We start from the raw sequence: 70,986 nt of genomic DNA, 5'->3' as shown, positions 1-70,986 counted from the left end.
GTCTTCCCTGACTTGGGCCGCTCTGCCCTGGCTAAAAGGAAACGTGGTTTTTCCTAAGTGCTCGGGTGCTCCTGAAAGGGGTGGCTTGGCCCTGCATGTCCCTCGCACCACTCCTGACGCCCCGCCCCAGACGTCCCCATCGTAACCATTTAGGCCGTGACACAGAAGGCACACAGAAGTTGGAAAAGAGCGGAAACAAAGGATTTGAATAAGAACCAGCGTCTTGGAACATATTCATTTGTTCAGAGTATAATAGAAAACCACCAGTTCAACCAAGAGCCAGGTAAATCTCGACGTCATTGAGAAAAGACAGTGAACAGAATCCAACACTGAGCGGACACAGATGCTGGAATTATCCAGCAAGGGTTTTAAAGGAGCCATTGCAGAAATGCTCCAGGGAGCAAGTAGGAACCTGCTAGCGACCAATGCAAAAAACAGAAAGTCTAAGTAAAGAGGTAGAAGGTGTAAAGAAGAAACAGAGGAGACATTTAGGCGTGAAACCTACAAATGAACGACTCAGCGGACGGACAGTGGCAGGTGGACAGGAGAGCACGGAGGAAAGGGTCAGTGAGGTCAGAGGTGGAAGGACAAATTACGTGGCTTCAACGATGAGAAAATGGATCGGAGAAACACATGAACAGAGCCCCCAGCGGAACGATGACAAAAGTTGCCCAGGGACATCGTGGCATCTCACCTGGAGAAAGAAGGTGGGCTGAAAGATGCTCAAGGAAATCCTTGCTAAAATTCCCCCAATTTAGCAAAAAACGTTAACCTGCAATGGGGGAAGTTGAGGATAATACATGATAACCTCAGTGAAACCCACACCAGAACCCACCACCATCAGACGGAAAACAGAAGCAGAAACCTCAGGCGGCCGGAGAAACGAGGCCTCGTCTGCAGAGTGAACAGGCCGCCTGCCGGCTGACTTGCTGCCAGAAACAGCGGCCACTGGGGGATGCGGCGCGTCTCCCCGTGAGCGGGGACAGAAGACAGCTGGGGGCCCGGAATCCTGCCCCCCCCCTTGTGGGGACACCTGTCAGGAACCAAGAGGACAGTGAGACGGGCTCCAAAACAAGGAAGACCCAAGTCAGTCCCCAGCAGATTGCTCTGAAAGATCTTCTCGAGACTGAAATGACAAAGAAGGATCTTGGAAACGCGGGAAGGAGCCAGAGAGACACAAACGGTGAAGGTTTGGGCAGATCCAGCGTCTTCGCTTCTCCCCTCGAGCCCTCTCAGTCATGCTTGGTGGTTGAGGCAGATCGGTGTTGGGTGGACCGGGGAGCAGGAGCAGCCAGGCGAGGGGTGCCTGGCCCTCGAGTGGCTTGCATGTGCTAGGTGGCCCAGCGTCCCCAGCAATGCCTGATGCTCTAGGAAGCAGCGCGGGTCGGTAGCTAAAGTAGGAGATGTGAGAACACAGCACAAAGCCAACAGAAGGCCATCCACTGGCAAAAAAAAGATTAAATCCTCCTGTTTTCTCCCATAAATGTGGCAGCAAAGTACAGGGAGGAAGGGCTTCGTGGTCAGGAAGAAATCCGTCCAGTGCTTCTGTTCTCAAGCGGCCAGAGTCAAGGTGGTTGGGAAACCTTCAGGGAGGGGCGGGTTCTTCCTGGCCTTCCCCCTCTGCCCTCCATCACCCACCAGGTCAGAGCTCCAGCATCTAGCAAGGTTTTCTCCCCATCACCCCATTTTCTGTCCTGAACACACTTTGACCCAAGCTCCCACTTTGGAACATCAGGAAAAGACTCTGTTTGCTGCCTTTTTCATCTGTTAACACTAATTACGTTGTGAGCAACGTAATCAACAAAGTCACTGGTTAATTGGCTTTCATTTCTTCCAGAAATGTCAGGAGAAATGACATTTTTCAGAGCATCAAATGCATTCCTCAAATGGGGAATGAAATCTGGGTCTGGGCCACAGAAGGGTTTTTCTGCTGGGGCCACCTGGTGGCTGTCATTGAGTGTCTGCCTTTGGCTCATGTCATGATCCCAGTGTCCTGGGATCGAGCCCCGCATCAGGCTGTCTGGTGGGCCAAGCCTGCTTCTTCCTCTCACCCATTTGTGCTCCCTCTCTTGCTCGCTCTCTGTCAAATAAATAAAATCTTTAAAAAAAAAAAAAAAAAAAGATTTCCTGCTGGGCCAGGTGAGAGTAAATTGGACAGACCGGGGTGAGAGCCGGTCAAGAAAGAAGCTGTCTCTTACGGCCCCATTTCCTTGATGGGGTCTGTTTCACAGCGGGGAGGGGACAAGTCTGCGCTGGGAGACCTGTCACTAATGAGCTGTGGAACCGTGGGCAGGTCAACTCCCTGAGCTTGCCCACACGGTGGGTACGAATCCACCCGATCTTGCCTTTGCAAAGAAGTAAAAGTATACAGTCAGCTGCAACGCACTACAACGATACCTTCCTTTTCAGAGGCTGGAGCACGCGCACAAGTGCAGAGGTCCAGTCACGGAGCTGAATCACGAAGCAGGAAAGGAGAGGGGACGTCTTTGGCTTGGAGAGCAGCACGACGAAGGTGAGGAGGGGCAGCGCGCACCTGGAAGACTGCCTGGAGTTGGCACGGCCAGGTCTGAGGGCACAAGGGAATGGGCAGGAGGGGAGAGGGTGCTGGCATGGGCAGGCCAAGGCCACGAAGCCCTTCTCGTGTTGCCTGGGAGCAGCAAGGGCTTGGAGATGTGATCCACGCATCTGAAGAAGGCAAGGACCACATCAGAAAGTGGCTGGAAAACCCTGCCCCCAGGAGGAGGTCCCAGTGTTGTAATGCACTAAAGTAACTGGAGGGCAGGTCAGGGGACTTCTGTGCAGGTCCCCAGCTTCAGTCTGGCTCAAATCGCTCATGCACGGGCGTGTCTGGGGGAACACTTGGCCTTGTGTCTCCCTGGGAGCTGCTCGTTCTGCAGAGCAGACCCGTTCTTTCCCTGCTCTGGTCCCTCCTCCTCGGCCCTCACAAGACACCCTGGTCAACTACTGGGATCACTGCCTTCCAGCTGGTGCGGCGAGGCTCTCCATCCAGGGCTCCCCAAACTGCCCACCCTCATGTCTCAGGATTTCTTTATAAAAGAAAACGAAAGAGGAACATCAACATTAAAAGCACATTTTTAAATGTTCTTTAGACAGTTTAAATCTTCATCTTGCATGGTTCAGTTTGAAAAAACTCTGATTCCCAACCATCCGTCCCAAGGATTCTACTGCCCCCGTATGCTTTTCCGGGCCGGGGGTCCTCGGTCACGTGTCCCACGCCCCACAAGGCTTGCAGGCCAGGATTTCCATCCACATCGAACCCGCCGTCTCTTTAGTCTGGCGAAGCCTGTTACTTCTGGTTCTTGTCTTGATTAGCATCCGATGAATTTCTTGCCATAAGATGACATAATAATAGTTCATAGCTTTAAAGTGTGTTGGACTCTTTCAGACATCGATACAAAATTTAAAGTGTAGTTGTGAAGGTGTTTCCAAATCTCAGCCAACAACGCCCTTCTTTATGGGTTTCCCCTGCCCCTCAACTTGGAGTGGCCCAGCAGGTCCAGCCTTGTGCTCCCGCCTCCCCTCAGCCACTCCTCGCTACCCCCCCTCCCACCCCGGGCTGCGCTGCATTTCTGGGGGGCATGGGGCTTGATTTCTGTGAACTGCTTCTGTATAATGACAACAAATAAGCTGACATCCATTTTAAGATCCAGGGCAGAAGTGGGGTCCCAACCTTTCTCTCGGGTCTTGGTTCCTCCGTCCACAACACTGGACTGGACTGGACTGGAGTTGGGCCCCAAGATCGGGATCCGGGATTCCCAGGGAGCCTCGGAGATGGGAGCAGTTGGCAAACAGCACACAGCACGGCCGGGGGAGGGACTTGCCCTGCGCCCCAGGCTCGCGTTTCCTTAGTTACACCTGAAGGAGCAGCTACTCTACCTGTTAGGCCATTTCCACGTTCAGAAGGAGAAATTGTCCACAGACGTGAGATGGGGTTCTACAAGCAGAGCTGGGGTTCTGCGAGGCCGAATAGAACCAAAGCCATGTTTCTCTGCTTTTAAATGGAATTCTGTTGATTTAATAATGTGACCGGATCATCCAGGCAACAGGGCCGAGAAAGGAAAAAGAAGTGTACTCTGGCCTTACAGATACCTTTCAACACATGGCCCATCCCGGGAGGTGGACACCGGTGCACATTCTTCTGCTGAAGATGGAAGCCAGTGGAGGAAGCTCAGGAAATACTGAACTCGAAGAAAACCCGCACGCAGTGTGCACATACCATGGTCACGGCCCTCAGTGCTCCTGTGCTCCTGCCTTCACTCAGAGTGCTCATTTCCTTTAAAAACTTCAGTCTTGGTCGTTCTCTGTATTAAGGACGAGCTTACATGCGTGTGGTGAATCCTTTGACCTGGAGACACCCCCAGCCTCCCCACGATCACTCACATTAGTAAGAAAACCAGTGAGCCCCACCCAGACCTCCCACTCCCCATCCACTGCTCTTTCTAGTACATTCTGTTTCCCCCGTATTGGCTGGTGGCCTTTTGAACAGATTTAATAAGGATCAGGCTCTGGCTAAATTCGAGAGTGCCAGCACCCACAGCCACTCGGAATCCCAAGCTAGCCTGTCAAGTTCACGCCGTGTCTGGAAACAGCCACGGGGCCGAGAAGGAAGCAGCCCACCGACCCTGTGCGGTCCACCCTCGCCAGCCGCCAAGCTGAAGGAACGCGGAAGAGTAAGGGGCTCTTGCTGGCTCACGGGGTCTCGCACCATCTGTGGGTGTGGGTCTTGTCCATTCTGGAACGTGAACACCCTCCTGAAATGCCTCAGGTGTGCCCACGGCTGAATGATGGCCGGAGTTTCCCCGCCACAGTGATTTGTGAACTTTTCAGAGGCTGTAAGGGAGCGTCGGGAAACCGAGTGGGCTTTGTAGTCAGACCATCCCGGGTTTTAGACCTTGATTCCTCCACTTAATCGGATAACTCGGTTCCTCTGGAAGCTTCATCTGTCTGTGTAAAAGGGAGCGATCCTAGTATTCTTATCTTGTGGGGCCTCGTGGAGGCTGAACGGATGAAGTGTGCAGAGCACTTAGTCAAGGAGCAGGCACTCCACAAATGGGCTCCTTTGATTGTTGGAATGCCACTAAGCTCCCTCTTGAAATACCTACACATTGATTTCCTCAACCCATCAATCACTTATTCCATAAACATTCACTAAGTGCCTAAGAACACGCCAGTCGCGGAGCTGCGAGCCAGGGGCTGAGACCGGCAGGAGGATGGGGCGGGGGGACCGCACACGGCGCTAAGTGCTGAGGGTCCCTGGAAGATAAGCCCCAGCATCAGACTTTTGTATTCACTTTTCCTCCTTCTTTTCACACATTCATGCATCTAAGAGGCAGCAAGGCTCACAGGAGCTCTTGCTGCTTTCTGGTCTCCAGAATTTCTTATAGAATCAGGGTTCTCAGCAGAGTGCTCCCGGGAGACCTGCTCTGTTCTGCAGCCTCCCCCCTGCAGCGAGAAATAACCGTGTTCGCGGACAGTCTCAGTAGTACCGAAAACGGTAGTGCTGTGGCAAGATCATCCTGGCCTCTTACGGAAAGGCTGTTGTGGTTTGGTACTTGTCCCCGGTCGTCCTGATCTGTCATGTTGGTTTATTCCTGTTGTCAGTCCTGTCAACAAGTGTGTCCTCATGCCTCATGTTATTACAGCAGAAGTGACACACATAAAATTTCAGGGAAAAGTGCATATTACTGGAAATCAAATTACTCAGAGACCACATGTTGGAGACATTCCACCGCGCTAATTTGTTCTGTTTTCCCACAAATCTGCAGCCACGAGTGACTCATCTTCAGAACAGCTCTGGAGTTGCTCATCTGGAATAACTCGAGAAAAAAAAAAAAACCCAAACCTTGTCATGGTCATCACTGAAGCAATCGATCTTACGGCACAATCATCCCAGGACAGTTAAAACTTAAAATGTGACATGAAACCAGAAGAATTTTAGAATCACAAGGTGTGAAGATTTTTACACTTCTGATGTGGAAAAGGTATTTCTAAGCATGACGTCAATGGCAAAAAGCATTAAGAAAATGACCAATAGAACTGGTTTCTAAGAAAATCTTAAAACTTTAAAAAAAGATTTTATTTATTGGAGATAGAGCACAAGCAGGGGGAGCAGCAGAGAGAGAGGAGGAAGCAGGTTCCCCGCTGAGCAGGGGGTGCAATGCAGGGCTCGATCCCAGGACCCTGGGATCACGACCCAAGCCAAAGGCAGAGGCTTCACTGACTGAGCCCCCCCAGGCGTCCCAAGCTTAAAACTTTTCTATGACCAATGATTCTCAAAATAGTGACGTAAATTAGGAAATAAACAAAGTGCTTTCACAATTGCAAAATGAACAAGTCATTTAAGGACAGTTCATAAAGCAATGTCCAATAAGCATAAACATGTTTGACCTCACCAATCAAAGAAATACAAACGAAAATGATGAGATATAATTTTTTACCATTAAAATGGCAAAGCTTACATTTACGGATAAGGCCACTGTTGGCAAGTAGGTGCACAAACCTGTACTCTCGCCCATTCTTAGGGGAAATATAATGGGATTAACTTTCTGGATGGCTATTTTCTAAATATAAAGAAATTTTATTTATTTTTAAAATTGCACTTAAGTTTGAGTCAGTTCATGGAAAAAACGTCTTGGATGATATAAACTTCTATGTGTATTCCCCATGCTCTTCTGCCTTTCTTGAAATTTCTTTATTTACTTAATAAAGATTTAATTTATGAGAGAGAGAAAAAAAACACTCTTGAGGACACACAGCGCAAGCAGGCGGGGGGGGGGGGGGGGGGAAGGAGTAGAGGGGGAAGGGCAGAGGGAGAAGCAGACTCCTCACTGAGTGCAGAGCCCAACATGGGGCTCCGTCCCAGGACCCCCAAGATCATGACCCAAGCCTAAATCAAGAGTCAGACGCTTAACTGGCTGGGCCACTCAGATGCCCCCACATTTGTTTTTTTCAAGGAACATGTATTTTATAATTGAAGATAGATGTATTCCTACTTTTAAAGAAAAACTATATTCAAGAGCTTGGAGCAGAGTTTACCTATTATGGTGTCATTTTTGTGTCATGATGATATAACTTTTTTTTTTTTTTTGCCTTGGAACATATTGACATTCATGTATTTAAAGATAATGTGACATATTTGTGTTCGTTAAGGTAGTCTGTCGATAGAGTTCAACATGAATGCCCATCGTCTATAAAGAAATAAAATGAAAAAAATTGCAATCAGAGCTTTTGCACTGCTAAAAATTGCTCATATTAAATTGAGGAAATTGCGTTATGGCTATTTCAAACACAATTGCAATGACTATAAGGAAACGAAATCACAGCTTGGATGACTGCTGTGCCAGGACATTCATTCCACCTAAAAGAGGACATTGGAGCTGAGCTAACGGTCATCTGCTTCAATACAAGCCCTGTGTCTGTTCAAGAGTGATTGTCCCTTCATCTTCCCCCATTGCACTGGGGGGGGGGGTGCAGAGAGGCGGGGAAGCAGTGAGTACAGTATATACTTCAGAAGAACATAACTGGAGATGATGCTATGCAATAAGCGGTTTTCATATTTTTTAAAGATTTTATTTATTTGAGTGAGAAAGAGAGAGATCATGAGCAGGGGTAGGTCAGTGGGGCAGGGGCAGACTCCCCACTGAGCAAGAAGCCTGACATGGGGCTCGATCCCAGGACCCTGGGATCATGACCTAAGCCAAAGGCAGAGGCTTCACCGACTGAGCCACCCAAGTGCCCCTAAACTGCTTTAATATTAACCAAAGAATGCATATGGCGGAAGGTTGCAAATATGGCTTAAAGATTCATACTTACATCAGAATTTTCTTATTAATGCTGTAATTCATCCACCAGGCTACTGACTTACTCCAGCCAATCACTAATTTTCAAAGATTCACATCTGGAAAGCAACAACAGCAACAACAACAAAACCCAAACAGCAGAAGTGGGGATTAAAATAAATGGAAATGCTAAAAAAAAATGATCATTTTAATGTAATCTAATTTGCAACTTTTTTGATGCCCTAAGAAAAAGCATTATTTTGAAGGTGTCACCGGAGACACAGTATCACATATCAAAGCCAAATTAAAGAGTTTCCTTGCAAGTGGCTCTAATTAGTGGCCCTCCTGGAACTTAACCGAGCTGTGTCTTCATTCTGTACCACCCACGCTGTCGTCTTATCTCAACTTTACTGCTCTTTATCCGAGAGCACTGATAGGGCTCCCGTGTTTCAAAGTGAATACCCATTTGTCTGGGCAGGGTTTCCTCTTAAGGAAGAATAATTAAGAAGCTTCACTGACGGATCAAATAAGTCATTTTCACGCACACCAGGAAGTTGCTAGAGAGATGAGAAATAACCTTTTCATCTGCATCTTCAGAATTCTGTGTGTGATAGGCTTCTCACAAAGATACTTTTACTCTAGGGTAGCAGGGAAAAGGTAAGAAAGTGTATGTTAATGCATGTCAGTTCTAATCGACATTCACCATCAGAAAATGGCATCTGCGCATAAAATCTACAACTTTATTTGCTGGGAAAGAATGACTCAGGCTCATGGGACTACATTGAGTTGATAACTAATTCTCTGATTGTGTTTTTCTTCCTTTATCAGTGTTTTGACTAGAAAGCCGGTATTATTTGCTGAGAAATGTCAAAGTGCTTATAATCAGGGTTTGTATGTGGTAACCTATTATCTCACTTTTTAAAAAGTAGAATGTGCCTTGAATTTTAAGGCATCATAAGTGAAGTGCATGGACTCCAGCCTAGTTTCTGTGCCCACAGTCTCACCGGGGAGGACGAAGGACAGAGTGAGATCTTGCCATCCCTCTTCCAGCCCACTGAGGGGCGTCTTGGTGTGGTGGCCAAAGTGACCAGGCACGCACGGTTTCCAGTCCATCGTCCTGGCTGCAGCTGTGGAAACTACTTCCCACATCCTCTCAAAGCTAGGTTCTCAGTGTAAATTAGGATTATGGGATTTGGAGGAGAAGAGAGCCTGGAGCACAGCTACCAGCTGTGTCTTGGAATCACAACCCTAGTGTGTCTCCAAGGTCGTTCTCCTGGACAGTTAGTTCTATTTCCTTCTGGGTGGGAGGCTGCAACCGTTTTAAGCCCTTAGAAATTTACAAACCTAAAGAATTTGTGGGTCATGTAAATAATGCAGTAGCCATGTTTCCACTAGAGAAACTTGCTTTTCTGTCGAAACCCGGGAAAAGTTGTCCAGAGAACATAGAATGAGGGTGAAATTGGATGGGACATTTGCACATATTGGTCAAAGAAAATTTTTGGTGGAACACCCCATCCGAATGGTCACAGAGAAATGATGTCTATGTAGTCCAGACTTTCCCTAACAGTGCTGATTTAAAATACTAAGTATTTAATTTTGGGTTGCAAAACATGATCAAAGTAAGTACATCTTTCCAAGGACTAAAAATATAGTCTTCATAGCCAGTCCTGAGATGTGAAAATGAACTGAGACTACAGGTTACTACTGAGTGGGCTGAAGAAACAGCCCACACGATGCCTTACCCTCTGTGGTGCTCTCCATCCCAGTTTGTACACTTTTCATGAACCCATAAGGCAGCCCCCTCGCCTGCTCTCCAGTGGGGATGTTTCAACCCCTGACTCCCCATCCCACTACTTCCCCCTCTCACTTCTGGCCGACCATCCAACTAGCTTACCTTGAGTCAACTGCCCATCCATTGGCTGGGAGAGCAGAGAGTATCTCAATTAAGAATGCCACTAAGACTGCACACAAGGTAGAGTAACTCCCCCCAAAGCAAGGAGGGACCTACACTGGTGGCCATAGGAGGCAAACCCCTTAGCATACATGACCCATCATGACAGGGCACCATCTAACGCTTCAGGATGCCCTTCTAGTCCTCTGTTCATACCCAGCTGTCATATATGCGACACCCTTTCCCCTACATACTTTTGTACGATCATTCCCTACACTTAGCCTGTCCCCTCCAGTTCATTTTCAAGAACCCCATTCAGTTATCACCTCTTGCGGCCTTCTCTGATAACTCCCTCCTTGTCTCCCCTCTAGGATGGACCCGTTCCCACACCATTCAGGGTTATCCTGATCAGTTCAGGTCCTCTGTGCTCCTAACTTTCTCCCCATAGACTGTGGGCTCCCTACAGGCAGGATAATGTCCAGCTTCCCCGACTAACCGCCAATGCTTACTGCAGCATCAAGTAGCGGAGAGCCATGGAAACCAGTCCTCTTGCTTATTAATAAACCCAGTATGGGTACTCTCCCTTGGACAGTGCTGAGAAAAAGCAAGCTCAGCCGTTCAACTCTCCTTCAGACCCTACTGTTTGTCCAAGACCATTCCTTTCACAATGTTACTATATTGTTTAGCCGTTGACCATATTTGTGAGGTCTGCTTCTTGAGCTAGAAGAGTGGCCTTGGCCTCATCTTGTTACCGTTGTCAGCCCTAGAGCTGCGTGGCCCTCCTCGATTTAGCCACAAAATTATATTCCCTGGTCCCTGTGCTTGTGACGCCGCACAGCAGCGGATACCGGGTCCCTCGGTAGATGCCAGAGCCCTCTGCGTTCTGGTTTGCCACCAGGTGTCTGCACCGCGGGGCTGGGAATGCCTGTCGCGGGCGTGTTGGGAGTTCATCAGGAAAAGCACACGTAAAGCAGCTAGTACGGGGTCAGCCCCAGAACACGCCCTCGCCCAGGACGGAATCCAGCACGTGCCGGAGGAAGGGCTTGTGCGTGCTGAGCTGCGAGATCCGGGACCGAACAAGCTGCCCCACGAGACCCAGCGACCCGCTGCTCGTCTGTCGACCGCATCCTTCCCTGCTTTTCTGGAAGATCTCCCTGAGGGCAGACACGTGCTCGGACGCCCTTTCCCAGCTAAGTGGGGGCTGCCAGGCGGGGCTTCCGCCAGGCCGAGCTCCCCCAAGTCTCGCCCCAGATCCGCGGTGGGAAGCGCGGCCGCGAGGCCCGCGCGGAGACAGTCCGGGGTCCCCGGGGTCCCCGGGCTGACCCTTCCTCTCAGGAGGGAGAGAGGCCGCCTTGCGGTAAGGCTCGGGCCGGGCGTCCCCGGGTTCTGTGACACGGTCCCGCTGTCAGCAGCAGGTGCGGGGCCGAAGCCCGGACCCCCGCCCCTTCCTTTCGGCCGCCGCCCCGCGGCCGCCGGCTTTGAAAGCGCGCAGAGTCGCTGGCGGCCTCCCGGGCCGTCTTGGGCTGCCATTGGCTGGTGCGTGTCACGTGCGGCGGCGCGCGGCGGCGATTGGCTCGGGGCGGCGGCGAGGGCGGGGCGGCGAGCGCGGCCCGGGAGCGACTCTCGGCCCTGGCGCCGGCGGCGGCCGCGGGGCGGGAGCGGGCGGTTGAGGGGGGAGCTGGGGGCGCGGCGCGGGGCGGCGGCGCCGGCGGCTGCGGAAGCGTCCTCTCGGCGCGGTGAGTGAGGGCGGGCCGGTGGGCCTGGCGGGTCTCGGGAGAGATGGAGGTCGGCGCTGTGCCGCCCCGGCCGGGATCCCGCCGCGTCCGCCGCGGGTGGAAAGCGGGTGAGGGGCAGGGGGGCCTGACGTGGGGCGGGGGTCGTTCCGCCATCTGCTCCCGGCGAGCTGACGCCGGGATGGAAACCCAAGCCCGCCGTCTGCCGCCCCGGAGCCCCCTGCGCGCGACCCCGCCGCGGGCGCCTTGGGACCGCGCCGCCCCTCCGCCCGGGTGCTGGGCCCTCACGTGCAGGGGCTCCCTGGTGTGGGTGTCCTCAGGTGCGGGGGTCTCCGGTACGGAGGCCCCCAGGTGTGGGTGTCCCCAGGTGCGGAGACCCCCAGGTGTGGGTGTCCTCAGGTGCGGGGGTCTCCGGTACGGAGGCCCCCAGGTGTGGGTGTCCTCAGGTGCGGGGGCCCCTACGTGTGGGTGTCCTCAGGTGCGGGGACTCTCCCCCTCGAGGGTCCCGAGGTGCAGGCACCCCAGAAGCGGGGACCTCCAGGTGCCCGCCGGGGTGCCAGGCCGGCGCTCAGGAGCTGCATCTCTCCCCTGGCCTGGCGGGGACGCCGCCGCGGGCCTCGCGGGGGTCCTGAGAGGGCGCGCTAGGTCTGGGAAAGCGCTCTCGGGGTGCTCCCCGCCTCCCTTCCCTCCAGGGTGCGTGGCGCCTCCTTCCACGCTCCTCTGACCCTCACAGAAAAATCCAGGCCCCAGGCGGCTCTCTTCAAGTTCGCGTCAGACCGCAGCCCTGGAAGCCACTGCTCACCCGAGGCCGCCCGTCTGGCTCAGACGTTTGCGCGCCCTGCCGCGTCGCTCTGCTGTAACCAACAGTCTCCTTCAGGGTCACAGGAGAGTGTCAGCCAGAAATCTGGAAACGGGGGCGCCTGCCTGGCTCAGCGGCTTGAGCCTCTGCCTTTGGCTCAGGTCATGACCTCAGGGTCCTGCGCGGAGCCTGCTTCCTCCTCTGCCTGCCTCTCTCCTACTTGTGATCTCTGTCAAATAAATGAATAAAATCTTAAAAAGAAAAGAAATTTGGAAATTATCCTGAGGACAGACCCTAAATTACGGTTTTCTTTAAGGCACATCTCATCCTTTTTGCCAACGAAAAATGCCTCAGAATCGGAAGATTTTCTTTAGCTTTGAAGTAAGCTGTGCAGTAGGTGTGAAAATGTACACGTTGGGGTGTCTCTTCTCTAGTGACTTCAGCTGTTCTTTCTCACATCGCTTCAGTCTTACCAAGAGATACATTGAATCATCTAGTCTACTCACCTTTTCTAAAAAGTTGAATAATCAAAATTTTTCTTTGCAGATATAAACTCGGTCTTTTAATGCGCTTAATGTGTTGTTACTGGAAAAAAAAACAATAGGTTATTTTTTTCTGGTTCCTGTGAGGCAGCACGGAGTAGAGGAAATAATGCGGGTTTGGGTTTAAGGAAGAACTGATCTTCTAATCTCAGTTCCAACACTTGCTTGACTTTGGGCCTTGGAATTGCTGGAGGATTCTCACTTTGCTCATCTTGAAGATGGGGCAGTGTCTCCAGGGTTTTATCTGAGACTGGGTAGAAAACCCTTGGAGAATACTAAGACGACTGTTTTTCTACTGATCTCTTTCTCCTTCACTGTTTTTAGGGCAGATTTGTGAGTTCCAATCGTGCTATAATATTCAATGTCATTTTCATTTTCAAAAAATATGCAATTTATTTTTGAGAATCTAATCTGTGTGAGGCAGTAAAAAAATCCATAAAAATAATAAGGAGCCACCTTTTATATTTTTCATAAATTAGAGGGCATGGACTACTAAACTCCTAATCGCTTTCCTTTCTATGACTAAAATCACCCATTTGTTAGTAAATACATAGGAACACTTTTTAGTATCTGGTCTTATGTTAAGTGGAGGGGATATATCGATGAGGAAGGCAAAGAAGGTCCCTGATCTTACAGAAATAGGGGGGGAAAACCAATAAAACAAGGTAATTGCAGATTGAACAATAAAACTGTACAGCCTCTGAATGTTAACATGAGGAGGAACTGTGTTTCTCACTGAGTTTAATTTGTAACAAAATAGTGGTTGGAAAATTCTAAAAACTCTTGAATCTCAATTAAGGTTGTAACAAGTACTTTGTGTGGGATGCCTGGGTGGCTCAGATGGTTAAATGTCTGCCTTAGGCTCAGGTCATGATCTCAGGATCTGGGATCTAGCCCCACGCTGGGCTCCCTGCTCAGAGGGGAGTCTGCTTCTCCCTCTCCCTCTGCCTCTCCCCTTGCTTGTGCTCTCTCTGTCTCTCTTTCTCTCTCAAATGAATAAAGTTTTAAAAATCTTTTTTAAAAATTGCAATTAAAAATATAAAAGTAGCTTTTGTGTTAGAAAATAGGAAACTCTAGGAAAATAAATGAGCACAACTGAAGATTTTTAGGTCTGAAGTATTTTTACAGTTGATCCAAGAGACGTAACTTATGCTTGTTCCATAAAAATGTCAATGCTTTGATAGTTCTTTGGCTTAATTTCTAAGAAGTTATAATGTTATTCTCTCTCGGAAATCATTTCCTTTAATGTCCATTAGAATGGACACCTAGAAAATTGTAACCCCAAAAATCTATCTTTGTGGTCTCTAAAATTATCTTTTTAAAAAAAAATATTTTATTTGTTTATTTAACAGAGATCGCAAGTAGGCAGAGATGCAGGCAGGCAGAGAGGAGGAAGCAGGCTCCCTGCTGAGCAGAGAGCCCGATGCGGGGCTCTCCATCCCAGGACCCTGAGATCATGACCCGAGCCGAAGGCAGAGGCTTTAACCCACTGAGCCACCCAGGCGCCCTTCTAAAATTATCTTGTTAGAGGTTTATTTATTTATTTTAGAGAGCATGTGAGCAAGGGTAGGGGCAGAAGGAAAGGGAGAGAAGCAGGGTCTCTGGATCTTTTTACTGGAGAATGGTATTAAAATCCAGGATTTGCTCTGATGTGCTCATTGCTACTGGGCTGTCATTGTTTTTAGATCCTATGAGTGAGAAGAGCTAGGAAATAAACATATGTATATTTATTTACCTGTGTGTGCATACATTTCTATTATTTTTACTTTTACTCATCAGTTTCTGTAGTAAGCTAAATAGAAGTTCCCAATGATGTCTCAGACTCTCATTCAGAACTCCACAGTTCATTCTAGCCTTTGCCCCTTTACTTACCGGTTATCTGTAACCTCCCACTCCCAGCAGTGAAAAACCTGGCTTTTGCCATTCACCATGTTTTTACTTATTTTTTCAGCCCCATTATATGTGTTCACTATCAAAATCATTAACCAGCACCTCCATGAGAAACAGTGTTTCAACTCTAGTGGGAAGGTATAGTTCCTTTTGTTTTGTCTTTCAGTTTCCAGTCTTTTCCAAACTACACAGGTCCCTTTCTCCTGTGGGTTTATGTCATATATTTATATATTTGAAATGCAATTAAATTCTTTTTTTAAAAAAGATGTATTCATTTATTTGAGAGAGAGAGAAAGCGAGCATGTGCACACATGAGCAGGGGAAGGGCAGGGCTGGAGAGATAGAATCTGAAGCAGTCTCCATGCTGCATATGGAGCCTGACTCAGGTTCAATCCCATGGCCCTGAGACTGGCCTGAGCTGAAATCAGGAGCTGAACACTTAACTGACTGAGCCACCCGAGTGTCCCATAATACAATGAAATTCTTTTGTCATAGTCTGCCTCCCCCTTCTCTTCACTCCCCAGTTGATTTTTTAATTTGCATTTTAAAATATTGCATTAAAGGGCGCCTGGGTGGCTCAGTGGGTTAAGCCGCTGCCTTCGGCTCAGGTCATGATCTCAGGGTCCTGGGATCGAGTCCCGCATCGGGTTCTCTGCTCAGCAGGGAGCCTGCTTCCCTCTCTCTCTCTCTCTGCCTGCCTCTCCATCTACTTGTGATTTCTCTCTGTCAAATAAATAAATAAAATCTTTAAAAAAAATTAAAATAAAATAAAATATTGCATTAAAGTTTATTCTTCATGCTCTAAAATAGTTCTGGGGGTTTTGACAGATGGATAGCATCATGTATCCATCACTGTAGCTGCCTTCCGAATGGTACTACCGGGCCGCACTCATTCCCACCAGCAGGGAAAGAGGGTTCCTGTGGCTCTCCATCATGACAGCATTTGATATTGCTGGTTTTCTTGAGTTTTTGTTTTTTGTTATTCTAGTAGATGTATAATGGTATATCATTATGTTTTTAACTAGCTTCCCCGAAATGAGAATCTTTTTATATGCTTATTTTCATCTGTAGATCTTTAATAAGGTATCTGTTCAGATCTTTTGCCCATTTTTTTTGTTTCAGTAAAATAAAATAACAAGGTTTTATTTTTAATTTCAAAGTAAAGCTCAAACAATACAGAAGTGTATAAAGGAATAAAATAAGACAAACACTTGCTTTCTTGGTCCAAATGTAAATCTTTTAAAACTGGTGTTAGCCGATTGACCCGTGTGCTGCCAGTTTCGCCCTATGTTTCTAATTCACAAATGCATTTTTCTATCATTTTGAAAATTTTTAGTGATAAATGTAGCTAGACTAAAATTATTACCCTGCATTTGCTTTTGTTTTTTAACTTATCACTGTATTACAGTCAATTTTCCAGCTCAGTACATGTAAACCTAACTTGGTGGAAACATAACTGGTTTGTATTCCATGAGAAATATTAGAATGTGTTAGAATTTGCACAACCATTTCTTACTCTCAAAAGAATTCAAATTAATACCAGTTTCTTTTCTATAAGAAAAATACTACAGCAACCACAATTTATAAACACTGATGGCCTTTCAGGTTTTTGTCTTAAATAGAAATACTATATGTAGATACCTATAATATCTCTAATTACCCAACCAATATATGAGCAGGAAACAGTAGTAGTTAGTCCTCCTGCAAATGTTAAATTCATCTTCTCTCTATCCTGGAACCTGTCCTTCCTGCCACCATGTTCTCCTTCCCACCCCCGCCCTCTCCCCTTACCCTCTCTCTCATTGTGCCAATTTGGAAAAATTGAGTTTTCTTATTATTCAGCCTTAAAAGTTCTTGAAATATGCACTGGGTGCATGTCCTTTATCAAATGTGGGATTTGCAGATATTTTCTCCCAGTGTGTCTTCTCATCCTCTTCAGTGGCTTTCACAGAGTTCAGGTTTTTCATTTTAATTAAATCCAACTTGAAAGTTTCTTTGTTCATAAATTTGCTTTTGCTTTGTACTTAAAACTCATCACCAAACCCAAGATCATGCAGATTTCCCCCTGTGTTTTCTTCTAGAAATTTTATAGTGTCTGCATTTTACATATAGGTCAGTGATCTGTTTCGAGTTAATATTTGTGTGAGGTTTAGTTTCTTGCCTATGTACTTCCAGTGTCTGGCATCAATTGTTGAATGGCTGTTTTTTCTCTATTGATTTGTCTTGGCACCTTTGTCAAAATGGACTGTGTTTTTGTGGGTCTGTTTCTAAGCTCTGTTATGTACCGTTGATGGATGAGTCCATTCTTTTGCCCCTTTGTGGTCATTGCTTTATGTAAGTCCTGAAATCAGGTAGTATGAGTCCTCCAGCTTGGTTCTCCTTTTCTAGAATTGACTTGGCTGTTCTCATACCTTTACTTGTTCATATAAATGTTAGAATAAGGTTAAGTATGTTTCCAAAAAGCTGGCTGAGACTTCAGTAGGAATTGCATGAAGCTAAGGGAGAATTGACATCTTTAGTATGTTGGGTCTTCCGATTCAAGAACGCTGATTCTGTACATTATTTTGTTACCTCTGCACCTAGGAACTTCATTTTGGGGACTGCTATTATAAATGTGTTGTTTTTTAAAATTCATATTCCGGGGCACCTGGGTGGCTCAGTGGGTTAAGCCGCTGCCTTCGGCTCAGGTCATGATCCCAGGGTCCTGGGATCGAGCCCCACATCGGGCTTTCTGCTCTGCAGGTAGCCTGCTTCCTCCTCTCTCTCTGCCTGCCTCTCTGCCTACTTGTGATCTCTGTCAGATAAATAAAGAAAAAATCTTAAAAATAAATAAATAAATAAATAAAAATAAAATTCATATTCCAAGTATTCATTGCTGGCATATAGAAAAGCAGTTGACTTTTAGATCACGATCATGTACTTTTCAACTTGGCTAAATTCACTTATTATGTACAGGAATTATTTGGTAGATTCTTTGGGGTTTTCTGCATAGACAGTTATGTTGTTTGTGAATAAAGACAGTTGTATTTCTTTTGTGTACCTCTTATTTTTTTTTCCTTGTGTGATTATACTAGCTAGGACTTTTATTATGAAGTTGAATTAGAAGTGGTGAGAGAGGACATCCTTGCCTCATTTAGGGAGAAAACTTACCTCACTATTTAATATGATGTTAGCTGTGATTTTTAAAAATAGTCTTAATATATTAAGGAAGTTCCCTTCTAAGTTTTTTGAGAGTTTTTATCATGAATGGGTTTTGAACTTTCTGCTGCATATATTAATATAATCCTATCTTTTTTATTTTTTAATTTTATTATTATTATTTTTAAAGATTTGATTTATTTGACAGAGAGCAGGAGAAAGCACAAGCAGGGGGAGGTGTGTGGGGGGCAGCGGGGAGGCACGCTCCCCAGGTCATGAGCTAAAGGCAGACACTTAACTGACTGAGCTGCAGAATCCCAATCCTGTCTTTTTTTCATTGAGTCCATTAATATGATGAATCACATTGATTGCTTTACAATGTTGAATCAGCCTTGCATTGGAATTAACCCCATGTGATCATGATGTTTTGCCCTTTTCATGTAGTCAGTTTGTTGGATTCAGCCTGAGCCAAAGGCACATGCTTAACCGACTGAGCCACCCAGGTGCCCCTCATTTCCCTCTTTTCATCGACATCTTTCCCCCAAAGCAGCGCTGGTTCCGAGTCAGGTTTTCTGTATTTAGTGGCTTTGTCCCTTGGTGCCAAGGAGGACTTTCCCTGGTTGTCCTGTCCTATATCAGAGGGAAGGTGCTTAAGCATTTGGAAAGCACTTAAGGCCATAGTTGAGTAACAAGGAAGGTGAGGAGGGAGAAACTCTCAGGTATTTCCCATCTAAATTCTGTCTTCTCAAGGTTGTAAGTATTGGAAATCATCTTGAAGCATGAGCTAGTGTCACCTTATTGGGCACATCGTTTTTGCAAAAGTTTAACAGGCAATAAAAGGCAAAACTTGGGGCACCTGGCTCAGTTGGTGGAAGGTCCAACACTTGATCTCAGGACCTGATTTCAGGTTTGTGAGTTCAAGCCCTCATGTTGCATGTGGAACCTATTTTTAAAAATGCAAAACTTAAAAATAATTATACACAACAGAAAAAGTAATATGGCAACTACAAATTATATTATGGTCTTCCACACATGTTCCCAGCGGAGACTCCGTGACACCATCAGTGAGTGCAACAAACTCTGAGCACTGAGGATGGTGGACACAGGGCAAGTGTCATAGCGCCCGCCGACAAGGCAGATCTGCCGAAGCTCCTGCCCAATAAAAGGGGTTCCCTGATGCGGGGACATTGGAGAGGGGTCCCCAGGTAGGGATTCTCTTTCTCACGGAATTTTAGCCACACGAGAAGCAGTGGCCTGTCTACAAGGGAACGTTTCGGTCCGCTGACCAAACATACAGACCACAACGGAAATGTCTGTCTGTCCCTGAGATAGGGAGGCTGCAGGGGATCCCCTTGGCAAACTGGAGTGGCCCAGCAGGTGCTCCAGAGTCTGGGAGCAGAGCAGTTTCCCCCGAACTGGGCTCGGAATGGGTGGGACAAGCAAAATAGGCACTTTCTGTGGCCCTATTAGCTCTTCTCTCCCCAGTACTGGTTCGTGAATGCTGTTACGGTGTCAGGAGATCAGTGGTTTAAAGCATGTACAGTGGTAAGTACTGGGAATTTTGGAACTTCTGGTGGACAGATTGTTATGTGGCCCAAACCAGAGTTCTCCCTTTTAATCAAACCAACAATTATTAGATTTACAATATTGTTTTTCCTTTTCTGGGGCCAATTTTTGAGATCTTGGGTTACTTTTTCCAAATTGTCATTTATTATCAAATTAATTATAATTATAATAATTATCAAATTATTCCTTTGGCCCATGATAGAGGTCTGGCTGTTGGTTTCCTTGAGAGCAGCTCCCCCTCACCCAAAATATAAGTGAGGTGGTTTCCTTTGGCCTCCAGGGAGTCATATGCAGAATGTCCAGGAATGTTAATAATGGCCAGAGCAGCCAGTGGAAATATGTCATGTAATAAATTTTGGATATAGCCATTTAAAATTTTATCTCCATTGAAGGTAAACCTCACTGTTTCTATAGTATTTCAAAGTCAAGAGTTGCTGGAAAGCATACCAGCTCTTGATGTAAATGCTTGTTATTTTACCCTTGGCTAGGGTATCAAGTCAGGGTATAATTCAGCCTGTTTGGCTGAAGTAGCCAAAGGTAAACGTGCTGCCTCAGTGACTTCAAAGGGAGTTCCCCTGGCCGACCCAGCACAATATTTAACAGTTTCTCTTTAAATAAGAACCATCAGTAACCCATTAAAAATCTGCATTTGATCTGCAGAGAAATTCCTGTAAATTGTCACAGGGTGTCAAAAGGTGATCTGTCAGCATTAAGCAGTCATGAGGGAGGGGAGAAGTGTAACAGGGTTAAGTCTATGCAGTGAGGAAGAGTAACATGGGCAGCATTTAGCAGGAGGATGTCAGGAGGCGAGGTGACGGGCTGAAAATCACGGAGTGTGAGGAGAATTCAGGAGGGCTTCTACTGCATGGGGCAGGTTAGAGGGGACCCTGTGACTGTTTCTGCAGTGGCCTTGACTACGAGGGCAGCGGCAGGAATGGCTGGGAGGCGAGGGGGGTTATACTCGAGCCATAGTCAGGGTCCCGTTGTTGGCTGTAATGCCCTATAGGGCGATGAGGGTCCCCAGTGGGGTGAGCGCTCCAGGGGGCATTCCTTCCTTCTCACAGACAAAGAGGAGAAAGGGAAGTTGATGGTTAAGATGTCCAAAGGCAGGGGCCTTATTAGGCTTTTCCTTGAAGTCACAAAAGCTCTGTCATTCTGATCTTTCCAAATAACAGGGTCAGGTTTGTTGATTTTTCAGTAAAGCAATAGAGATTGAGCTGTAGGAGAAAGTTTGGGATCCAGTGTCGACGGCAGTCAGCTAGTCCAAGAAAACCTCGTCATTGGGGTTCAGTTTTAGGTTTAGGCATGTTCAGGAAGCCTCAAGGTCTCCCTGGATCCAAATCTAGTCCTGGTCCCGAGATCAGGGGCCCTGAGTATCCAACCTGAGTTTGAACACACTGCAGTTTTTCTTCGGAGGTTTTATGTCCCTTTAAAGGCAAAAGTTTTAACAGATGAACATTCCCTTCCTGTGAAGAGTCTGAGAAGCGGAGCAGAAGAGCTGATCATTTCCATCCTGGAACAAAGTAGAGCCTGCAGAAAACCTTCTGTCGTCCGAATCAGCTTTTAAGGTTTATAATAGTAAGAAGGACTCTGAGAAGTCCCAGGGCATAACTGTCCAGATGGATCTTAATTCTTCCCAAGTGAAAGCAAAAAGATTTTGGCTATCCTTATCTACTAGAATACTAAAAAAATGCACTGCATAGATCAGTTACAGTGAACAATTTGGTTTCAGTGGGGTTGGGTGTCAGTATGTGAGGTATTAGAACAGCAGGGTGCTGAGGGATACCGGTGGTATTTGTTGCTCAGGTTCCTGACAGAGCTTCATCCTCAGCCACTGAGTGTTCTTACAGGTGAGCTAGAGATACTACAGGGTCTGGTGCCGGAGATAATGAGGCCCTGATCCTCGTGATCTTCTATGATGGACTTGAGAACTTGAAGGGCTGCTTTACTTATGCAGTATTGGCTGGTTCTGGGGAGAGATTCGGAAGAAAGTGCACTGTGGATTCTGCCAATATCTGTTGGAGATTTTGCCCGTAAGGAGAATGGCAGCTGATCTAATCGGGACAAATGGTTAGTGTCTTTGGAATCAGTTCCAATTAGCTCAGCGATGGAGCAGAGAAGAGATGCTGAAGGGGCATTTGATTTACTTCATGTAAATGGAGTTACCTGCATGTACTGTTCTCTGTCTGCCTTGTTTTCTTTAGTAATTTATTTTATCTTGCTTTTGCATCTTTGTCAAAAATCAGTTGTCCTGCAGGTGTGGGTGTATTTTTTTGGAGCTTCTTTTTTGTCCCATTGCTCCATTTATCTGGCTTTAAGCTCCTACTTCACTGTTTTTATTACTGCTGTTGGAAGTTAAGTAGTGTTCGATGGACAACTTTTTCTTCTTTTTCAGTGGTGTTTTGGCTACAGGGGATCCTTTGTATTTCCATATGTTTCGTGATTGGCTTTCAATTTCTACAAAAAGCTTTATGGGATTTTGGTTGGGATTGTGATGGCTCTCTTGGTCATTAGGGAGAAAACTGGTATTTAACTAGTCTTCTGAACTATGAACACGGTAGATCGAGCCCCTCCCCACCCATTTTTCTTAGTAGTGCTTTATCGTTTTCAGTATACAAGCTTATCTCTTTTTTCGGATATATCCCTAAATACTTCATATTTTTCCATGCTAATGTGTGTTTTTAATTTTAATTTTGTTATTTGTCCTCATTGTATAAGAATGTGATCAATTTTTATATATTGATATGTATACCATAGCCCTGCTAAATTGGCTTACTATTTCTTTTTTTTTTTTTTTAAAGATTTTATTTGTTTATTTGACAGACAGAGATCACAAGTAGGCAGAGAGGCAGGCAGAGAGAGAAGGGGGAAAGCAGGCTCCCTGCTGAGCAGAGAGCCCAATGTGGGGCTCGATCCCAGGACCCTGAGATCATGACCTGAGCCGAAGGCAGAGGTTTTAACCTACTGAGCCACCCAGGTGCCCCTTGGCTTACTATTTCTAATAGGTTTTTTTGTGGATTGCATCAGATGTTCTATGTAGATAATCTGTCATCCTTGAATAAACATAATTTTACTTTTTCCTTTCCAGTATGAAAGTCCTTTACTTCTTTTTCTCGTATTATTGCTCTGGCCTCCATAGTGTGTTAAATAAAAGTGACAAGACTGGATGTGCTTGTCTTGGGGAAGATACATTGAGTTGAACAAAATCTCAACATATCAAAAATTTGTGGGCCTGGGGCGCCTGGGTGGCTCAGTGGGTTAATAAGCCTCTGCTTTCAGCTCAGGTCATGGTCTCAGGGTCCTGGGATTGAGCCCCGCACCGGGCTCTCTGCTCAGCAGGGAGCCTGCTTCCCCCCACCTCTCTGCCTACTTGTCAACTCTGTCAAATAAATAAATAAATCTTTAAAAAAAATCTGTGGGCCCTCTAAAGCAGTGCTGAGAGAAGGTACGAGGATGGTTCAATATTTAAAAATCATTCAGAGTATCCACTGTGTCAACAGGTTAGAGACAAAAATATATGTATATCAATTGATGAAGAAAAGCATTTGGCACAAACAGTGATACATTATTAAAAACTCTCAGAAAATTAGGAGTAGAGGGAACTGATTCAACTTGAAAAGAGCATTTTTAAACAGTTTGTAGAAATAAAACTATACTTTAATTCAAGCTACAGAAATAAAATTGGGTTTATGTATCAATCTTCTATCTTGCCAACTTGCTGAACCTGCTTATCAGTTCTGTTTTTTTTTTTTCGTCAGTTCCTTAGAACTTTCTAAATACCACATCCTATCTACAAGTAGAAATAGTTTTACTTGTCAGTACAGAAGTCTTTCACTCCTTGTTCTTCCATTATCGCACTGACTGAAGCCTCCATTACAATGTTCAGTAGATATGGTCAGAGTGCATATCCTTACCTTATTCATGATCTTGGGAAAAAGCCCTCCATCTTTCTGTGAATCATGATGTTAGTGGTGGATTTTTCATAGGTGCCCTTTATCAAGTTGAGGAAATTCCCCTCCTACTGCTAGTTTATTGAATATTTTTACTGTGAGAGAATGTTGGATTTTGTCAGGTGATTTTTCTGTCTGTTGAGATGATCGCATGGATTTTGTTTTTATTATTGATACATTACATTGATCTTAATATTGATATGTTACATTGATTTTTGAATGTTAAACTAACCTTGCATTCCTGAGATAAATTCCACTTGCTCATGGTGTGTATATATACTTTTCTATATGCTGTTGGATTCAGTTTGCTAACACTGAGGATTTTGCCTCTGTATTTAAAAGAGACATTGGTCAACAATTTCTTTTCCTGTGATAGCTTTCTCATTTTAGTATCAGTGTAATACTGTACTCATAAAATGAATTATGACATGTTCCCTCCTCTTCTATATTTTGGAAGAGTTTGAAAAGTGTTGGTATTAATTCTTTTTTAAATGTTTGGTAGAACTCACCAGTAAAACCGTCTGGGCTTGGTTTTTCTTTGTGTGAAGTTTTTGAAATTATTTAATTTCTTTACTTGTTATAGATCTGTTCAGATTTTTCTATTTCTTATTTTTTGGTAGTTTCTGTTTATGTAGTAATTTATTTCATCTTATGTATTTTTTTTTGCATAGTTTTCTTCATAGTATTTTCTTATCCTCTTTATTTCTATAAGGTTAGTTATAGTGTCCCTTTCTACTTTTTTTTTTTTTTTAAATTTTTATTTATTTATTTGACAGAGAAAGATCACAAGTAGGCAGAGAGGCAGGCAGAGAGAGAGAGAGGAGGAAGCAGGCTCTCTGCCGAGCAGAGAGCCTGATGCGGGACTCGATCCCAGGACCCTGAGATCATGACCCGAGCGGAAGGCAGCGGCTTAACCCACTGAGCCACCCAGGCGCCCCAATGTCCCTTTCTACTCTTTAATAATGTGAGTTTCTTCTTGGTTAGTCTAGCTAAAAATTTGCCAATTTTCTTGATCTCTATTAAAAAACCAAATTTTGTTTTTTTAATAGATTTTACTTATTTGAGAGAGACTGAGCAAAAGAGAGAGAGAGAAGGAAGAGGGTGAGGGACAGAAGAGTAGGGAGAAGCAGACTCACTGTTGAGCAGGGAACCCAGCAAGGGGCTGGATCCCTGAACTCCAGGGACATGACTTTAGCCAAAGGCAAGCACTGAGCCACCCAGGCACTCCTGGGAAGAATCAAATTTGGGGTTTGTTGATTGGCTCCATTATTTTTTGTCCTCTTTCTTTTATTTATTTCCTCTCTACTCTTTTTCATTTCCTACTTTCTGCTTACTTGGGTTCATTTTATTCTCTTTTTCCCGTTACTTAGGGTGAAATGGTAGATTATTGATTTAAGTTTTCTTCTTTCTTTCTAAGAAGGTACTTTGTATGTTTTAGTTCTTTTTAATTTGTCGAGGTTTGTTTTATGACTTAGCATATGGTCCACTATGAAGAATATTCTTTTTTTAAAAAAATACATACATATATAATTTTTAATAAACATATAATGTATTTTTATCCCCAGGGGTACAGGTCTGTGAATCGCCAGGTTTACACACTTAAAAAAAGGTGTCAAAATAGATACCAAGTAAGCAGTAACCTAAATAGAGCCAAGATGGCTATATACTGTATAGAATAGAGTAAGACAAAAATTGTTACTATAACCCCACCCCCCTCTCCCAAACCCCCTCTCCCAAACCCCCTCCCCCCAGCAACCCTCAGTTTGTTTTGTGAGATTAAGATGAAGAATATTCTTTGTGCACTTGAGAAGAATGTGTATTCTGCTCTTGTTGGGCTTAAAGTGTTCTGTAGATGTCTGCTACAACGAGGTAGTTTATAGTATCCTTTAAGTCTTCTGTTTATTTGCTGGTCTGTTTGTTATTGAAAGTGGAATGCTGAAGTCTCCAGCTATTTCTGTTGCTCTGTGTATTGCTGTCTTCAGGTTTTCAGTTCTACTGTGTGTATTTTGGGGTTCTGTTCTTTTTCTTTTAAGGTTTTATTTGTTTGAGAGAAAGAGAAAGCACGAACGGGGGAAGGGGCAGAGGGAGAGGGAGAGGGAGAAGCGGACCTCCCGGCTGAGCGGGGAGCCCAACACAGGCCTCCATCCCAGGACCCTGGGATCATGACCTGAGCTGAAGGTAGATGCTTAACCGACTGAGCCACCCAGGCGCCCTGGAGTTCTGTTCTTAGGTGTATGGATATTTAGTCATTATATCCTACTGGTGAATTGATTTCTAACCATTGTAAAATGTCCTTATTGTGTCTATAGTAACAATTTTTGTCTTACTCTATTCTATACAGTATATAGCCATCTTGGCTCTATTTAGGTTACTGCTTACTTGGTATCTATTTTGACACCTTTTTTTCTTTCAGCCTGTGTCATTGACTCTAAAGTGTGGTTTTGTAGACAGCATATATTCAGGTCATTTTTAGATTCAAATGGAATCCAATTTATATTTTTCTTTATGCTTTTGTGTCCATTTTTAAAAAGTCTTTATTTTTTTAGGGAAGTTTTAAGTTTACAGCAAACTAGAGAGGAAGGGACGGACATTACCCATATATCCCCTGCCCACACACATGCACATGTGATCAACCTCACGCACCAGAATGGTTCCTTTGTTACCAATGATGAACCTACATTGACACCTCATGGTTACCCAGACTGCTTACCTTAGAGATCACTCTTCATGTTCTGTGGATTTGGACATCCTGTAGATTTGGACAAATACATAATGACTTTATCCATCATTTTATAATACTCAGAACATTTTCACTGCCCTAAAAATCTGTGCTCTGCCTATTAATCGCTCCCTCCTTCCCCCAGCCCCACTGATCTTTTTATTGCCTCTGTAGTTTTGCCTCTTTCGGAATGTCATATATTTAAGTCATATATCATGTAGCCTTTTCAGATTGGCTTCTTTTACTTAGTGACAGGTTTTGAAGATTTCTCTGTCTTTTCATGGCTTGGTAGCTCACTTTTTTTAGTGCTGAATAATATTGTATTATTTTAACGTACCATAGTTTATCTATTCACCCATTGAAGAGAATCTTAGCTGCTTCCAAGTTTTATGAATAAAGCTGCTGTGAACACCTATGTGCAAGTTTTTGTGTGGACATAGTTTTCAACTCCTTTGGAAAAATAGAAATGCAATTGCTGGATTGTAGAGTATATTTAGTTTTCTAAGAAACCACCAAACTGCCTTCCAAAGTGACTGTACCAGTCTGCATTCTCACCCACAGTGTATGAGAATTCCTGTCGGCTCCACATCCTCATCAGCATTTGGTGTTGTCTTTGCTCCACAGTTTTGTTGTTCCAGTAGGTGTGAAGCTGTATCTCAGTGTTTTCATTTGCATCCTGGTGGCATATTATGTGAAGCATCTTTTCACATGCTTATTTTCCATCTGTATATCTTCTTTGGTGAGGTGTCTGTTACGGTCTTGGGCCCATTTCTGCAATTAGGTTGTTTGTTCTCTTACTGTTGAATTTTAAGAGGTTTTTTTTTTATATATTTTGGATAACAAGTCATTATCAGATTTGTCTTTTGCAAATATTTTCTCCCAGTCTCTGGCTTATCTTCTCTTTCTCTTGACATTGTCTTTGCAGAGCAGAATTTTTAAATCAAGTCCAGCTTATTAATTATTTTCTTCATAGGTTGTGCCTTTGGTGTTGTATCTAAATGGGCATCACTACACCCAGTGTCATCACGGTTTCTCCTGGGTTACCTTCTAGGAGATTTGCAGTCTTACATTTTATGGTTAAGTCTGCCATCCATTTGAGTTAATTTTCATCAAGAGCGTAAGGTCTGTGTCTAGTTTATTTTTTATGTGGGTGTCCAGTTGTTCCAGCACCATTTGTTGAAGAGACTGTCTTTGCTCCATTGTGTTGCTTTTGTCTTTGATCATTTGACTTTGTTTATGCGGGTTTATTTTTGGGCTGTCTGTTCTACAAACGTATATTTTTGTGCTTTGGCCAATTCTACACTTGGTTACTGTAGTTTTGTAGTAAGTCTTGAAGTTGGTTAGTGTCAGTCCTCCAGCTTTGTTCTCCTGAAGTATCGTGTTGGCCGTTCTAGGTCTTTCCCCTCTCCATATGAATTTCAGAATCATTTTAATGATTCCTATAAAAGAACTTGAACTACCTGTAATTGAAAAAATTTTTTAAATAATATGTCATAGAAATGTATTTAAATGTGAACATAATTATGTATCCACAATATTTATATACTTAGTAAAAGGAATAATTAACAAATATTTGTTGGTTGAGATTCCAAATTATGCTGTCCAAAATGGTGTGGTATCTGGTGCTTGACCCAAAAGTAGCTGCTGTAGGGAGTCTTTCTTCCTGCTGATCCCACCTGCAGAGCAGTGACCTGATTCCAGGTGATCACTTGGTCCAAAATAGGATTTGGGGAGCAACATTAGTACCCAGGTCTCACCCAGGAATATGAAGCTTTTTCTAGGTTTGATTGATGATGTGGGGCTTCTTAATGCATTCTGGGATTTTGTGAGGATCGACTAAGGAATTGTAAAAGGCAGGTTTTATTATTTGCCAGCTGAAGAGAACCCAGGAGACACACCTTCACAGTGACCTGTATGAACATTGGCTGTTAGTTAAATGCAAATGGCTTGCCTAATACAGCAGTTCTCAAAGCATCACTGGAAAGCAGGTAGAAATGCAGATTCTCAGCCCCACCTAGACCTACTAAGTGGAAATTCTGTGAGTAAGGCCCAGCAGTCTGGTTTTTTAAGAAAACCCTTTTGATGGGTGTTGAATCAGTAACTGTTGACATCTTGATGAGTTCGAAGGATCTGTGGTGGTGACACTGATGTGGGGTGGGTTCAGATCTGTAGGAATGAGCCTCGGTGGCTGTGGGGAGAGCACAGGGATGGTGGAAACCTTGCTTGCAAAAATCTGCTACCCCTACTGTTAACATTTTACTCATTTGTTCTATCATAATGTGTTTTCTGAAGACTCTGAACCAAACAACACGTTTCTTTAAATGATGAAAAAGAAGATCCTGCTCTGGTGTTGTTTTTCCCTGATCTGTGATGAGTCTCCTGAGAGCCCAGGGGCCTTCCCTGAGGTGCATTCAAGGTGTGAGATCACAGAAGCGGGTGAAGTTCATAGCAAACTGTCAGACATCAGTATATAGAAGGCAGCCCTTAGTCCTTTCTGTGAGGACTTAGCTTGCTAGAAAGGCTGGGGTGATGTCAAGAAAGAAAAAGCATTTTTAAAAAATATTGCCTGCCTGCCCCCAGGGGTGATTTCAGGAGGAAAAGAATTTTATCTGGTTTCCTCATTTATTTTTGAGGTGCAGATTCAGAAGGGAGGATGTTTCCATTTAAAAGATATTTGCGGGGGGAGGGGGTTTGCCTGGGTGGATCAGTTGGTTAAGCATCTGCCTTCAGCTTAGTTCTTGGTCCCAGGGTCCTGGGGTCGAGCCCTGTGTCGGGTCCCTGCTCAGGAGGGGTGTTAGCTTCTTCCTCTCCCTCTGCCTCTGCTCATGTGCTCTCCGGCTTACTCTTTCTCTCAAGTAAATAAATAAAATCTTAAAAAAAAGAAAAAAGAAATTTTTAAAAAAGAAAAATTGGGCTTTTTGTTTGTTTATTTTTTTATTATTTTTTTTAAAGATTTTATTTATTTATTTGACAGACAGAGATCACAAGCAGGCAGAGAGGCAGGCAGAGAGAGAGGAGGAAGCAGGCTCCCCGCTGAGCAGAGAGCCCGATGCAAGGCTCTATCCCAGGACCCTGAGATCATGACCTGAGCCGAAGGTAGAGGCTTTAACCACCCAGGAGCCCTGTTTTTTTATTACATGTGGAATCGTAAAGATTCCTTAAGGACAAAAAACTAGTGTGTTATCAGGAAGCTAGGTTTTATAACACCGGAGCCACTAGGTAAATCTTTAGTCAGCCCTACATGATAAGCGGATGTAAGAGAATGGATAATTGGTATTAGGGAAGCCATCCTAAAGCAGAGAAAATCTGGGCAGAGTTGAAATTAAACAGACCCACCCCTCAGTGAATTAGAAGGAGCACACGTCTGTCAGGTTGAAGACCTGCAAGAAGTTGGAGATACACATATGATCAGAAACATTAAGATAAGGAACGTACCACTCCTTGCCTTCGCATGGTGGTGCCGTCGTGTCATTCCGTGGTCTCAGCAATAGCCTTGGCATAGGGAAGGCATGCTTACTGCTTCCCCTTTGCAGATGAAAAGGCTGAGGTTTGGTGAGATTAAACAGTGGGTGGTAGCGGCAGCTGCCTGGACTGAACAGGAATTTGTGCATTCCTTCCGCACCTCTTTACTGAGGACCTGCTGTGTGCCAGGCCCTGTTTTATACAGAAGCTGGCAAAGTAGACAAAACTCTATGCCTTCCTGGAGCTGACCTTCTGGTCATGGAAGGCAGACAATAAAAGGGATAAATCAGTAAATTATGTGCCATGTTAGATGTGTTTTCTTCAAAAGTCCTGAGGGGCACAATGAAACAGGGAAGGGGAGCTGGTTTGAATTAGAAACAGGGTGGCTAGATGGGTTTTGAAGAGAGGGGGAGCATGACCTGGCTACAGTTAACAAGGACACTCTGGCTGCTCTGTTGAGGAGGGACTGAATTCCATTACGGTCAGGCCCAGAATGAGTCTGTGCGCGGGCTTGCAGGTCACCTTTGCAATGACTGTGGGCAGATGTGAGGCTCGGAGATGTTGGCAAATGTGCTTAAGATCATAGAGCTGGTAAGTGCCAACTGCTCTGTCCATGCGTGTGTGGATTCATGACCATACAGTCGGACCAGCTGCATTTCTGTTAGGAGGAGGAGGCCAAAATGTGTAAAGGGAGTTTGTTCTTGACTCTTGTCTTTGGGGCAGCAGTGACTTAAGATTTGGATAAAGGATTAACAAAGTGCACAAAGCAGAACAAATTTGAAAATCTTGCTGTGGATAGAGAGGCCTGAAAAGTTTCTTGCAAGCTAAGGAATTATCAGTGTAGCAGAGTTAAAATGCATACAGTGATACTGAAATTTCTTTTATCCAGTTTGAGTCTTTCCTGTTGAGAGGCTGTGTGTGTGGTGGTGGAGAGCACAGATTCCGGAGTGAATGGTGTGAATTCAGAGCCCAGCTCTGCTATCTAACAGCTGTGTGACTGTAGGCAAATTATCTAACTTCTCTTTGCCTTCATTTTCTAATCCATAAAATGGGAATAATGTATGAAACTAACCACATTTTTAGCACATGGTTCAGCAGTCATACTCCGTGGTGTTCCCGTAAGAGCTAAAAGACCTATGCACACGACACCCGCACGTGAGTATGCATGGCAGCTTCATTCACAACTGCAAAGCCTTGGAAGCAAGTTTGATGTCTTTCAGCAAGTGGCTGGTAACTAAACTGTGATTCCTCTAGATAATAGACTATTATCCAGCACTAAGAAGAAATTGACTGCCAGGCCATGAAGATGCGTAGAAACCTTAAATGCATATCACTAAGTGAAAGGTGCTAATCTGAAAAGGTGACATGCCATGATGCCGCTAATTTGACATTCTGGAAAAGGCCAATCTGTGGAGACAGTGAACAGATCGGGAGTTGTTGGCTTGGGACAGAGAAGGGGGTGACTGAGCAGCAGAAATTCTCTGTGTGATCCTGTGATGGCAGGTGCATGTCCTTATACATTTATCCACATCCCATAGAGTTCCAGCACCAAGAGTGCTCCCTAAGGTGAACTGCGGACTGTGGGTGATGACAAATGTGTCTGTGTGGGCTCATCCGCTGTGTCCAGTGTGCTGGCGGGTGCGGGGGTTGATGGTGAGGGGGTCAGTGCGTGTTGGGGTGGGACAAAGGGTACAGAGGAATCCTCTGTACTTTCCACTTAGTTTTGCTATGAACCTAAAATTGCTCTAAAAATACACTGTCTGTTTTCTTTTTTTAATTGGAATAATAGTAGTACTCCCCACACGGCAGTGTGGTGAGGATTGAGTAAGGCAGAGAAGGGACTTGGAACACTGCCTGGCATGGAGTAAGCTTATGTGTTTTAGTTAGTATTAATGTATTATTTGTGGACATAAAAGTATATAGCTTTCGTAAGTTCACTCACATACTTGGAGATCTCTATTTTTGCCCACACAAACTTAAATTTTTCAACCTCAAATTCTTCTACCACGATTGCCATGGAGAAAGCAATCCCGTTGGACTGTATCTTTAATGTGGGCAGAGGGCCTCTTGCAGCGGGAGGAGGTGGAGGGCAGGTTGACTCCTTCCCAGATGTCCCACTCAGACATCTTGAGCCTGATGGCCGCGGAGCGCAAGTGATCTGCACACCGCGGAAGGAGGCTGCTGCGCGCCTCCCTGCAGGCACGTCTAGCACGGTCCCCACCCGCTACGCCCAAAAGTACACGTGCAGGCTTTTTGTCTGGAAGGGGGAAGGGAAGGCAGTGTCCTCAGAACTCTTCAGGTCACTGCAGAGCCTGTCTCTCGTGTGAAATGTCTTTTTTATGAAGGAGAACATTCTTTTTGTCAGACTCTTACTTCGTGATGACTCTACAGTATGAGTGATCGTCCATTCCTGTTCTGAGTTTTAAGTATTGGGTACTAATTAGTGAGCCTGTGATTAATCCTAAATGTTGAGTCATTTTGAGGAACATCTTGGGATGAAAGCAAATTGTAGGATAGAGCGAGCAAAATATCTGTCATTAGCAGCAGGAAATGAAATTAAAGATGATCGTGCAGTGAAATGACAGGATTACTGTTCAAACCCCGTTTCTCCTGACTCTGCAACCAGGCACATGAAATGAATTCAGTTATGAATGAAGTTGATGTTTCGTAAATCTTCTTGAGAAAGTCAACCATTACTAACTACCAGCAGGACTGTTTTCTAGGTAGTCAAGGGACTACTTTACAGTCTTACAAAATACTCTGATGCTGGTTTGCAAATTAAAATAGCAGTAATATATTGGATACGTGTATGCCAGACATTGTGCTAGAAATACACACGCAATTGTTCTTTATCCTCACAAGAAGCTGAGAAGGATACGATAATCCTCATTTTACAGAAAAGAAAATTGAAGCTCAAAATGGTTCATACAGCTGGCAATGAACAGAGTCAAGGTTTAAACGCAGAACTTCTGACTGTACGATACGGCTCTAGCCTAGCGGAACCACGTGTACTCGGTCCGTTACCCACAGCTGGGCGACAGATCCCTGCTTTCACGCAGAGTCAATGCGCAGAGAACACTCGCAGACTTCCTGTGGATGCCAGTTATGCAGAGGTGGCCAAGGGGGTTTCTGCTTCCAACCACAGGGAAATCGCAGAGACCAGGGTTACACTTTTGCCTTAAACAACTAGAAAACCAGATAAAATATATAAAAATGGGGTTTTGCACAGTGGAAAGCAGGCAACTTAGGACAGTGATCCCTGAGAGGAGAGAAAAGACATGGTGAGCCCCAGACTGCACTGTCTGCCTCCCTGGAAGCAGTTTGCACTGCCGCGTGGGAGGACACCTAGAAGGAGCCTCAGATGCGCCGAGAGCCAGGGTGAGATGAAGGGCACCGGGGAGAAGAGGGTGGCACCGGAGGGCCGTGGACACACGCAGAGGGCCTGCAGTCTCCGCCGGCCTTGGAGTTTGACTGAGGGCTGGTCTGTCACACTACCCAAGGCCGGGGACAGACGCACGGGAGAGTGGACAGTCCCATTCTCAGGGCTCTCAGAGGGGTGGGAGTGGCTCATGTTCCCACCAGCCAGAGAAGAAAGGCCTCGTGGTCCGCAGAGAGGCAGGTAGAAGCCTCGGAAAGATGTCACGTTAGTGATGGGACTAAATCAGCTTACAGGGAAGGCTGCTGTCGAGCTGCCGTGCCACACTGGCCACAGAGTTAGTCTGAGGAGACAAGGCAGAGAGTCAGTGGTCGAGGTCTGCTGGCTGAGGAGTGGGGGTTTCCCGGAGGAAGCTGAAACGGGCCGCGGGACAGGAGTGGGGACTGGCGCTTGGTCAAAGCGGAGGGCTGTTTACTGTGTCGGGCAGCGGAGCTGGGGGGCTGCGACACTGTTTAGATCAAAGCCGGTGGTGACACCTGCAAGGAGTAGGAAGAGGAGCCGCACTGATGCTTTCGAGTTGTTGTTTTAACTCGGAGACTTTGAAAGGTCTGCAAGTCCCGCTTCCCAAACCGATGTTTATGAGATGTCACAGATCTTTGAAAATGAATAGTTTAACTCTAAGCATATATTAACTCTCAGGTAATTAGACCATTAAAGAAAACTCCATTTTTCCACTGTTTTCTTAGTGTAGAAGAATTACTGTTTCATAAAAAGCATGTATTCGTGTTATTTTATTAAATTAAAATTTAATATTTAAACAATACAAATGTAAATGCTTTACAAATAAACATAGCTTTTACTATTTTTAAGATGACTTTTATAGTAGTATAGTCACATTTGGATACATATGATTTTTTTTTTAAGATTTTATTTATTTATTTGACAGAGAGAGATCACAAGCAGGCAGAGAGTCAGGCAGAGAGTCAGGCAGAGGGAGAAAGAGAGGGAAGCGGGCTCCCCGCTGAGCAGAGAGCCTGATGTGGGGCTCGATCTCAGTACCCTGAGATCATGACCTGAGCCGAAGGCAGAGGTTTAACCCACTGAGCCACCAAGGCTCCTCTACATATGATATTCTTTGAAGATGGGCCATCTTTAATTTTGTAGATGAACTATTATGTTTTAGCAATACTGTCAGCCTGCAACAAAGATATGGCATTTATCTATTATCTATTATTAAATTGGGATTTACATGTTACTTTGGAGAAACTCTCCTTTTTAAAAAAAAATATATTTTTTTATTTTATTTTATTTTTAAAAAGATTTTATTTATTTATTTGACACAGAGAGAGAGAGATCACAAGTAGGCAGAGAGGCAGGCAGAGAGAGGGGGGGAAGCAGGGTCCCCACTGAGCAGACAGCTGACGGGGGGTCGATCCCAGAACCCCGAGATCATGACCTGAGCCCAAAGGCAAAGGCTTAACCCACTGAGCCACCTAGGCGCCCCTCTTTTTTTTTTTTTTTTTAAGATTTTATTTATTTGTCAAAGCGAGAACAAGCAGGGGGAGTGGCAGGCAGAAGCAGGCTCCCCACTGAGCAATGAGCCCAATGTGGGACTCGATCCCAGGACCCTGACTATGATCATGACCTGAGCTAAAGGCAGACACTTAACTGACTGAGCCACCAGGTGCCCTAGTAAGTTTTAAATTTTAATTCCAATAGTTAACACACAGTGTTATATTAGTTTCAAGTGTACAATACAGTGATTCAACACTTCCATGCATCACCCAGTGCTCATCATGACAAGGGCAGTCCTTACTCCCCATCACCTGTTTCCCCATCCCTCCCCCATGTCCCCTCGGTACCACCAGCGTGATGTCTGTAGTTAAGAGACTGTTTCTTGGTTTGTCTCTCTCTTTTTCTTTGCTCTTTGTTTCTTAATTTTGGCACAAGATCACATTCTTTTTAATGGCTGGATAGTACTCCACTGTGTGTGTGTGTGTGTTCATAAATGAACATCCCGTAGGCAAACTCTCAGAAGCTACTCTTTTTTTTTCCCCAACAGACTACCATGCCTGCAGGAATCGTACCTGGACATGAAGAACCGTATTCCACTTTAGTGAGTAGCAGTGCATATACTGCAAACATGAAAGGTGAGAGTGCTTTGACACACTTGTTGCCTCTTTGTGCAAAGCGCCATCTAATACAATGGTGTGAGTAGACATGACAGAAGGCTCGAGGCCTTATACTGGGAACCCAAGTGCAGCTGCTGTTTATGGCTTTTGTTTATTTCTGCCTCCCTGTTTTGACCTGTTGGAATTCCTTTTCAAAATCTGGAATAACGGGTCTCTTGAGAAGGAATGTTGCAAACAGTGTCTCCTGCATCGTCCTCTCAGACTGAAATGATCTGTTCCTGTCATCCAGCACCTCCTTGTGAGTCACGCTTTCCTTTCTTTCCTCTCTCCTTCCTCGCAAATGTCACTAGACGCCCGTGCAGAGGCGTGGAACCCTGTGCCTCTCGGTCTGTTTTCTCTCCTCTGCCCCATCCCGGGGTTTTGGTCTTTTCATGGTAGCCCCGGGAAGGAGGGTGCTGACTGAGGCTCTTGCTGCCACACGTGCCCTCACTCCTTCGCGCTGCCACAGGTGCTAAACTGGGGGCACACCCTGACTTCCTGCCACGTTGGCCCCGCTGGTCCTGCTGCTACCACCAGCAGTGAGCCAGATGTTGAGTCATTTTTCTTGGCAGTGCCCTTTGCATGATTTTCCTGCTGCCTCCTCTAGGTTTTCGCTGTTCACTTCAGTGTTCCTGTGCAGGGAACTTTGACGGACTGACCCCCGAAGTGGCATTAGATGATGTGAGGATCTGAAGATAGTAACTGGCGCTGGGTGGCTTGTGTTCTTGTAAAAATCCAGCCACGCCACCAGGGGGAGCTGTCGTTTTACCAGGAAAAGGAGTGTCTCTTGAGACCTTGCCCAAATGCCAGGTCCTCGCAGGTCCTCCTTCATCTGTCCCTGCTGTGCCTGACTCTGGGGGCACCAGGGCGACTGTTGACTGCCTTTTGTGGACAGCGTCTGTGTGCTAGACTTACCGTGTGTCAGCTTCCGTGGTTTGAGAAGGAAGCGCTGTCTAAAACCAGTGCAGGAACAGTGCCGACTTGCTGCTTCCTTTGTAGAGTGATGTGTTTTCTCCTAAGGGACTCTCCAGCTAGCGAGCCTAACAGTCAGACAGACCTTTCCGCCTCTCCCTTCTTCTGTTGAAATGTCCCCTCTTAGCCGGGGTTTCCCACCAGGGATTCTCTTGGCTTCTGAAGCAGGGAAGTCTTCAGTGTACAGGAGAGCGCCGGGTGCGGCAGACAGCATCTCTGCATCCCCCGTGGCATCCAGTTGGGCCCCCGACTGCAGTGACCGCCAGCGAGCCTGACACGCTTCCAGATGCCCAGGGAGGGCTGTACCGCCTGGGTGCGGTCCTCTCACTGAGCCCTTTTACCTTTCCTAAAACCGTCTTTGTCATTGAAATTTTTCCCATTGTATTCATGTAGCAAATTTTTAATTAGGAAAAATCTGAAAAAATAAGAAACTTTACATCTAACTCTTTTTTTTTAAAGATTTTATTTGTTTATTTGACAGACAGAAATCACAAGTAGGCAGACAGGCAGGCGGGGGCGAGGGGAGGAGCGAGCTCCCCGCCGAGCAGAGAGCCCAATGCAGAGCTGGATCCCAGGAGCCCAGGAGCATGACCTGAGCTGAAGGCAGAGGCTTAACCCACTGAGCCACCCAGGCACCCCTGCATCTAACTTTTTTAGTTAGTTAGTAGTCAGTTATACTCTATTGGGTTAACACTGGGATGGGAAGTATTTTGTTATTATTGGCTAATGAATCTTGGAGAAATTAGGGGATATGTAAGTAAAGTTTTTAAATTATTTGTAAAGGAAAGTGGAAAACTCAGCAGGAACTATCTTTGGAATGAGACAAACCTAGATTTAAATCTTGGTTCTACTTTTCGAAAAAAAAATTGTGGGGAGGCAGAATTTCAAACATTCATGAAACTATATAGAATACTATATGTGGAGGTCCTGATCTTTTTGGAGGTACCACCCCCACACGTGGGTGCCATCCCCCATGGAGGTGCCACCCTGCCACCGAGGTCCCCTTCCCTCCCATGTGCCGTCTCCCAGCTTTAACATTTCTGCTCACTCACTTCCTCCCCTCTTTTCCCGACTTCCTATTACTTCATTTCATTCCTTAACCATATCACCATTACCATAATTTTAAAAAATTTAACACTTGCTCAGCATTATCAGTATCTAAACATTACGCAAATTTCTCTCTCATAGATGTGTATATTTTTGTTCACTTCAGACCCCAATAGAAGTCAGTATTTTAGAATTGGTTGGTATGTATCTTACATCTCTCTTGCATGAGGGTTTCTCATTCTTTCCTTTAATTTATTTGTTAAAGAAACCAGGGTTTTTTTGCCCTATGGAGTTTGCCGCAATCTGTATTTTGTTGATTATATTCACACGTTGTTTCCTATAAACTGAACCGGCAGAGGGACATAGAGTCTAATCAAGTTTTCTTTACTTACAACCATATTTGATGAAAGGTCTATATTCTTCCATCAGAATGCCCGTGGTGTCTGGTTGTCTCTCTTGTGACGTTAGTTCTTTTGAAATAATTTCAAAATCACAGAGAAGCATAAAAAAATTTCCCATATACTGTTTACCCAGAGACCCTCATTCAAGTTTTATAAACTGTCCCAATAATATCCTTTAATAGCAAGAAGACACGTGTCATGTGTTTTCAGTTCCTTGCAGTGATCGGATGCTGCTGGTTCTCTCTGGACCTTCAGGAAAATTCCAGGCCAGTTCTGTTGTGGTATGTTGCTCACTTGGCGTTTGTCGGCTCTTACACTGTAGTAACATTAAGATCATACATTTTTGGCAGAAGCATCCCAGAAGTGATCTCGCTGCATCCCATCGGGAGACCCAAACGGTCCCTGGAGGCGTTAAGTTTGATCACTCAGAACAGTGGCGTCTGCTGAGATTTATGCGTTATGAATCGTGCTTTTTCGCTCACAGCTCCTATTTTGTGGCAAGGTCTTGGAGAGTGTCACCACCCCGCTTTGTCCAGCTCTTGCTCGGCGCTTTGAGGCTCCTCCTGAATTAACCATCCTGATGGTAGATAATGAAGTGGGGCGTTCCTGATTCTGGCATTGCTTCTGTGTGTCTCAGCCGGCACTTTCCTGTAGGGAGGAACTTTGTCCTCCCCTTTCTGGGTCCGGTTGTTTCTCCATTGCAGTGTGGATTTGTGTCCTGGTCAGGGAAATGGATCAGTTACTGTCGTTTGTTTTCACGTTCAGCTGTACCACACTTGGCCCGGAAGAGCCCCTCCCGGCAGAGCCGTCTCTGCGTGCCTGCTTCCTGGCCCAGCTCCCTGTCCTTTCCCTGTCCTAGCCCTGAAGTCACCTCTATCTGCAAGGAGCTCTGGTCCTTTCAGTGGGGAAACCCACAATCTGCTCACTGCTGCAAGGACGTTGTAGTTGCCGTGCTCCCTGGGGGACAGAGCCAGGAAGTGTGTGTTGGTGAGTGTGCGCAGATGTCTGCCTGCTTTTACATGTGTATTTGTTTGCATGTGGTGGAAACTCTGAGTTCGTTCTGGTACTTCCCATTCTCTTCCGACACTATACCATCATCCTAGCCTTTCCCATTAGTAAGTTTATAACTCCCTTCTTCAGGAATGAGAAACCTCATTGTCATTAGCCCCAGCTTCCTTCTTTCCTCAGGCCTCCTTCTCTTGAGCAGTCTCCCAGCCCCGGATGGCCTGCCATGGCTTGCCTCAGCTCGCCCGCACAGTCTGCAGCCCGCCAGGCTGCGTGCCGTACTCTGCGGCGGTTGACCCTTGGGCACATGGGGGTGGGGAGCACTGACTGCAGCGGGGATGCAAAGCCACAGATAGCTTCTGGCGGCCCAAGAACTTACCTACTAACAGCTGCCTGCTGACTGGGAGCCTTACTGATAACCACTGATTAACACACATTTTGTGTATCACATACTGTATTTTTACAATAAAGTGGAGAAAAAATATTAAGGAAATCACAGGGAAGAGAAAATACATTTACGACACTGCACTGTATTTACCCATAGACGTGCATATAGGTGGACATGTGCAGTTCACACCCGAATCGCACAAGGGTCGCCTGTAGTTACCTTCCTTGTGTTGGGGCTGCCCTCTGATACATGGCCCTCACTTAGGCCTGCCTCAGAGCTGTTTTTGTTTTGACTATGTATACACTTTTAATTAAAATTTTGAGATAATGGTACAGTCACATGCAATTGTCAGTCATAGTAAAGACCCTTCACTCAGTTCCCACGACTAGTAACATCTTGCAGATCTCTAGTGCCATATCACAGCTGGGATGTCGATGTTATTTCAGTGAAGATACAGGACAGCACTTTGGGGGGCCCAGTCAGTTATGTGTCTGATTCTTGGTTTCAGCTCGGGTCATGGGATCGAACCCCATGTCGGGCTCTGTGCTGGGCATGGAACCTGCTTGCAATACTTTCTCCCTCTCCCTCTGCCCCTGCTCACTCATCACTCAGACATTCTCCCTCCCTGTCTTTAAAAAAAAAAAAAAAAAAAGATATGCAACAGCACTGTTGATACAAGGAGGCCTCCTGTTGCCCTTTTATTGCCGGACCCATTTCTGCCTGTGAGTCGGGCCCCTAACAAGTACTGTGACAGCAAAAGTACAATCAACACAAGAAAGAAAGAGATAAATCAGACTTCATCAAAATCTAAAATTTTTCTGCATCAAGAGATGCCATCAGCAGAAAGGAAAGTCATTCTGCAGAATGGGAGAGACTGTTTGCAAGTCACATACCCATCTAATTAGGGGCTAATTTCCAGAATATAAAGACAATCCTAGAACGCAGTGAGCAAACACAACCTGATCCAGAAATGACCGGAGTAGATGCTTCTCTGAAAGGACCCAGAGAGGTCCAATATGGACCTGAGAAGCTTATTTTAACCATTGTAGACATGCAGACCAAAACCACGATAAGATTCCACTGCCTACCCGTTTGGATGGCTGTTACCAAACAATCAGACCAGAAAGAACAATGTTGGGAAGTAGGTGGAGAAACCAGAGTCCTAGTATGTTGCTTGGCATAAATGATGCAGCCACTGTGGAAAACAATATGGCAGTTTCTCAAAAAATTTAATAAAGAATTACTCCAGGGATGCCTGGGTGGCTCAGTCGGTTAAGTGTCTGCCTTTAGTTCCAGTCATCCCAGGATCCTGGGATCAAGCCCCGCGTTGGGCTCCTTGCTGCGCAGGAAGCCTGTTTCTCCCTCTGCCTGCCTCTTCCCCTGGTTCTGCTCTCTCTCCCCACCCTTGCTGACAAATAAATAAAATCTAGAAAGAAAGGAAGAAAGGAAGGAAGGAAGAAAGAAAGAGAAAGAAAACAAAAAAAATAATTACTCCATGACCCAGCGGTTCTACTTCTGGGTATATACCGCAGGACAGAAAGTGGGGACACATGCCAGTGTCTGTGCACCCACATTCATAGCAGCATTCGCAATAGCCGAAAGTGGGAACCAGTGCACAGAGGTGGGCACATACGTGCAGTGGTTAGGATTCAGCTCAAAGAAGCCGGACGCCTGCTTCAGCGTGGAGGGACCTTGAGGACACTACGCCGAGTGAGATTAGCCAGACACAAAAGGATAAATACTACATGAGCCCACGTCTGTAAAGGACCCAAACGGTCAGATTCATAGGGACAGAAAGTGAAGGAGTGGGTGCCAGGTACTGGGTCGGGGAGAGATGGAGAGTTAGTATTTAATGGGGCCAGAGTTTGGGTTTAGGAAGATGAAAAAGTTCTGGAGATGGACGGTGGGGATGTACTCATAATGCCAGTTAAAGTACTGTACACTTAAACTTGGCTAAAATGGCCTATTTTAAGTCATATATATTTTACCACAATTAACAAAAGGGAAAAGGAAGGCGTTTTCTCATCTTTTTCTTTTCCCTTTCTTTCCTGAACAAGTCAGTCCCAGGCCATGGGCAGGACCACAGGAAGTAGGCGCGCACACCAGTGGGTGAGCGAGGCTATAGTGCTGGAGGCCGGCAGAGTGAGCGGGACAGCCGTCATGAGGCCGCATGGGACAGCGGGTGTGCAAGGCTGGCCCCACTCAGGTGTTAGAGCCCTCAGGGTATCAGAACACAGGCAGGGCATCCACACAGGTCTTGGCAACAGCAGCCTGGCTGGGCTGTTAGAGCCCACATTGGGAGGGAATCCATATGGAGGAGGGGGCAACAGCAGTGTGGGGACATCAGTCACATAGAGGGGCCCAGGTAAACGTGACTGTAGCAGGGTTCTCACCATTACAAAAAGATGGGGGACCCGTGTTTGTTGGGTTGGAATTGGTAGTGTAGGGTGAACTCTTGGTTTTCTGTTTGTATGTATATGCGTGCGTGTAGAAATAAACATGGACGTGAACATGTGGAATGTGCATGTGCGTGTCTATGGCGCACATGGCCTTTAGCTGTGTCTGCTGAGGAGGGCTCCTGGCAGCAGCGTGCTCAGAGCCACGAGCACACCTGGTTCCCAGACTTCCTTCCCCGGGGCCATTCGGCCACGAACACCTGGGCTTCTTGGGTCTCATCATGCGGAAACAGATACATTCTGCAAAATAACGGGCCTGCACCCTTCAGGAGTCCAGGGAATACCGAAGAGCTTGCTCTGGAGTGAATGAGTGAGACACGGGGCACCCAGTACAACATGTGGCTCTGACGGTGTGGCACGATTCACCATGAGGAGCTCTGAGACCATCAGGGAAGCTCGAGCGAGGGCTGAGGAACAGAAGAGACTGGTCACTATCAGCCATCGTCTTCTGATTTGGGGGAGTCTAGAGGATGTCTTTATGGGAAATAAATGTTAAATTATTTGAAGTTAACAGGGCAGTGTGTCTGCATCTTATTCTCAGATGGTTCAAGAAAAAATATCTTTTTCTGTAAGTTTGAGATAGCTTCAAAAGAGAGGGTAAATTCTTTTCCAAAAATTTTTTTAAACTAGACCAAATTGTCTAACCATGTTGCATGCTGCTAAGTGGTCCACCAAAACAGAAACTCTCCAGAGGCCATCAGAGATTGTGGAGCAGTTGCCGGTAGGTGATGGAGGCAAGGACACAGGTTGGGCCGAGACAGGTGAGGTGCCAGTGGCCACTGCCGTCGCTGTTCAGAGGTGTTGCTGTGAAGGGGGACCAAGGGCTCTCTGAAGCAGGGGCTGCGGTGAGGGGCGTGGAGACAATGGTGTATGCAGGAATGCTTGGACAGTTAAGAAGCTATAGCCCAGGGGCTCCTGGGTGGCTCAGTGGGTTAAAGCCTCTGCCTTTGGCTCAGGTCATGATCCCAGTGTCCTGGGATGGAGCCCCGCATCCGACTCTCTGCACAGCAGGGAGCCTCCTCCCCCCCCCCCGCCTGCCTCTCTGCCTACTTGTGATCTCTCTCTCTGTCAAATAAATAAAAATAAAATCTTTAAAAAAAAAAAGAAGAAGAAGAAGAAGAAGCTATAGCCCAAGTAGGGCGAGTTGTGGAGAAGTTCTGTCTTCAGATATTTGAAGATCTTGCAAAGTCAAAGAGATGCTTCGGTTTAGTTTTCGGAGGAAAGAAGAGCCAGTGTCTACAGAGCAAGGGGCTCTGACTAACGCGTTGAGCCATCCAGCAACGGAGTGGTTGGTGGCCTTGCATGAAATGAACTCCTGTCACAATCAGTGGCAAGCAGAAGCTGCTCCTGGAAGGGACTCCTCTGGTGACTTAGGGTTGAGGCCAGGTGGACCTCCAGCTCCCTCTGCACGCTCGGGCCCATGGTCACGGTCACCTGAGTTTGTTCAAATAGGAAGTTCCCAGCTCTTTTCAAAATCTTGAGTCTAAGCGGAAATGACCGATGCTTGGGGTTCTACATCTGTTCTTACCACCGCGTGTGGGGCTTAAGGAGGAAAAGACTGAGCTGTTGGGGTCCTTTCAGTGGATTTCTTTGTTGCTTGCTGCGCTTACCACAGGGGTGGACAGTCTCACGCTTGCAGTGACCAGGGAACCCCTTGGATCCTTAAACATGATTTTGAATTGGGGAAGGTCCGATTGCCGCCTGCAGTCAGGCCAGTGGCCATGAAGGTGTCAGGACATGGAAGCCGGAGCACAGTCAGGCCAGTGGCCATGAAGGTGTCAGGGCATGGAAGCCGGAGCACAGTCAGGCCAGTGGCCATGAAGGTGTCAGGGCATGGAAGCCGGAGCACAGTGCCCTCCTCCTTTGTGCTTCCAGGGGCCCTTTGTGTGTTGTTGGTGACAGGATTGGTCACAAGGATTATCCTTTGTATTATTTTCCTGCTTTTTCTTGGAGCCTGGTTTCTTTGTAGAGACCGTATATTTGGAAGTGAGAAGGGTAAGCACAGTAGCAGGGTAGCGCACCCCTGAGTTTGCGTTCGTGGGACGGAGAAAGTGGGCATTTGTCTTCTTATGTATCTCGAAGACTGTGTTGTCAGAGGAGTGAGAAACAGTTGAGTTGTTAGCAGGTAAGTGGGAAGATAGCAGTAGTGTGGATTTGTGTGGACCACAGATAAATTTATAACTGTGGAGGGACAAGGAATTTAGGAAACTGATGTTCTTTCTGTAGCTGCCAGAAAAAATACTCTACCTTTTAAGTGTCTGCAAAAGCATGACCCTTCACAAAATTACTCTAACTCTGGAACACTCCATTTTATGTTTCACAATATCACATGAGATAGGAATTAAAATAGTATTGTGGCTCCTGTTTATCTGAAGAGAAGGCCTCTACTTTATTTTTTATCCTGCTGGTAATTTATGTATTAAAATATTACTTGTAAGAGTCTGAACAACTCATCATTAGCAACCTGTAACTCATCCCAACTTAAATTTTATAGTGGATTTTTAGGTTGTTCTACAAATATGCTTTCTTAACGAATACAGAAAGACCAGTTTGGTACAAATATAATATCTTCTTTTCTGAGAATTTGAAAATAATCTCTTTAAAGTTATTTCATGATTGTTTTCCGGCAACATTCTGTGAACAAAAACATGGTTTTCGAAGGCCACAAACTAAGGAGATGTGAGATTTTGGAGGTCAGGGAGGTTGAAACAAAGCTTCTTGCCGATAGCTTTTCTCAATCCTTATTTTAATGCTATATTTCTCTATGAACTCGGGAAAAAAACCTGTGTTGAGTTTTTTAAAATATTACCTCTTTTAGCGTCTTCATACATAGTTGTTGAAACCTGTAAAGACTCACCGATATGAAAATATGAGATTTGAAAATTCTGCTTGCAGCCACCTCAGCCCTAGGAATTTGCTGAAGAAGAAATGTGGATATGAAGATTTGGGTTCTGAGATGTTTAATGTCTTTTTTTTTTAAGATTTTTTTTTTTTAATTTGACAGAGATCACAAGTAGGCAGAGAGGCAGGCGGAGAGAGAGAGAGAGAGAGAGAGAGGAGGAAGCAGGCTCCCTGCTGAGCAGAGAGTCCAACACGGGGCTCGATCCCAGAATCCTGGGATCATGACCTGACCTGAAGGCAGAGGCTTTAACCCACTGAGCCACCCAGGCGCCCCTAATGTCTTATTTTTAAATAAGCTCATGGTTTATGGCCTAAATGTCCAATAGCAAGGGAATGAGGACACAAGTTTAGGTGCACCCGCTTATGCGTGAGGATCCTCGTGCATCCATTAGAGGAGAATTGTGAGACACAGAGCAAACGGGAAGGTGTGGCATCTGCTTAGAAAAGCAGGAAGACATGTTCACAGAAAGTCCACATGTTTGCAGACAGAGGCAGGAAGAGAGGTCAGTGCCGTCTTAGGGGTGGGACTAAAGGCACGCTTCCCTGTTGGAAAGCCACTTAGCATCAGTGAAAACTGGCTTTCAGAGGTGGATTTGGCCACAATTCGGGCATTTTGCCAGTGAGTAGTCTGGAGCCTAAGACTGGGTGACAGTCCTGCCATGGCTGGGGGAAGGAGGCGTCCATCCTGCCTGTCGTGCCCACACCCGCAGGTGGACAGGGCTCCTCTTGAGCAGCAGGTGTGTCCCCGCACTCTCGAGTCAGGGGCGAGCACTCAAGGGAGGGTACAGCTGCCTTTCAGACTCCTGTCCGCCTTTGGCGCCACTTCCCTGAAGACCTGCACTCGGGGTCCCTAAGCGTCCAGTGATGGAGTCCACGGAGTGGTTCTAGGTGTATGGGAGGTCAGCCCCGTGTTTAAGATTCTACAGCAGAAATTGTTCTTGAGATGATACATAGCCAGCCCTTCCTCAGCATCAGCACACAAGGCTGACTGCCATCAAATTTAATTCTTGGAGCCTTTGAGAGCAATGCCACTTGGGCCCTGCGCCGTGGACGTCCTTAGAGCTGCGGTCGTGGGGCATCTCCCACTCGCTGGTGGAGACTTTCCGGCCGCTGCCTTATATGCTTCTCAGCTCCACTGGAGCTCGCCTGCTGGGTTTCTCCACGGGCTGCGTGAACCAGCTTCAGACAGCTTGTTAGCGCCCTGGCTGCCATCTGTCCACTCCTGCACTGTCTCACACCTCGATTAAATCCATTCACACCGGCACTGTCCCAGCAGGCCCCGGTCCCTGGCTCCCAGCCCATGAGCCGCCGCTCAGAGACTTGCTTGGAACTCCTGCCCCACATAGCAGATGCGGACCCCCGAGTTGGAGTACTCAGGGCCGTCGGCCTCCAGGCACCTGCTTGCCCTTGGTGTGGCATCTTCTACTCCTCTCTCTCCTGTGAAGCTCTGTGGAAGCTTGGCTTTTTGGATTGTAACATTAAAAAAAATTTGTTTTCCATCACAGTATGTGAACAAGGACATGCCCCAGGGCTCAGGTAGGAATTTAGGCACCAAATGAGCTTCTCTGTCTCTGTCTTATCTGACAGAGCCTGTTCAGTTGGGATTGCATTTTCAATGTAGCGTTACTGATGATTAAAATAAAACTGAGCAGACAATAACGAGCCGTACCTGTGGCAGGAGGTTGTTTCTGTCTGCACATGGCTGAAACACTGTTTGGAGAGACTGAGAGAGACATGGAGACACAGAGACGGGGTGGGGCGAGCCTGACATTCACGAGGGAGGAGGCGGACGTCAGTGTTAGATTTTCCGTGTTCTTTGTGTCCTTTATCCTCAAGTCGCAGCCGCCTCCTCATCCAGCTCCTGAGAAGAATGTGACACTTAGTGCATTTTTTCCACATGCCTCCACTAAGACATTCCTGAAGCTTCGTTTCCCCCACAGGCAGTGACAAAGGGCACAGAATTGCATCTTTGAGTGAGAGGCACGGCCGGAATCTGTGTTTTCACACTCTGAAGGCAAAAGTATGGAAGCCTATGTCTTCTGATTGGATTAGCCCTACAGATGTCTTTATGTGTTCTGTCCAAGTATTTTTTTAGAATAGTTCTGTCGGGAAAATCATAGGGGACTTTCTGGTTTTGAAGAGCTGAGTGGTGTTTTAATACTGTTATGAGGTGTGCTACACATTCTGCTTCATTACAGTTCACTTCCTGTCCACCCTGGTCCAGGGAGGAGTAGAAAGAGAAGTTTTTTCGGACTGTTCAGAGAATAGATATGAAAGGAATAACAATTGAAACCTTTCAACATGTGTATAAAAGACACAAAATGTGTCATAAACACATTTTTCTAAATTCATTACAGTGCGTTACGTGTCATTCTTTGAGCTGGCAGATCTTTCAGCTGTGTATGAGAAACATAACAGAGTAGTTGCAATTTAGTATAATCTGTTTAAAATACATGTTCCTCCCTCTCTTTGAACAATCTGTCCAAAATGCAATCCATTCATGTGGGATTTCGCCTGTACAGCCCTGAGTGGGAATCAGTAGTTTCTTTGTTCGTCACTATGGAAACAAGTCAGCCTATCCCCGACGGCTGTCAGATCTCGCAGGCTGCCGCTGCCATCCACTCGGCCGCAGCTCTTCCCGCTGGGAGCCCAGCCATGCAGGACCTGCCCCGGCGGTGCTCGGCCCTGCCCTTCCTCAGCGCCTTCTTCCAGGGCCGCCGGCACTCATCCTCGGACCCCATCCCGCAACAGGGCCGGCGCGGCTCGGCCGCCCAGACGCTCTCCTCGGCCTCCCTCCAGGTGATGGTGGCAGTGGCCTCTGTCAGCTGTGCCGAAAGAAACCCAACTTGCCTCCAGAGAAAAAGTAAAAGCCTTTTTCCTCCTTAAAGATTCCCGCAGCTTTGAGTTTAAATTCAGGCTGTTGACAGTTAATTCTACATCGTACTTTTTACTGTCTGTTATACTAAGAGCTCCAGTGGACATGTAATAGGAGATAAAGTGATTGAATGTTTTGTGCTTTTGCATTGAAAATGTAATTTTTGAAAAAACTCATTTCGTTGTAAAAGATGTGCTTTTATAGTTTCTTCTTCTACACCACCTGTATGACATGTAGAGATTACTGTGCATGAAAGCCTTTTCTGTATTAAGAGATCATGCACTCAGATGAGAAGGAAAGAGTTTTATTTCTGACAAAATGAAGGGAATGTAGCACCAGCTCGTCCTCTACAGTCCTGAGAGAATATGGAAGCTGTTTCTCATGTTATTATTCCACACGGAGAGTGGAATTTTGAATCCTCCCGTTCTCCTATGTTCTAGGAAATTCAGGACGTCCGACACCGAAGTATACAAAAGTCGGAGAGCGTTTGCGGCATGTGATTCCTGGACACATGGCCTGCTCCATGGCGTGTGGTGGCAGAGCGTGCAAGTATGAAAACCCGGCCCGCTGGAGTGAGCAGGAGCAGGCCATTAAGGGGGTCTACTCGTCATGGTAAGTGCCATTAAGGGGGTCTACTCGTCGTGGTCAGTGAGTCCGCGGCAGGGAGTGGCTGTGGAGGAGGGAGCGTAGGGGGCTGCAGTCCCAGGACCCCACACCCCGCACCCGGCCTTGTGGTTTGATGAGCTCACGCAGGTACTCAGACCCTCATCTGTAAAGTGGAAATAACAAAACCAACCCACAGGGGTTTTTTAATTAAGTGAAATGATTACGTAGAGTACCTTAAAGAAATGGTGGTGAGATAGCTCTTAAATATCAGCAGTCACCAGAAATAATCTGAGAAGGCAGGAGGTTCATACGTGGTTTGTCAGCGTCACACAGGTACACGTCAGCCTCATTTTTCTGTTCCCGTCTTGTGTATGAAAGGGCATGCTTCCCCGCAGATACACCGCCCGCGTGCCTCAGTAGAGAGCCGTGCGCGTTGTTGGCTCAGCAGACAGCATAAGGTGCCTGCATGGTTGGTGGGACACAGATGTGACTCCTGTGGTGAATCCTTCTGCTTCTTGTTATTCGTAGTAAACTGTCAAGTAGACCTCTTTTGATGCAGTGATATCTCTGATGAATTCTGATAATCAAGCTAAATCACCTTTGTTTTGTTTTTTCAAGATTTTTCATTTTTTCAAGATGGCACAAGTGGTGGGGGCGGGGGGAGGAGCAGAGAGAGAGGGAGGAGCAGATTCCCTACTGAGCAAGAAGCCCAATGTGGGGCTCAATGCGGGGCTCGGTCCCAGGACCCTGAGATCATGGCCTGAGCTGAAGGTAGAGGCTTAACCGACTGAACCACCTGGGCATCCTCCCAAATCACCTTGGAAACCCACAAAGTGGAATTCATGGTTTGAAGAACTCTAGTAGTGAATCATTTTCTGTAGCAAGAATCCATTTCCAGGGGCGCCTGGGTGGCTCAGTGGGTTGGGCCGCTGCCTTCGGCTCAGGTCGTGGTCTCGGGATCCTGGGATCGAGTCCCGCATCGGGCTCTCTGCTCAGCAGGGAGCCTGCTTCCCTTCCTCTCTCTCTCTGCCTGCCTCTCCGTCTACTTGTGATTTCTCTCTGTCAAATAAATAAATAAAATCTTAAAAAAAAAAAAAAAAAAAAAGAATCCATTTCCAAGCTAGACTTTTGTCGACCGGCCTACCTAACTTGAAGCCTGTGCGTGGTGTTAGAGTTGGGGTCTGTGGTCCCAGCCATTCCCCATAGATCGTATTCTAGTCTAAAGAGTATTGTGCGAAATCAAGCAGTAGGCCTGAGGTTTGGTCAGACTGTAAATTCCGTATAATATAGCTTGAGATCACAATAATATGTTTGGTTTATTGTTGACCAAACATCTGAGTCTTTTTCATCTGTCATGGTTTCATGGTACTTCTCATCTTATGCTAAGTACTACTGAATCTGGGGGAGTCCCCAGCGGGGGGCGTGATATCTTTGGATTGTGCTCTGCTCAGCTGATGTCTCTGTTACTCGTCAGGCTCATGTGACCCAAAGCTCCTGACAGACTGCCTGACATGTCTTTCACCAGACTCCTGAGGAGGGGCAGCTGTCTGTTGGGGGGCCTCTGTCCATTTGTCCTCAGGCCAGGCACTGTGCTAGACACTGTCAAATTATTATGTCATCTTCATAAAGCTCCTGGAAAGCAGACGTGGTTTATGTCATCTGTTGATGAAGGAATTGAGGTCCAGAGAGACTAAGTAACCTACTATCCAGCTAGAAGTAGAAAAGCCAATATTTGAAACCAGTAATGATTCCAAAGCCCATATGTTTTGCCGAATTAGAATAACTCAGCATTTATTCATCACCACATGCCAGGATTTGTGCTAAAGGCTTACACCCACATTGTGTTGAATTCTCATGCCAGCCCTGTGAGGAAGGCGTTACCCCTACTTGACATAATAGGTAACTGAGGGGCAGAATTACCTTTGGTGCCCAACGAGGTTCCTCCACCATACCCACTAGAGTCTCATGAGAGTCCTTGAAATCACACTGCCAGAGTCCATGAATACTTTATATCCTGGAATTTTTCCCAGGGATTCAGGAGCCTTAGAGCCCTCATGATGCAAAATTGAAGCCAGAATCTGTATAAGAAAATTGTGTCTAGAATTGTTAAAATCAAAGAAAAAGTAGGGACTTGATATCTCATTCTCTTAGTTTTTAGAACTGGAACATTCCAAGTTTTGTGCGTCTCACCAGCCCCTCCCCCCTCCTAGGGTCACTGAGAATATCCTGGCCATGGCTCGCCCGTCCACAGAGCTCCTCGAGAAGTATGGCCTCATTGAGCAGTTCCAAAGGTAAATGCCATGTCGTTGACACACTCGCTAAGCCAGTTCTTGTTTTCTTGTCCGTTGCTTTTGACTCCAAATAGTCGAACAATAGGCAGTGGAGAGCTTATTTCAGTTAAGAAATTGAGGTTTTAAGAGTGATTAATAATGTTTATTAATGCCAAAAATGCTTGATTTTTTTAAACATGTGCTCTCAGTATGATGACTTTTTTCTTTTCTCCTGTAAGTCATGGCATAAAAACAGTCATCAACCTGCAGCGCCCTGGCGAGCATGCCAGCTGTGGGAACCCTCTGGAACAAGAGAGTGGCTTCACATACCTTCCTGAAGCTTTCATGGAGGCTGGCAGTAAGTCCTTCCACCTCCCCTCCATGAAGTACCAAGAAGGGCCCCCAGACTTGTCGGCTCAGCTCTTTCATCACAGGGTGATAGAATGACCACTTTTGGGGGCTGGGAGGGCACAGTGGGGGCGGCGGGCTCCCTCCAGGGAAGATGAGCTGACTGATTCTAGATAATGCCACCGTTCTTCTCGTTCTTCTCGGGTGGTGCTGCTCAAAGTACAGGATTTCTTTTGTCCTGGGAGAGGGATCTCGGGAGAAGCCCCATAGAAACAATGCCCGCATTAGTTACCATAACAGGACACTGGCCCTGCTGCTCGGGCCCCCCCACCTCCAGGAGTCCCTGTTTTTGCTTCACACATGGGCCTCGCACACTTAGTGAGTTCCCACTTGTCCGGGTCACACAGCATACACCCAGCAGCAGGATTGGAACACAGGACTCACTCGTGCTTTCCCTGCTGCCCAGCTCTGATTCTGGGCAGGACACGGGGACTTTTCATGCAGCAGCCCCAGAAGTCCCCGTCTTGGGAGCCTGGGACCGAGCCACCGAACGTGTGCCATTCAGAACCAGGCTGGGAGGGACCAACCCTGGCCGCTTTTGCAACTTGTTTTTAAGAACTGTGTGTTTAGCTCTTTTTGTCTCTGCTGGTGGGAAGTCTGAGTGTACCCACCTTGTGCCATTTATCAGTCCTTTGAACGCATTTCCATGCTTGAACAAAGTGCCATGCTTTCTCTCTGTAGCTGAGTCATTTGGGCCAAGGTCATGGACTTTATTAATTTGCAATCCTGTTTCACCTTAATTCTTTCTGGCTGATTTTTAGCAGGAAATATCTTAAGTAATATAGAGTGTGCTTTGTAAGAAATGTTAACAATGAACTTACTGGAAATATAAAATATAAAAACCCTATTATTTTAGGCCTCTGCATCTAGTCTTACAGCTTTACACTTTTCATGAATTCACTCACCTTCAGATGGCTATGCAAGTACTTTTCCTGTATGTTCATTGTTTTTTCCTGTTTTCTTTTTTTTCATTGCCCAGTTTATTTCTACAATTTTGGATGGAAGGATTATGGTGTAGCATCACTCACCACCATCTTGGATATGGTGAAGGTGATGACATTTGCCTTACAAGAAGGAAAAGTAGCGGTCCATTGTCATGCAGGGCTTGGTCGAACAGGTAAATAAATTCTAGGAAGTAGATGTATTGTCTTGTAGAATATTTAAACATGTAAAGAATAGTATTTCATAATTCTAGAGGATAACATTTTTCAGAATCCTATCAAAGTTTTGGAGTCAAATGGTAGAAGCCACTGAAAAAAATTGGAAATATCTTAAATAAGTAGTTGCAGTGATCCTTTATTTGTGAGAGTGTTTTTGAGAGACTTAAGCCAGAAAAGTCGTCATATTTACTGAACAGATGGGTTTTTACAGCCTCACCAAGTGACCACCCTGGTTTTTCTTCTTCGAAGGAAACAACCCTAACGCTTTATTTATACTAGGTAATATCTTATAAAAATGTAATTTTCCTTAACCAAAATAATGAAAATAGAAAGCATTGTTTTAGTTGTTGTGTTCTAAGCACTTTACACTCGCTGTTTTTTTTTTTTAAGTCTTTAACAACGTGAGTTTTGAAGGAGGTTAAGTAATTTGCTACATTGAGTAAGTGACAGAGCCAAGATTTAAATTCACGGCTGGAAGGATTTTATTTGTGGAGGGAATCTCTCTGTGCCTAAAATTCTATATAAAAATCAATGAGTTTACTTACAAATACAGCACGTCTCAGTGCAGTGCTGATACAGGGACAAAAATAAATATCATAAGGTTAGAATATAAATTGTCATCGGGTGCAGCCAGACTCCTGAGCTCAACACTGCCCACAGTGTACCTGTGTACCTGCTTCCAGGCCTCCCACCTGCTTGGGAGTGTGTTTGGGGCGGGGGCTCAGTTCTGCCCGAGAACAACAGCTCTTAGGGTCCAGCGAAAACCTCACTATTCCTGGCGATTCCACATGACAGCACTGCGGATACTTCTTACACCAAAGTGCCAAGTCCTGGTGAGAAAGATTTGTGGCACGATGCCCCTGCTGGGAACCGTGCAGTTTGCAGAGGTCCTGATTTTCATGTGTAACGTGATGAACAAACTTGGTGAATCACACAGATGTCTGCTGATTTGCCTTTCATCTTGATATTAGTTAACTGTCAAAGTTGGGTTAATTGATTAATCATCACCATTGTATTATTCATTTTAATTTAATATTAATTAACAAGAATAATGTTTATAACATTAAGGTTGTCTCCTTTAGTAAAAAGTATTTATAGAATAAAGTTATATCTTGGTCTGGAGAAAAGCACTGTTAGTATAGATAAAAGTCCAGAAATAAACTTCAATATGAATAATCCCCAAAGAAAAAAATGCCTGAAAAGGAAGAATGCCAGGCTGGGAATGTGGCAACAATTCTGCAAAGATGGCAGAAGTGGAAAGTAAGTGTGCAGTCAGGGCCGGTAATGGAGTGAACTGTGCTCGGGCTCCTTATCCTCTTTAGACCAACTTTAACAGGGGTGAAAGCAAATCCTGCTCTATTTCCTGCTCTGAATTGCTTTTAAAATATTCCTTCCAGTCAATCCATACCTTCCCCTAACCCCCTTTCACTCCCTCAGGCCCTCACCACACTTTCTGTCTCATCCCCTCACCACACTCCTTCCTTCAACACCTCACCACGTTCTCTCCCGCATCCCTTCACCACACTCTCTCCCTCAACTTCACCATACTCTCCCTCTTCCCCTCACCCCTGCTCACCCCTCATCCCCCTCACCACACTCTCTCCCTCATCTGCCTCACCCACATACTTTCCCTCATCCCCCTCAGCACACTCTCTCCCTCACCACTCTCTCTCTCTCCCCCACCCCCTCACCTCCTCTTACTCCCTCATCCCCTCACCACACACTCACCCCCAGCCCCTCACCATACTCTCTCCCTCAGCACTTCACCACACTCTCCCTCATCCCCCTTACCCCCATTCATTTCCTCATCCCCTCACCCCTGCTCACTCCCTCATCCCCCTCACTGCTCTCCAATCCCTTCACCACACTCCCTCATCCCCCTCACCTTATTCCTTCCCTCATCCCCCCACACCCTCTCTCTCTAACACTTCACCACACTCTCTCCCTCGTCCCCCTCAGCACACTCTCCCTCATTCCCTCACCACTCTCTCCCTCATCCCCCTCACCCCTGCCCACTCCCTCATCCCCCTCACCACACTACCATTGCCTCACCCCCTCTGACTCCCTCATCCCCCTCACTACTCTCGAGTCCCTTCACCACACTCACTCCCTCTCAGGGTACAGAGATAACTGTGGGTTCTCGGGGGAGAAGGGACATATAGATAAGTGAATAAACACTTGTACAAGAAGTCAGTAAGTTATAATTGTCCTTAAAATGGGCCTTTATATGGTTTCCTAATGCATATTCAAAATTTAAATCTTAGAGAGTGGTAAATAAGTAAGTTATAACTTTTTCATACCAGTCTTCTCTTCTTCACCCCTAGGCGTTTTAATAGCATGTTACTTGGTTTTTGCAACAAGAATGACCGCTGACCAAGCAATTATATTTGTTCGGGCAAAGCGACCCAATTCCATACAAACTCGAGGACAGCTGCTCTGCGTCAGGGAGTTTACTCAGTTTCTGATTCCTCTTCGCAATATATTCTCTTGCTGCGACCCCAAAGCGCATGCCGTGACTTTAGCACAGTATCTTATTCGCCAGCGGCATCTGCTTCACGGGTATGAGGCCCGACTCCTGAAACACGTACCCAAAATTATCCACCTCGTCTGCAAATTGCTGCTGGACTTAGCCGAGAACAGGCCAGTGGTGACGGCAGAGGTGGCGGAAGTGCCCAGCCTGTCCGCTGAGATTGAGAAGACGGTTTCTGAGATGATCACCCTGCAGCTGGATAAGGAGTTGCTGAGGCAGGGCAGCGACGCATCCGACTGCTTCCCCGCCACCGCGGTGGCCACGGATTTTGAGAATCAGGATGTGATTCTTTCCAGTGAGCAAGGGATTGACCCTCTCTGGAAGAGGCGGAATGTCGAGTGCCTTCAGCCCCTGACTCACCTGAAGAGGCGACTCAGCTACAGCGACTCGGATTTAAAGAGGGCCGAGACGCTTCTGGAACACGGGGAGACTCCGTGGACGGGGCCTGCCCAGGCCTTGCTTGGCCGTAACCCCAGGCCGCAGAAGCCCGTAAGCCACTGTTACACCCCCCAGTCTCCACAGCTTGAGCCAAGTAAGGAAACGCTTGTCCGAAATACATTCTCTTTCTGGAATCAGGCTAAATTTGGAGGCCTGGAAGGACTCAAAGATGAGGAGTCACTGCTTTTCCATAGGGAGACTGTTGCAAAGGAAGTACAGCGGAGTCGAACCTTCTCTTCGGGTGTTTCAGGTTTATACAACCCTAGGGAGCCAGTTACACCGAACCTTGCAGATACCCCGACGGAATCAGACAGTTCTCCCCAGCAAGTGCCCCGCTGTCAGTACGAAACTCCCGCTGGTTGCTGCTCCGACACGCCCCGCAGGCCCCTGGACTGTGGCTTCAGCCCCAAAGCACCCTTTTCCGGCGGACGCAGCCAAGCCCAGGACAGCAGAGATGTGTCCGCAGCTGCTGCACACAGTGTTGTGCAGTCTGGACTGAGTGCCGAAGCCAGGAGAGTACTGGCAGCCAAAGCTCTGGCAAGCTTAGATGAGTTGGCAGAGAAGGAGGAGGTGAAGAGGAAGGTAGAAATGTGGCAGGTACTTGTATCTCATTTAATTATGCATGGGGGGTACTTATGTCACAGCAAAAACAGAATATGTTTTACCAAATTGAAGGGTTGTGGGAATTTGAAGACCTGTTTCGGTAATACCTGACTTCGGAACCTCAGGTTTCTCAGTGTCTGTGTGAAAGAGAGCGCGCAGTGCTTGGCACTTAGCCGGGTCCTCCGAGCAGGGCACTGATGCCCAGGCCTGTGGCGGCTTCTTGCTTTCCTGCTGGCTTTGTGGGACAGACAGACCACAGCAGACAGCTTTAGGAACTGACTTGAGCATCTCTAACCTGGATCTGGGGGGGGGGGCCACACTTGGAGAATCACTGACAGAGAGACATGAGTAAAATCAGAGAAAACTCTTGTCCAAAGTCTCCAACGCAAGTGTTGAGTAAGGTCAGGACGCGCGATGGCTGCTGTCCGCTCGGCTCCCCTTCCTGCAGACCTGCCGGCGCTCCCGTGTGGCCACGGTCAGATTCCACAAAGCACTGGGAGCGAGTCGCAGAGTACCTTTGTGTCGTTAGTTTTCTTAGAGAGATGTTATTTATTTATACAGCGCGAGCGAGAGAGGTGTGGGGGCAGGGGCAGAGCGAGGGGAAGGGTCCCAGACTCCGCGCCACGCCTGACCTGGGGCTCCGTCTCATGAGCCCGAGCGCACGACCTGAGCCGAAATGGAGTCAGAAACTGAACTGTCTGAGCCACCCAGGCACCCCTGTGCCATTTGTTTTACCCAAAGTTGTGTCTTTGGGGTCCATTCCTGGGCTTTTACTTACATTAGAATGTACAGTTGTAAATTTTAACCCCTCTTTATGGTGTATTTTCATTAGAAACAGTCTTAAATCAGTTGTGCTCTTCACCCTGAATGAACAACTGGTGTACACAAAAGGTCTTAACTACCTAGTTACCAGAAACTAGTCAACTGCCCAAATGGTGGGGCTGACCTGGGCAGGCCTGGCTCAGTGAAATCTGGACTCATCAGTCTGTAATGTCCTGCGAATTATCTATGTGGCTGCTCCTCTGTATTCTTCATTAATTAAGCAAGATGTGTACACTTTTCAGGAGGGTCAGAACCTTCCAGATGCAGAGATGGGAAAACTAGGCCAGAGCCTTGCACCCACCTACAGCTGTGGGACTGCAGAGCACATGCACGTCTGTCAGAACTGCAGGTGTTTGCTGAGCAAATACGAAATACGTAGAGATACTGACTTCCCACAACGTGAAGTGTTTTTTCTTATTCCAAACTGAACAGGACTTTGGGTCCTTCTGGCTGCTCAGTCTGCGAGCCCTTCCCTTGCAACACCGTAGCCAGGAGAGCTAGTGGTCGGACCCCTCAGAGGTCAGCCTAGTGGGTGGGACTGTTGGAGCACAAAATACAAAAGCATTTTCCAGAGGTGAACATGACCCTTTTGTTTGGATAGGCTTGCCCTTTGCTCCACTGTCTGGATTTTATTATGAGTCTTTCAGCAGTAAAACAACCTAGCTGAGTTCTGGAAGGAGTCCAGAGCTATGATTTGGGCGGCACCGTGCTGCCTGTGCCCCTGCTGGGACCTCTCTTGGCTGCTGCGTCATCTGCTCTCCCGGTGACCTGGAGGGCAGAGGATACCCTAAGATTCTTCCTTAATCTTCACAACCCTTATGAATTAAGGATCACAGATAGGGAAGCTGAGGGTCACAGGGGTCAAGACACGTGCTCAGGATCATGTGGCCTGAATGTGGCTGGGCGGGGATGCAGCTCATGGGTTTAACGATTTGCTCAACCCCCTGGAGGATTTCAGAAAACAGAGTAACCAGCATTTTTCTTGGGAGGGCCTTAGTTGTGCTGCTCTGCCGAGCTTCTGGTTACTGCAGAGCCGATCGGCTGTTGTGTGACCCATGGGGACCGGGGCCTCCACACAGCTAAACACAGTGGCTTCTTTATGAGAGAATAAAGAGGAACCAGAGGAACCCAGAGCCAGAGGACCCTGGCAGCAAGGCAGGACCATCACAACAGGGGTCAAGCAAAACCCAGGGAACGCCACCTGCACTGTGCTGCTTCGGGCTCCTGGCCAGGTTCCCTCTTCCCTGGGCCCGCACTTCTGCCGTCAGGGCCCTGCTGCGGGTGCTGTAGGAATTGGATCGGCCGCCTGCTACAGGCTGTCCCGGTCTGAGTCTTATGAACGACCCGAAGCGTGATGAATGAATGTGCAATTCTGATGCTTATTCCTGTAGCACACATACACTTTGTTTAGAAGTTATTAGAAGAAGTTAGAATTCTTCCTGTTTGCTGCTCTCTGCGAGGTAAACTGTTAGGGCCTCCTGCTTTTAACTTGTCTCGAGCATTTGGGACATGGGCCAGACTCGCTCGTCCCCTCCGCTGTCCAGGCTCAGGGTGTGGGGCTGACTCTGTGTCCGGGCCTGCATGCGACTGTGGAAAGGAACGTGAGACAGGTGGAAAGGAACGTGCCACAGTGGCAGACTGTTCAGCACTTTTCTGGGGCCCGTTTTGAAGGTTAGTCAGCTTTTCCTCGTCCCAGGGTAATTTGTGAATGTTGTGAATATATGCCTTCTCGTCTGCCGTTCTGCTTCCTCACAGTATGTCTGTTTTTGTTCCACGGAACCTAAAAACGAAGGCTCCCTCTTCCTGAACAGTATCTGTGGTTTCAGAGTGGGGAGAAAGCTTAGCATTTAGGCCAACTGAGCCCCCTCTCTGAGGGAGCTTTAATGCACACGTGGGGCCGGGGTCAGCTTCACAGAGGGAAACTGAGGCTTGGAGAGACTCAGCATCTCAGCCTATGTGCCACCTGGAGGTTGGGGACACTGGGAGGGGTCCCTGTCCACGCTGAGCCTAAGACTGTCACTCGTGGACAGCCTGAGGGCCATCAAACCTCAAATGGTGCTGCCTCCCTGTCCCTCCCCCCCCCGCTCACCCCTCCCCCTTCTCTGCTCCCTCCCCTCCTCCTCCCTCCGTCTCCCCTTTTCCTCCCCTCCCCGCTCCCGCTCTCCCTTTTGCTTTTTCTTCCCTTCTTTGTAGAAAGAACTAAATTCCCGAGATGGAGCTTGGGAAAGAATATGTGGCGAAAGGGACCCTTTTGTCCTGTGCAGTCTCATGTGGTCCTGGGTGGAGCAGCTGAAGGAGCCCGTGATCACCAGACAGGACGTGGACACGCTGCTCGGCAGCCGCGCGGACACCGCGGACGCGCTGTCTCTGCTAGAGAAGGTAGAGAGGCTGTGGGGCGGCTACCGTTAGCCACGGGCCTTAGCACAGGCTTCGTGCACAGAAGTCCATTCTAAAGAAGGGGACTAGGGCGGAATCCCGGGTCTGGGCCTGATTTAGGTTCTTCCAAGGTAAGAAGAAATGCACACCCAGCATCACATGTTGAAGATACAAAGCCAGATGAGAACACCCGTAATCCCAGCGGCCCCACCGTGAACATCTGCAAGTCCTTTCTGTCAAACTTAGTGCATTTGTTACTATGGTCAAGGACAACCATATACTTCATTTTTTTAAATGATTTATTATTTTTTATTGACATATAATGTATTATTGGTCCCAGGGGTACAGGTCTGTGAATCGCCAGGTTGACACACTTCACAGCACTCACCATAGCCCATGCCCTCCCCAGTGTCCATAACCCCACCCCCCCCTACCCTCCTCCTTCTGGCAACCCTCAGTTTGTTTTGTGAGATGAAGAGTCTCTGATGGTTTGTCTCCCTCCCCGATCCCATCTTGTTTCATTGATTCCTTTCCTACCTCCCCAACCCCCCATGTTGCCTCTCAACTTCCTCCTATCAGGGAAATTATATGATAATTGTCTTTCTCTGACTTATCTCACTTAGCGTAATACCCTCTAGTTCCATCTAAGTCGTCGCAAATGGCAAGATTTCATTTCTTTTTTTTTTTTTAACATTTTTTTTTATTTATTTGACAGAGAGAGATCACAAGTAGGCAGAGAGGCAGGCAGAGAGGAAGAAGCAGGCTCCCTACTGAGCAGAGCGCCCAATGCAGGGCTCAATCCCAGGATCCTGGGATCATGACCTGAGCTGAAAGCAGAGGCTTTTAACCCACTGAGCCACCCAGGCGCCCCAAGATTTCATTTCTTTTGATGGCTGCATAGTATTCCATTACATATATATACCACATCTTCTTTATCCATTCATCTGTTGATGGACATCTAGGTTCTTTCCATAGTTTGGCTGTTGTGGACATTGCTGCTGTAAGCATTCGGGTGCACGTGCCCCTTCGGATCACTACATTTCGTATACTTCATTTTTTTAGACACAGACACGGATGCTCGTACACATGCGCACGTGCCTTCACAGATGAGGATGTCCTGGATCCAGAGTCTGTTTCATAGTCTGCCTTCTCGCCCCTGTGTGAGGGAATGAGAGAGGTCACGCCTGGGGCAGCGGCCAGGCCCTCGTCAGGTCATAATTTCTGTTTTCCCTTCCGTTCATCTCCACGGCCCAGGATGAGGCCCTGTCTCTCAGGAAAGGCAGGCAGAGTGTGTGAGAGGAGGACTTGAACTCCGGTGGCTCTGCACGCAGCTCGCACCCGTCTGGCACAAGGCGCCCACCGCACCTTCCCCATCCTTTACCCCGACCCCCGCACGTGGGGTGTTTTCATTTCAGCTTTTTACTCTGGTAGCCATCCCTGGAGTGACCGCTTGTGCTTGCAGGTTTTCTGCGTTTCCGGTTAGGCCCTCAGAGTAGATTCCCAGAAACGTAGTCAGTGGCACTTGGGCGAGTGTGCCAACACGTGGTGGCTCCAGAGGTGAAGGGTTTCTTCTGCTTCTCTAAATCAGCACGGGGAGTCGAGTCGGACACGTTCCTCGGGCACCTTCCCCTGAAGTTCTGTCCTCCCTCTGCAGCTCTTGCCATAGGCAGGGCGTGCCCGTACCGACGCTGGCCACCCGCCACTAGTCCGTGTACCTCCGTGGCACGTCAGCATCCGTCAGCGGACCCGAAACAGTGTGTACAGAAACGAGTGGGTCCTCTCATCAGTTCACTGCAAGGAAGACATTTGGTTTGAGATTGCACTTGTGTTCGTATCCAGTTATGCCTATGTACCGACTCAGCAGCTTTGATTGTATCTCCCCGAAAGCTTTTCAGATTGTATGAACACGTAACAGGAAGCATTGGCGGAGCCCTTGGTAGAGAGTTTGGTGTTTGTGGTTACGCGTACTTGGTCGCACATCAGCTCCCGGCTATGCAGTTCCTTTGAGCTTATGTCTTGAGGTATTTTTCAAACCACTTGTTTGATTTTAATTTCTGCAAACACAGGGCCAGCACCAGACCATTCTCTGCGTGCTGCACTGCGTTGTGAGCCTGCAGGCGATCCCTGCCGACGTGGAGGAAGCCATCCTCACCCGCGCCATTAAAGCCTTTACCAAGGTGGGTCACATGCTGCTGTCAGCATAAGCGCAAATCAGAATCCAGAGGCCCCTCACCTGCTCTAAAATAAAATTCAGTATGTTTTTCCATAATGGAAATGTGTTGGACACTTCTCAAACGTAGTTGTAGACATTGGCCAAAAAATAGTAGTTTCTCAACAGTGATATTAGAAAAAACTGAACTGTGGGGGTTTTGAAGGAGAACATTGAAACAAAGAGCTTTCATACAGAAACAAGTGCATGTGGAGAAAATGATTTTAAATCATGTGCCAAGTAGGAGAGATTCTTTTCTGGGTGAGCCCATTCTACTTTGGGCCTAAACACATAACTGACCCCTGAGAACTCAGCATCAGTGACCCGGGACCCTGCCCTAGTTGGCAAATCAAAGCAGAAGGTAATAAAAGAGTTTCTTTTCTGTGCACACCTTTTGGCTTGCAGCAGTCCGTCCTGGCTGAAGCAAGAACCAGGGCTGTGCCGGGAGAAAAGGCTCTGGTCAGCCTTTCAGTCTGGTTCCTCTCATAGGGAACGTGACCCTGTCCTGAGGCCCAGAGCCCAGCTTCTCCCCGTCTGCGGTAAACAGGAGTGAGGCTGCCACTTACTGTTCGTGCAGCTGGCCGCGGCTCCCCCCAGCACTCCAGAGCGTGCCCTTGCAGGCGTCCGGCAAGCGTCGGGGTCACTCTCGGGAGCTTTGCGGCTCCAGGTCTCTCCTCAGCAGTTTCCACAGCCAGCAGCTCAGTTGTCCTCTGCACCTTACCCGGATGTCGTCACAGACCGTGAGGCCACCAGCTCTTGGGGAGGGTTGCAGTCGGGTGCTTAGCAAAGTGAACAATTCACACCATTATTAATGTTAATGAGAGGTTTTTCAGGTAGGATAAACAATGTAGTGAAATTTCTGAATTTAATAGAAAAACTCCTTAGTATTGGTTTCTCTGAATGTGGTAGGAATTCTTTTTCATTTCTGTTGGCCTTTTAGGGGGATCCTGATGGAAAGTTCAACCTAGCAGTTGTCCAAATCCAGCTTTGAAAAGGTTGGGAGACATTTATGGCCATTTGCCCTGTACACATCTCATGAACAGAGAGCCTGGCCACTCTCGTTCTGCGCCAGCTCTTCAAGGAGGCTGTACAGCAGCTGCTTCCAGTGTGACAAGGGTCCTGTTTCCCTTCAGCCAGAGCTTCCCAGGCCTGTGACCCCTCAGCAAACACTGGGGTCACCTGCACTCGGAAAGACTAGCTAGGATGCAGAGCCCCTGCTTGTGTGGCCCACAACTCTTTGGGGAACGGGGGGCTTGGAGGGCGAGGACGACCGTGTGATTGTGACACACATGCTGTCTGGTGTCATAGAGTTTTTTGTCTCTGACCCGGCTGTCTTGTGTCCACAAACATGTTGGCCAGGCCCAGACCCTCTGCAGCACTGCCCAGGGAGCCACAGTTTCTGTTGGAGTGGGAGTGGGCAGACGAGTGGGAATTGCTCTGCTTCTCTGTCCTCCTGTCACTCGACCCTGCAGCCTGCTGAACTTGGGCCAACAGCCCAAATACAGGGACTCAGTGTGTCCTCACTCTAGAGCAAAGCAACGAACTTCCATGAAAGATCTCTTTGGCCAGCAAACACGTGAGCCTCTCATGTTCACAGCTCCCAGAAACGCCAAGGCGGTGGGCATTGTGATGTGCGCGTCACAGAGGTTGGGTGTGAACCAGGCTGGCGGAAAGCAGGGCTCCGGGCGGGGGTTGCCACAGGGCAGCCCTTACAGCTGGCGAGTGTTGTTTTGATAGATGCCTTCCCTTGTGCCCGCGGCCGTTAGTCTCCAGACTCGACACTCTGCCCTCAGAGCTGCCTGGCTTCATGATGACCTATGAGGACACATGTCCAGGCTGGGGGTTTCAGTTTTTGAGTTTTCGTTCATGAGTTTGGTATTGACATGATTGGCAGTTCTAATATAGTCTTTCAATTAGTGTTGATGTGTGAGCTGTGTTGTGTATGCTGTGCGTTGTATATAATTGTGTTTGGAAGTCAGAGTTTTTCTCCACCTTCCTTTCTTTTTTTCTTTTTTTTTTTTTAATTTAAGATTTTATTTATTTATTTGAGAAAGAGCATGAGAAGAGAGAGGTCAGTGGGAGAAGCAGACACCCTGCCTAGCAGGGTGCCCGACGTGGGACTCGGTCCCAAGACTCTAGGATCATGACCTGAGCCAAAGGCAGTCGCTTGACCCACTGAGCCACCCAGGCGCCCCTCCACCGTCCTTTCTCTTCTCCCCAAATCAGCTGATTAAAATTCTGCTACTGTGGGGCGCCTGGGTGGCTCAGTGGGTTAAGCCGTTGCCTTCGGCTCAGGTCATGATCCCAGGGTCCTGGGATCGAGTTCCGCATCGGGCTCTCTGCTCAGCAGGGAGCCTGCTTCCCTCTCTCTCTCTCTTGCTCTCGCTCTGCCTGCCTTTCCATCTGCTTGTAATATCTCTCTGTCAAATAAATAAATAAAATCTTTAAAAAAAAAAAATCTGCTACTGTGTCCTGAGTCTATTCATTCTTTGTCAGCAGGTTAATTTTGACTCTGAAAATGGACCAGTAGTTTACAACACCCTAAAGAAAATATTTAAGCACACACTGGAAGAAAACAGGAAAATGATGAAAGATGGCCCTCAGCCTGATGTTTAGTGACGCTTCCCGGCGCTTCCCTGGTGGCTGGCGGACACCTCAGACCCGGGGACCCAGATGGCTTTTCTGCGCACAGATGAGCAGGTTGGAGCCTGGAGCCACTTCGTCTCATAGCACTTTATCTCAGACGCTCTTGGTTTGGTTTGCGCTAAGGACACTCATTTCTGTTGGAAGCAACTATTTATTTTAAAATATCCTCAAGCTACATTTTTGTGCTGAAAAATTGCCGTAACGTTGGTGCCACTTTTTTATATTTATTTAACTGAATTAATATTGTTTTATTAATATGTAAGTATGTGGTGTTTACATCTTTATTCTTTTTGACATTTTGGAAACAGTTGTAACTCTTTTTTTCCAAAACAGTTATTTTGTCAATGTAATCCTTGCTGGAGCTTTTTACCAAATAGGTGATTCTGGTAGTAAAACCTCACTGTGGATCCATCCCCCTGATCTAGGACCTAAGGACGTCACAAAGTGTCTTAAGCTGTTTTGTATTTGTTAATAAGATTAGGCTATTGATACGACATTTTTTAAGGATTTTTTTTTATTTACAGATTTTTTGTTTTTTCTTTTTATAAACACATCATAGGATTTCTCAGAGTGATTTAATGATTTAGTTTTGTGTTGAAGGTTGACTGAGGTGGTGGGATTTTTTACGACAGGAAGTAGACTTGCTCTTGGTTAGGCTTCCAGACCCCCGTGCCGACCCCCGCTGTCACAGGAAGCAGGAGCGCCTCTGAGCACCTCCAGCCCGATGGCCACCAAACAGCATCTTCACAGAGGAACAGGGGCCACAGTGGGCGGTGTGGGCAGCTGCTTCGACTCCGCAGGGAGGACCAGTGGGCGGGGACAGACTCAGTGCAGCAGTGTGACCACCAGCCCACACCTCCCACGTCTGCCCTTCAGGGACCCCGTGATCTCAGGGCCCTGTCTGCGGCCACTTGTCACTCGGAGAACTAAGAGTCTTAAACTAAATGTGGTACATGTAGACCGCACTCACCCTTGGGCCCGAGATAAGAAACAAGTGAACTAGTTACAGCCTAACTAGTTCTCTGTGGACTGAACCGTCTTTCAGCAGTGGAAGCTGTGATGAGTGTGTGCAGTGCCAGAGGTCAGGTCACAAGGAGGGCCCTCATTTTTCCCAGTAAATGTGATACTCATCTAACTGATTTCATACTAAGGCAATGACTTAATTTTAGAGACAGAATTTCGGGGGAAGCGAGCCTAACCACGGATGAGTCTGCCCACCTCCTGCACCTCCTAATCAGGCGCTGGCGCATCAGGAATATCGTCATCCTTGGCGGTCTTACGAACTCTGGTGGCAAGTGCTGTTGCCTCCCACACTGTTTCAGTTTTCTTAGGAAACCAGATCCAGTGAATTTTAATGAACCGGTTACCCGTTCCTGAAATGCCTCATTTTTAAGTGCCTGAAAGGGAAAGGAAGAAAAGATTACATTTTATCCAAAGGTACATTACAAAAAATGGGTTTTTTACCCAAAAAGATATTTACTGTCATTTCTGTCAGTCTCACATGGGCAGGTGCCAGCACGGCTCATTGGACAAGTGGCTGTTGGCCTGTGTGTCTGAGATGGTCCCGTGCAGCCCCGATGTGACCATGGCATTGCGCCAGACTGAGGAAGAGAGCTGGTGGGAGAAGCGAATCGGCTGTCTGCAGGCTTTGTATGTATTGGAATAAAAGTGAAAAGAACAACCCACAGCCCTCGTATATCTTTAGCTTGGAGCTCCTGATGACACAGTTGTGGCTGGTGACGGGATGGTCCTGATGGGCGGACTGGGTCATGGGCTGGACGTCAGCCAGGCTCTGGTCGGTCCCAGCTCTGTTGTCCAGATGAGCAGGCGGGGACGGGAGGAGGGAAGAGAGCTCAGGAGGAGCGGGTGCGCGGAGTCTGTAAGGCCCGCAGGGTTCCTGCCTTTCTACATTTGAGTGGGTGAGTTCTCTGCAGCCCAAAGGATAGTTCCACTGACCAGAAGAACTTCGGGATTCAGCTCAACAGAAGTGTGAGGGGTCAGGAGCACACACTCAGAACTGATGGCCATGGGCGTGCCTGTGCATTGTCTGGGTTCCTTCCGTACCGGCGAGAAGTATTGTTCATACGTGCCTATTGAAGGAGTCCCAGACTGACGACTCCAGTCCTGCCTGTCTCCCTCCCAAGCCACCTGCCTGTCTCTGGTGCTCCCGACAGAGGGCCCAGCTAGGACAATGGGCCCTGTCACTCTTGGGCTCTGTGGTGGCTCCCTAGAGCATCGTGTTCTTTGTCACTTAGTGAAAGTACCCATCTTCTCTGTCCTCTGGAGCTGGCTGAGCTGCTGTGTTACTGTCGCATGATCTCAACCTGTCTCACTTAGGAAGTGCAGGACTTGAGGCCACTTACGGTTTTCCTTCTATCTGAGAGCTCGCCGATGCCCTCTGCGCCAAAGTGCTGCTGACTTTGAGGTTGCTTTATCTGTTTGCAGAGCTCAGAAACGCCCTGTGATATAGTTGGTTGTGTCTTCAGCCAGCTCCCCAGTCTTATCTCGGGAAGCGCGTGTGCTTCCATCATGCCAGAGTCCATGCAAAACAACGTGTCATGCTTCAGAGAAGTTTCTGCTTTCTCGTAAATGGAGGACTCCTGCTCATGAGCTTGCCTGCGGTTTCAACCAGTTCTCTAGACATCTGAGGACATCTCTGGAGACGATATGCTGCAGAAAGAGTGCACACCCCAAGTTCCCAATATCTGAAGGTGATTTTCGGGATCGATTAAATCTGACAGTTTACTTAGGACATCTTTGTTCTTGCTTCACATGAACAAGGGTTGATATATTTTCGGTGCAAGTAAATCAAGAATGACATTCCCTTTGGTGCTTTTTATGAATATGGCTCAAGAGTATCACCTTTTCTAAAGGAACCTACTCGGGACGCCTGAGTGGCTCAGTCAGTCGTTAAGCGTCTGCGTTCAGCTCAGGTCATGACCCTGGAATCCCAGGATCGAGCCCCGTGTCAGGCTTCCTGTTCAGCAGGGAGTCTGCTGCTCCCTCTCCCTCTGCCCCGTCTATTTCTCTCTCTCTTGCTCACTCTCCCTCTCTCTTAAGTAGATAAATTTGAAAGAAGATAAAGGAGCCTTCTCAATGCTAGATGGTTGAAAATTGTTTACAGATAATGTGGCAGGAGAAAAATTTAACAAATCCTGGGACACAGTTGTATGTTCTGTTTTAGTTATGCTTTTAGGCATGAGCTGGCCTCTGACTAGCGCAATACTGGCCGTAAAACTGACTTGTGAGCGATCATGATGGAGGCCTTGAGCAACGTGGCTTGGGTAAACCTTAGCTGTCAGCCATCTCTGAAAACATCCAGTCGTGCAAGACCATGTCCAAACCAGACTTTACGATCATAAGGCCTTGTTGTGCACTGGAAATAAAAGTTTCCTGTGTCCACGGCCTTGTTGTGCACTGGAAATAAAAGTTTCCTGTGTCCACGGCAGCTCATATCACAACAAAAGGCTGGTATGTGCTTGCCTCCTGGCTTTGTTGATTAAACTGAAAAGACTTTTTTGACCCTTAAGAGTGCCTGTTTTGGGGAGAAGTTATATTTTTGGAATAGTTTCCTATTTGCATGGCCATTTGATTACAGCCTGAAAATACTCCTTGGCTTTGATTGAGTGAGCTGCTTTCTCGTTTTCTTCCTTCTCTTAAAAATAAATTAAATTAAAATTACTCAGACATTGAATTAAACTGAACCATGTGAAATAACCTGCAGGTCAAAAATGATCAAATGTTGAAGGAGATCATATGATAGTTGTCTTTCTTTGCTTGACTTATTTCGCTAAGCATGATACGCTCTAGTTCCATCCATGTTGTCGCAAATGGCAAGATTTCATTTCTTTTGATGGCTGCATAGTATTCCATTGTGTATATATACCACATCTTCTTGATCCATTCATCTGTTGATGGACATCTAGGTTTTTTCCATAGTTTGGCTATTGTGGACATTGCTGCTATAAACATTCGGGTGCACGTGCCCCTTTGGATCACTACGTTTGTATCTTTAGGGTAAATACCCAATAGTGCAATTGCTGGGTCATAGGGCATTCTATTTTCAACATTTTGAGGAACCTCCATGCTGTTTACCAGAGTGGCTGCACCAGCTTGCATTCCCACCAAGAGTGTAGGAGGGTTCCCCTTTCTCCGCATCCTCGCCAGCATCTGTCATTACCTGACTTGTTGATTTTAGCCATTCTGACTGGTGTGAGGTGATATCTCATTGTGGTTTTGATTTGTATTTCCCTGATGCCAAGTGATATGGAGCACTTTTTCATGTGTCTGTTGGCCATCTGGATGTCTTCTTTGCAGAACTGTGTTCATGTCCTCTGCCCATTTCTTGATTGGATTATTTGTTCTTTGGGTGTTGAGTTTGCTAAATTCTTTATAGATTCTGGACACTAGTCCTTTGTCTGATATGTCGTTTGCAAATATCTTCTCCCATTCTGTCAGTTGTCTTTTGATTTTGTTAACTGTTTCCTTTGCTGTGCAAAAGATCGGGGGGCTTAAGTGGGTAGGAGAAGAATCAATGAAACAAGATGGGATTGGGAGGGAGACAAATCATAAGTGACGCTTGATCACACAAAACAAACTGAGGGTTGCTGGGGGGAGGGGGTTTGGGAGAAGGGGGTGCGATTATGGACATTGGGGAGGGTATGTGCTTTGGTGAGTGCTGTGAAGTGTGTAAACCTGGTGATTCACAGACCTGTACCCCTGGGGATAAAAATATATGTTTATAAAAAATAAAAAATTATTAAAAAAAAATTATCAAATGTGGCCATTTTCTGTGGTCCAACCTAATATTAAATTTAATGCTCCTGAGACAAGTAGGTGACAGTTCCTGAATTACTTTAACAAAGTTTTAATTAGGTGACCAGTTATTGTCTAACAATATTCTATATGCTCATAGTGGGCTTCAAAACAAGTGGAAGAGACCAACACGAAATTCCTTTCAGCAGGCAAGGCCGTGCCTCCTCTGTGTGTGGTGCTCCACTGATGCTGGGACACACAGGGTCCTTTTTTCAGTCATTCGTCCTCTGTCAGGACCCAAGTTTAGCACATGCTTAGAACTAGTACTGGAATCCTAATTCTCAACATTGTCACTCACTTAATTCTGAACACCCTTCAAAACTCATCTCTAATTCCTTGGAACAGAATGTGTTAATTGTAGTCAAATTCAGCTACTTGACATACAGCCCAAGGAGATAGAGGGGTATTACAGGCTGGATTAGGTCCTGCAATTCATGTTGAAGTTCTGACCTCTGATACCCTATAGTGTGACTATATTTGGAGATGGGGTCATTGCAGATGGAAGATGAGGTCACTAGGGTGGCCCTAATCCAGCATGACCAGTGTCCCTCTGAAGAAGAGGAGATGAGAACACAGACATGCACAGGACCATGACCACATGAGGACACAGGGAAGATGGCCATCTACCTGCCAGGAGAGAGGCCTCAGGGAAACCTCTCCTGCCCACACCTGGACCTCACCCATTTCCAGGGCCATGAGAACATAAATTTCTATTGGGTCAGCCTGGGCTGTGGTGTTTGTTAGAGCAGCCCGAGTGGACCAGTGCAGTCCTCAGTGCTTCCGCCATCCCTTGTGTGTGTTTCTCTGTCACATCACCTCAAACAGCACAGTGCTTGGGTTTGCATGTCTCTCAACATCATACAGATTGCAGAACGCAGTGTGTGTTCTGTGACTTGCTCACATTTGTCCCTGTTGGATAACGTTTACCCCTCCCCGTCTCGTGCTCTGGGGACTAGGACACAGACCTAATGGAGCAGGGGGAAGGAGGGTGGCGTGATTCCACTCACCACACCTACACATGAAAACTACAAAATATTTCCAAGAGAGACTTAAAAAGATGGAGAGATACACCTGTCCGTGAGTTGGAGGAGTCAAGATTGTTAATATGCCAGTTTCTTTCAGATTGATCTCTAGAGTCCATACAATCCTAATCAAAGTCCAAGCGAGTTTTTCTTGAAGAAACTGACAAACCGATTCTGAAATTCCGTATGGAGAGGCAAGTGACCTAGAACAGCCAAAAGAACTTCGAAAAAGAACAAAGTTGGCAGGGTAACACTACTTGATTTTGAGAATTATTATAAATCTGGACTAGCCAAAACTGTGTGATTCTAATACAACAATAAGCAGACACATCAGTGGCACAGGATAGTCCAGAGAGAGACCCCCACACACATGGACTCCTGAGTTTGGACAAAGGTTGAAAAGGCAATGAGGAGAAAGGACAGTCTTTCAACAAATGGTGCTGGAACAACTGGACAGTTATAAGCAAAATAATAATGGAAAATCCTTGGATCCATATGTTGCCTTATCTACAAAAGTCAACTTTTAAATGTAAAGTCTAAAATTATAAAATTTCTAAGAGAAAATATATGTGACCTTAAGTTAATCAGAAGTTTGTTGGATACAACACCAAAAGGACAGTCCATTAAAGAACAAGCTGATAATCTGAGCTATATCAGGATTAAAAACCTTTGCTCTTCAAAAGACACCGTGAAGAAAATGAAGGCAAGCCATAGACTAGGGGAGACTCTTTCTCAAAGCATGTGTCTGATAACAGACTATCTGAACCCTCTCAAAACTCAACAAGATAAAAGAAAAGTAGTCCAAACTTACAAAACTGCCAAAGATCTGAATACCCACCAAAATTACAGGATTGACAAATATGTGAATGAAAAGATACTAAGCAATATTAGTCATAGAGGGCGCCTGGGTGGCTCATTCTGTTGGGCATCTGCCTTCAGCTCAGGTCATGATCCCAGGGTCCTGGGATCGAGCCTCACATCAGACTCCCTGCTTAGTGAGGAGCCTGCCTCTTCCTCTCCCTCTGCTGCTTTGCCTGCTTGCGCTCTCACACTCTCTCTTTCAAATAAAATCTTTAAAAAATATTAGTCATAGAAAGCCAAATGAATCTGCACAGTGAAGGAAACAAAAACTAAAAGACAACTACAGAATGGGAGAAGATATTTGTAAATGACATATCTGATAAAGGGTTAGTATCTAAAGTGTATGAAGAATTTATATAACTCAACAGCAAAACAATCCAATTTTAAAATGGACAAAAAATAGACACATGAAAAGATGCTCAACATCTCTTGGCATCAGGGAAATACAAATCAAAACCACAATGATACCATCTCACACGTTTCAGAATGGCTAAAATCAACACAAGAAACAGCAAGTGTTGGCGAGGATGCGAAGAAAGGGGAACACTCTTACACTGACGGTGGGAATGCAAACAAACTGGGGCAGCCACTCTGGAAAACAGTATGGAGGTTGCTCAAAAAATTGAAAATAGAGCTACTCTACAACCCAGAAGTTGCACTACTAAGTATTTACCCACAGAACACAACACTAATTCAGAGGGGTATGTGCATCCCTATGTTCATAGAATCACCATTCACAATAGCCAAATTCTGGAAAGAACCCAACTGTCCATCGACTGATGAATGGATAAAGAAGATGTGGCATACATATCCAATGGAATATTACTCAGCCATCAACAAGAACAAAATCTTACCATTTGCAACGACATGGATGGATCTAGAGAGTATTATTCTAAGTGAAATAAGTCAGAGAAAGACAAATACCATACGATTTCACTCATATGGAATTTAAGAAACAAAACCAAAGGACAAAGGAAAAAAAGACAAACCAAGAAATAGACACTTCACTACAAAGAACACACTGCTGGTGTGGTCACCGGGTAGGTGAAACGGGTGACGGGGAGTAAGGAAGCACTTGTGATGAGCACTAGTTGACGTAAGGAAGTGTGGAATCACTTTATTGTACTCCTGAAACTAGC

General features: G+C 46.5%; 1 protein-coding gene across 7 annotated transcripts; it reads left to right on the top strand.

Moving 5' to 3' along the window:
- Positions 1-11,342: 11,342 nt before the first annotated feature.
- On the top strand, positions 11,343-66,996 carry PTPDC1 (protein tyrosine phosphatase domain containing 1). 7 transcript variants are annotated; one of them, XM_045064959.1, is made up of 10 exons: positions 11,343-11,426; positions 34,928-35,015; positions 47,522-47,693; positions 49,898-49,978; positions 50,197-50,315; positions 51,345-51,482; positions 53,850-55,090; positions 58,112-58,297; positions 60,361-60,471; positions 63,000-63,408. In XM_045064959.1, the coding sequence occupies exons 2-10, from the start codon at positions 34,934-34,936 to the stop codon at positions 63,117-63,119; spliced, it is 2,250 nt and encodes a 749-aa protein (XP_044920894.1). In that variant the 5' UTR covers positions 11,343-11,426; positions 34,928-34,933; the 3' UTR covers positions 63,120-63,408. The 7 variants fall into 7 exon arrangements, 5 of the variants coding, with proteins under 5 accessions (XP_044920894.1, XP_012918825.1, XP_012918824.1 ...); XR_001181827.2 differs by lacking the exons at positions 11,343-11,426; positions 34,928-35,015 and adding exons at positions 44,460-47,069; positions 64,645-66,996 and having other exon boundaries at positions 63,000-63,203; XR_001181828.2 differs by lacking the exons at positions 11,343-11,426; positions 34,928-35,015 and adding exons at positions 44,460-47,069; positions 61,444-62,079 and having other exon boundaries at positions 63,003-63,089.
- The last annotated feature ends 3,990 nt before the right edge of the window (positions 66,997-70,986 follow it).

The sequence above is a fragment of the Mustela putorius genome, unplaced genomic scaffold (genome assembly GCF_011764305.1).
Source record: "Mustela putorius furo isolate JIRA1106 unplaced genomic scaffold, ASM1176430v1.1 tig00003854_pilon_pilon_pilon, whole genome shotgun sequence".
In the NCBI taxonomy this organism is placed as follows: Eukaryota; Metazoa; Chordata; class Mammalia; order Carnivora; family Mustelidae; genus Mustela; species Mustela putorius.
The sequence above is the reverse complement of the archived record's forward strand: the minus strand, read 5'-3'. Positions and strand labels throughout refer to the sequence as shown.

Bases quoted from the DNA above. Each gene is read 5' to 3' on its own strand.
- PTPDC1 (XM_013063370.2), top strand. From the start codon at position 46,694: ATGCAATCCATTCATGTGGGATTTCGCCTGTACAGCCCTGAGTGGGAA. The intron at 51,483-53,849 runs GTAAATAAATTC...CTTCACCCCTAG, and splicing joins TGCAGGGCTTGGTCGAACAG to GCGTTTTAATAGCATGTTAC. The intron at 58,298-60,360 runs GTAGAGAGGCTG...CTGCAAACACAG, and splicing joins CGCTGTCTCTGCTAGAGAAG to GGCCAGCACCAGACCATTCT.